Here is a 69749-nt window from a genome sequence, read left to right on the forward strand (position 1 = left end):
TAATGGATGAGAATGTAAAAAGGATGCCTGGCTAGAATAATAACCCATTACTCATGCACGCGGTGCAGGGCTGTCTCTCCTCAATAGCGGGGAGCAGCCCGCTCCTACACCACAGGCCGGCACCGGACCCAGGAGCGGGAGTTTCCGAATCCTGACCTTGTTCCCCAACTTGAAAGAAATGGCCAAAGAGGCTCTTAAAGACTGGGCCTCTGGACTCCAGGGGAGAAACTTGGACTTGGGAGACCTTCCTTTTTCTCGATCTGCATCGAAATCCTTCATTTTCCAGGGACTCGTGGAGATGAAAACATTGGGAAATCTGATGAGCTGGCAGCTATAAATTAGGCCCCTCAAGCTGAGCTGGAGAGGTTCAATTGATTTCTTGTGACAATCAAAAAGTACCAGCTTCGGTCCAGTAATACCAGTGAGAAATTTCTGGGCCCTGGGTTAGGAAGGTAGACAGCCATGAATCTTTCCTAGGGCTGATTTATGTAGCATTCCCGCAGAATTTATTATACAAAGAATTGTATTCAATTAAATTTGAAAAGCCACTGAATTCTTAAAGGTTCAATAGTGATAACTGAGACAAAGCTATCATAAAACGGGATGGGCTGTCGGAGGAAGGTAGTGAGGAACAGCTCGGGGTGACATTGCAGCTGATGGGGAGCCCGCGCTGGAACGTTTGTCATTGGGATGTGTTACAAGCTCAGCCTTCGAAAATTACTCTGTGAAAAATGGACGTTCACCATAGCCATGAAATATCAGTTAAAGAAGTTGAATAATGCGATCGCGGCATGGATTAGTGCCTGGGATGTATATGTGTGTGTGCAAACCTTAAATTTCCATGTGTTTGTGCATATGTGGGTGATTGTGTGTATAATACTATACCAAAAAATACTATGTATTTTTGTATGACTATTTTTGTGACTGTATTTGTGTGTGTGTGACTGTGAGTGTATATGTATGTGACTATTTTGGAGTGGATATGTGTGATACTAACAAAAAAACCATTTTTGTGTGACTTTTTGTGAGTATCTATGTATGTGATAATACTGTACAAAAAAATACACAAATACTATTTTTTTAAACTTTTTTTTTTTTTTTTTTGCTGAGGCAGTTGGGGTTAAGTGACTTGCCCAGGCTCACACAGCCAGGAAGTGTTAAGTGTCTGAGACCAGATTTGAACCAGGTCCTCCTGACTTCCGGGCTGGTACTCTAACCCCTGCTCCACCTAGCTGCCCCGATACTATGTATTTTTGCGAGTGTGTATGTGTGAGACTGTAAGTATATATAGGTGACTTTTTTTGGTGTGTGTATGACTGTGAGTATATATGTATGTGACTATTTTTGTGTGTATGGGCGATACTGTACCATGTATGTGTGACTGTGTATCAACTCGCAAGGCAGCCCAAAGCTCAGTGACAGTTTCCTAGTGGAAGTCCTGTAGCTTTGGGTTCTGGCCCCGGGTCCTCTCCACCCCTGCTGAGCCCAGAGACCCTCCTCTGTCCCTGAGTTCGCCTCCTGGCTGTTCCTCAGTGAGCGGAGCCACAAGGGGACATTTCTGAGCCCGAGTCTTCCTGAAGGCCTGGGGAAATTTCCCAGGGGACCATGGGCTGATGAAAGAACCGGCTCTCAAGTCCCTTCCTGCAGCAGGGCTGGGATCCTTCCTGGAAACTCCCCCAGAAATCTGGATGTTGTCTCCAGTTACAGGGAATGTCACCGAGGGGGCTGGACCCGATACAAGAATCAGAGCTTGGAAAGCCCTTTAAAAGGACACGCTCCTGGCCCATTTAGGAGCAGTGTATACACAGGAACCGCGAGGAAAACCGGGGCCCAAACCTCACCTCAGACACCTGAGGTGGGGAATTGGATAAAGCAGGCAACTGACCCTTGAGCTTCCACTTCGTCGTCTGTAAAATGGGGACACCACCACTTGTGCTACTTAAATTTAATTCATCAAGCTTTTAAGTGTTTAACTCAATGCACAAGACACCTTGCTGGGGATTAGGGATTCCAAGGCAATCATCAAACAATCGCTGCCTGCATGGAGATGGAGACGCCAGGGACATGGATAAAGAAATACCAAGTAACACGGGGTGACTTTACAAGCGAGGGCGGGAGGGGGCACAATGGTACGGACTTTAGGAAGGCTCACACAGGAGCTGGCTACCTGAGCTATGATGGGGAGCAAGCCAGGGGACTCTAAGGGGAGAGCGTGATGAGGGAGGGCAGTGCAGGCAGGAGGCACAGCCTGGGCAAAGGCCCTGAGGGAGGCACTGGAGAGGCTGTACTGGGAACAGCTAATAGGCTGAAGGAGGAGTGGAGGGGATTAATTACCACAAGACTGAAAAGGTGGGCAACGGCTTCAGGCCAGGTCTTATCTATCTATGGACGCCCTTTCCCAAGGTCTGACTCCCCAGAACTGGGGTCTAGCTCTTTGTGGGTCTGCTGCCCAGGCTCAGAGCGGCCGGGCCAGAACCATGAACCGCACCCCCCTCCCCCGACCTGACACGTGGGCCGAGGGGGCCGGTATTTGTTCACAGCCCCGGTCCGTAAATCTGCTCGCCCCATCCTCCCGCTTCGCGGGTGATGGATAGCTTGAAGGCAACCACAATGCGGAGCCCCGCTGGCTTTCCCTTTATGGATGGGACATTTAAGGCCCCTCTGGTGCAAGTAAATCACACGCACGTTGTGGAGGGGCTCAAGTGCTCTGCTGAGTCCTGGAGGGAGGAACTAGCCACACGCGCTCAGCGCCCTTGGGCCCCCTTTGGTGCCAGCTCCAAGCGTCCCCCGCTCTGTCTTCAGAGAGGCTGAACCTGATGGTGGGGGCCGAACCTCCCATGAAGCTGCAAGGGGGCAAGGTGGGCGAGGCAGGCTGGGGTCCAGCAGTAGTCCTGGCTTTGGACGCTCTGCACGTAACTCCTTGTCCCCCCCTGCTAGGGTGGGGGGAGGGCACCGCATCCCCATCTCAGGGTTGGGGGTCTGGTCTTCGGTAGATCTTCTCTTCCTTCCCCTCCTTCATGGCTGTGTATCGGGCCAAAGTGAAGAGATAGTCACTGAGTCTGGAGGGGGAAGAGAGCCGGTCAGAAATCTGAGTCAGAGATGGCAGACACCTCCATGGGACCGCCTCCCCCTGCATCCAGACAAAGGGCTGCCAGCCTCTGTTCCCGCCACTGCCCATGCTGGAGCTGCCCTGGCAACCTGTGCCCATCGTCCCTAACGCACCCCCTCCCCACAGAGATGATCCATGAGCCTCAGTGAGGGGGCAGAGCCCACTGCTGGGTAATGAGCACAGGAAAGGGCCCTGGACTGGGGATCACAAAATGGGGATGCCACCCCCCCCCGGACCAAACGAGGTCAGGAGGGGAAAAACCACCAAAAAATGCCAGCTCCTCCCCTTGTCTTGTTAACAAAACCCGGAGAAAGCCCCTGCCACGGCCCTGGTGCCCTCCCTCCCACAACCACTCTGGGCTAACTTTTCACGTTCTCTGTGACCCTGTTAGAATGTAAGCTTCCTGAAGGCGGAAACTTTCCCCCGGTGATTGCCCTGTAACTGCCCGCTGACTAAGAACCAGCCATTGCCTTCGACGGGCACCAGCAGGCAGAGGCAGCGCGCCCTTGCCCGCGTTTGTGCCTTCTGACTGGCCAACCTGCTTGAGGCCCAAAGCTTGTTGATTCACCCTCAGCAAAGCTGAATGTTGAGGCGAACAGGGCCCCCCTTTCCAAACATGGGGCTAAGGTGTCGTGGGGGGAGGGGACGTTGGGGCTCTTTCCACGGGTTTATTACCTGTTCAAGAACTTGGCCACGTTTGCATCCATCTGCCCGGCCTGGACAAGTGGGACGACACTAGAAGGGGAAGGAAAACAAGCAAGATGACCGAGTTCTGGGGCCTGGAGTGGGGACCTCCTGCCCCCCTTGGGGCTATCTCCGGCACCCCCTGCAGCTCCATGAGAGCCAGGCTGCCTCCTGACGCCAGGACTGAGTGATGTCCACCCGCCCAGGAGGGGAGCGCGCCCAGAGGTGCCCCCCTCCCCTATCCAACCCCCCCTCCCATGGCGCCTTCTCCAGGTTTAGAAACACCCCCTTCCTGGAGCTCCCTGGCACCTCCCTTCAGGCCCCGGTCCCTCAGGCAGACTGCTGCCGGCCGGCTGCGGGCCCCGGCCCCTCCGGCTCCGAGGGAGAGGAAGGGGCCCAAGGACCAGCTGGGCCAGGACAGAAAGCCGAGCGTGGGAGGGCTCAGGGGCTTGCACAGAACCAGGGAAGGGCTGACTCTGGGCCGGCTCCAGACACTGCCCCGTAGGATCCTGGGAAAGTCAGTTTCCCAGCAGGCTAAAAGCAGCGCCCCTAGTGGGGGGGGGGGAGGAATGATCAAGTGAGATGTAGCTCATCCCTTCATCTACTCATTCATTCGTTCCCTCAGTCACTCACTTTCTCCACTCACAAATTTAAAAGTTCATTCATTCATTCATTCATTTACCAGTGACCCACTCACTCACTCTCATTCATGGGGGGGGGGGAAGAGACACAAAGAGCGGGAGGGCAGATCCGTCAGATCCGTCTCCGGGCTGCTCCTCCCGGCCGCCCCCGGGTCTCACCATCTCTCGGCCCGGCGGCACACGGCTCGGCACAAATGCAGGGCCGCGCTGCTCTTGCCTCCGGACTGGAAGAGAAAAACAAGATGTGGGCTCGGAGTGGCCGCAGGGCGGGGGAGGGATCGGCTCCCACCCCGAGGCCTCAGAGGCGGGGTCGGCGTGGGCACGTGCTCCCGCTCCCGCTGCCACGTGCTCCCACTCCCGCGCTCCGAGCTCCCGCTCCGAGCTCCCGCTCCGGCTCCCGAGCTCCCGCTCCCACTCCCGTGCTCCCGCTCCCACGCAGAGTCTGGCCCAGCCCGGGCGGCCCGGCCCCCGCACCCACCGGCAGGATGAAGGCCGTGAGGGCAGGGAGCCGGCTGGTGTAGGCATCGATCCAGCATTCCAGGTCCCTGATGGCGTCTTCGCTGAAGGCTGTGCGCTCTGCGGGGTGGGGGACATGAGCTCAGGGCGGAGCCCCCTCACCCTTCCCAGGCGGGGCCACTGCTCCTCCCTCCCTGGGGGACTTCCCCACCGGGAGACCCGGGACCGGGGAGGGGGCCGGTGGGTGCGCTCTGAGCACCCACGGTGAGCTGCTGCCTAGGTTAGGATCACATAAGGAGGAATTACTCAAGTGCGCCTCCCGGGCCGACGACAGCGGCGTTGCGATGGCCGAGCCCGCGTCCTGCAGCCTGCACTGGACCTGGGGGGAGCAGCAAAGGGTCGGGATGCGGACCCCCGGGGGAGGGGGGAGCGGGGGCACCCTGGAGGCTCTGGCCAGGCAGCGTGGGGGGCCGGGGAGCTTTAAGGGGCAGACGTCCAACTAGTGAGCAAATGCCTCCACACCTGGCTCTGCTGCAACAAGGGGCGCAGCCGGGCGGAGAGCCTGGGGCCGGCCTGGGCCCAGTCTGCGGGAGGAGGCTCGGAGGAAGGAGCGCTGCTGGGTCCCAGCCCCGACCCGGTGTCACAGGCAGGAGTGTGTGAGCGCAGCCCACACATACACATGCAGACACGCTCAGATTCACACTCAGTTACACATTCACATACACACACATGCCGGGCTGTTCTAAAGCCGACACCCCCAATTTCTCCAGCACTGCCCGCCAGAAAACCACCTTTTGCTGGGCTTTCACGGGGGTCAGAGGTCATGCTCTCCCCAGGATGCAGAGATTTAATCCACACTCACTGGCTGTGACCCTCGGCAAGTCATCGCCCCGTCTGCTTCTGCTTCTCTAATGGTAAAATAGGGCTAATAATAAGGCTCTCCCAGAGTTGTTCCTTGGCGCAGGGCCTGGCACACAGGAGGTGCTACTTGTTGTTTCTGACAGGCAGCTTTCAGCTCGGAATGGCCCCATCACTGGGGGGTAGCGCCCTCCCCTGCCCCGCCTGCTTCTGTCTCTAGAACAAGACAGGGCCAGGGCCCCTCCAGCTCCGTGCTCTCGGGGTGCTTAACGTGGCCCTCGTGAGCCTCCCAGTGCAGACAGACGTTCTGTCCTCCCCTGGGCTTGTGTGACTCTGTAGCCTCCCTGGAAGACGGGCCAGGCCCCAACCCCAGAGGTGACAGAAGAAGCCCAGGGGCCGTTCTGTCCTGCCTGTTCCAGACACCTCCACCTGACAGGCCTCTGGCTGAAGGGTTCCCCTGCCAGGGGAGCCCGGCTGTGCTCGGGCAGCTGGAATGTGTCCCTCAGCTGTCCCAGCCTAAGCCAGAGAAGTCTAATCCCTCCTCCATTTGTAAATGGGAGCATTTGCAGGCAGCGAGCCCCTCCCCTCCGCTCAGAGACTGCTGAAGGTCGGCATCGATGGGATCAAGCCAGGGCATCATCAGGGATAAATGTGTGGTGTTAAATGTCCAGATCAATGAGAAAGGGAGGGAGGAATGCAGAGTGGAGTCTTCACTTGTGACCAAGACAACAGTAAGGATTAATGAGTGCAAATAAAAAATAGAAATAATAAAGAAAACTCTAGGGTTGATTTTTAAGAGATCAACAAAACTAATAAACAGAGTGGGGAGAGTGAATTAAGGCCAGATTAGAAATGACACAATAGAGACAAAAAAAAAATTAGATGACTATACATAGATCTACAATGTAAGAATTTAAAAAAAAAGACTCCTTATTTTAAAAAGTACATTATTTCAAAATTAACAAATAGAAAACCTAATCTAAATGGACCAGCCTTAATCAAAAAAGAAACATTTGCAAGAAAGTATGAAATCCACATATTCATAAGCAAATTTGACCAAACTTTTATCTTTTATTTTAATTTTAATTATTTAATTTCCCCCCCCCCCCCCCCCGCAACTGAGGTTAAGTGACTTGCCTAGGGTCACACAGGCAGATAGTGTTAAGTGTCTGAGACCATATTTGAACTCAGGTCCTCCTGACTTCAGGGCTGGTGCTCTACCCACTGCGCCACCTAGCTGCCCCCAAAACTTTTAAAGAAAAGGTAAATTCTATGCTATATAGACTAATTTCACAAAGAGACAAAGATGATATATGGCTTTGATGTCTAAACCAGGCCAAGATAAGGCTGAGAAAGAAAACTGTGGGCCAAGATCATGAAGACGCACACTGACATATTATTTTAAACAGGATAATAAAGATGAAAGGGGTTGTAGAGTCAAACCTCTCATTTTACTGAATCCTGGGCAGAGTAAATGACTTGCCTAGAATTATATAGCTAATAAAATAGAAGAGCAGCACAACAAAATCAATATTGATTATGACCAAGTATGATTTATAATGAGAAGGCAAGGATGGATAAGATCAGGATAACAATCAATATAGTAAATCTTTTCCACACAAAACAAAAAGTAAAGATTATATCATTATACCATTAGAAGAGAAAGCCTTTGATATGATAGAGCATTTAGTGATGTTCAAAACACTAAAACACAGAGGAAAGGAAGGGTTTTTCTCTTCATGTGGTAAAGGGCACATATTAGAAATGAGACAGCAGCAGCCCTCTTTTCTGAAATCAAACGGAGGCCCCTGACACTTATCAAATAGCCACGATCCCTGGTACAAGGGATAGTCCCTGAGCGACCTCAAATCAAGCCCAAAGGGGCATCGGGTGGAACGTTGCAGAATCACCTCCGGCCTCAGCAGCGTGACTACTGAAAATGCCCCTAGTTTCTCCCCCAGGGAGCCCCAGATGGAGCTAGGCGGGGGCACTGCCGACAGAGGCTTCCTCCTCAGCTTGGGCAGCAATGGAGACAGAGAAGTCAGGAAATTCATGGTAAAGGGTGGCCCTGCCTGGTTACCCAAGATTGGGCAGCTCAATGGACCTCAGGGTGACTTTCAGGGGGTGCCCACAGGCTGAGGGAGGGAGGCAGGGCAACCACCCCTGCAGCCCACTGCCAGGGCCTTTCACCGTGGGTAAGGGGCTGGTGTTACTCACTTTCTCAAGTTCGTCAACAAACGTATGGCCTTTTTCCATCATGATTTCTATGGCAAACCTAAAGGGGACCAGGAAAAAAATCACTGTTTGGACAGAACCGCGGGCTCTCTCAGCTCCTGGGGCCCCAGGACCACTGGTTATAGAAGTGCCTGAGGCAAGGAGAGTGTGGATCCCCGCCCCCCACCTCAGTTACCCAATAGCAGAGCTTAATTCATCAGTTGTCCCCAAGGCCTCAAACACTTGGTCATCCTTAAGTCTCCTTTCCCCAGTGAAAGTGCTGGAAAAACCTGTGGGAAAGAGAATCACAGAGATCAGGAGCCCGCTCTGAGCCCTGGGGAGCCGGGACCTGGGGGCTTCTCTTTGGGGCTTCCCCATAACCCTCCTCTGTCTGTTACACTGACTCTGACTCAACACAGCTCCTGCATCAACATTATTTAAGCTTGAGGGTAGATTTAAGGGTGATGAGACAAGGGGGTGTCAGAGGTGGGAGGCCTTAGAACAGGGGGTGTCAGAGGTGGGAGGGGCTTAGAACAGGGGGTGTCAGAGGTGGGAGGGGGCTCAGAACAGGGGGTGTCAGGGCTGGAGGGGCTTAGAGCAGGGGGTGTCAGAGGTGGGAGGGGGTTTAGAACAGGGGAAGTGGAGGCAGGGGGAAAGGAAAAACCAGGAGTGAGGGATGCTGGTGGGCTACCTTGGTCCCCGGTCCTGGTGTAGATCTTGGGCAGCCGTGGGGTCCCTGACGAAGACTGTGGCCTGCAGAGCAGATCTCAGCGTCAGTCATGGGCCCGGCAGCGCCGCGGCCCCGGAGACGTGGCACAGGGTGTGTGCGCCCCCCAGAGGCGTGTGCAGTGAAGCCCTGGGCCAGTGGCCAGGGAGACCTTAACCTGAGCCTCCTCCACAATGGGAGACAATGACAGCGCCCGCCCGACAGGCTCACACTGAGCTCACACCAAAGGTCGCCATCGGAAGCCGTGAAGGGGCGTGAGTGCGAAAAGGCGAGGGGCTGGCGCCGGAAGGCCGGGGCTCCCATCGTCTTCCCCGGGACCCTTGTCAGGCACTGACTTGCTTGTCCCTCCTCAGTAAATGATGGGCTGCAGACCTCAGGGATCCCCCTAGTGTGGGCAGCAGGCAGGGGCCGGGCTGGATGGGGGGAGCTGAGACGCAGGGTAGCTCCCGGGGAGGTGGCCCGCCCTCAGTGATGGTGGTGCCCATGCGAGGTTCTCGCACCAATTCTCATCTTCCGGCCGAGGAAACTGGGGCCGCCTTCTCCTGCTCATGGCCCAGGATGCCCTTTCCCTTCCCCACACTAGCCCCCCGGCCCACCTGTCCAAGGACGAAGTTCAGCCCCCCTGTTCCTTTGCCCACCTGTGCCCCGTGACCCTCCCACTTCCCTTTTCCAGCAAGCCTCCCCTGCTCCCCAGAAGCAGCCTCCCCTGCGGGCTTGTATTCACACACACACACACAGATGCATATTTACGTCTATTTTATTCCCTAGAGAACAACAGCGCGCATTTATGAGGCGCTTCAAGCTGGCGAAGTCTGCGCACAGCCCCCTTCTCCCTGCGCGCCCCCGCGCCTGGGGCTCCCACGGATCTAACGTCCGGCCCTGGGCGATGGTTGGCCAACCTCCTCCCGATCCCCAGGCGCTCCCTCCTCCTCCCCCCATCCCAGACGGCGCCAAGGGCTGTCAATTTCACCCCTTCGCTGGCTCCTCCCCTTCGCTGGCCCCGCCCCTCCTCTCCTCACTGACCCGCCCAGCACCAGCCCCGCCCCTCACCCCTACACTCTTCCGGGGGGTCTCAGATCCCCCTCCCCCCATCTCCCTCAGGTGGAAGTCTGCCACGGCCTCAGGAGAAAACCCAGCACCTGAGGGGCCCCCGAAGCTCCCTCCCTCCTCTCCCACTGCCCGGGGCCAGGCGGACCCCTCCCCACCGGCCCCGCGGGCCGGCTGGCTCTCCTCCCGAAAGACTGAGCTCTGCGCGGGCGGGGCCCGGGGGGATCCAAGCTCTCTGACGCAGGCGCGCCCTCTCGCTGGCAAGGAGCAGGCCGGAAGCGCCGTGTCCCGGGCCGGCTCCGGGGCAGCGGCGGGAGAGGCGCTGCCTGCCCTGGGGAAGGGCCTTTCCTCCTCCGAGAGAGCTCTCGGGAAAGCCCCGGCCCCAGCGCGTGGTGGCGCCTTGCACGCAGCTAAGCGGGGAAGGAGCCGGAGGGAACCCGAGTATCTGGGCCCTTCAGCTCCAGCTCGGTCCGGCTGGGCGCGCAGAGGAAAGAAGTCAATATCGTCACCACAACGACGCCGCCCCGGTTGCCGTGGTGACACCGGGGCGAGGCTACGTCGCCGTCACGCTGACGTCACGGCGAAGGGGCGTTACCCAGGTCGGTCGCCTGCGGGGGTCGCTACCACCCGGGCCTGCGGGCCGAAGAGCCCGGCACTCACCTGTCGGCGCCATCTCCTCCCTGGGATTCGCGGCTTTGCCTGAGGGAACACCGCAACCCCCGCGCGCAAGCGAGACGGGCCACGCTTCCGTCCAGGCCCAGGCCGAGGCCCATTCGGCCAGCCCTACTCCATAGAGCCATGACCCTACGCGGGTCCCGGGGTCACTCCACCAACCTCACCACCGCTAGTCCTCACTGTCCGATTGGCCAGTGCCTCTCGGCCGAGGAACGACCTGACCCTGACACTCATTTCTAATTGGTCCCAGATATCCAGGGGAGGCCGTGGTCGGACCACGTGACACGAGTTCCTCGGTCCTATTGGGTTTATTGATAGCCAATCGGCAAAGGGCCGCTCCGGCTCGACGCTCCGATAGGCCGATCTTGGGGGGCGGAGCCTCCCTGCTCCGAGGCTGTGCCGGATGGAGGTGTGTGGGAGGGCTAGGGATTGGGGGACTGCGGAGCTGCGGGTCCTGACGGCGACGTTGCGGTCTGTGGACGGGGAACGGCCCGGGGCCGACACCATCACCGACCGCAGCCGACGCCCTCTTAGCCCTTTATCGTTTACATGTAGGTATCGGGGCGGTCCCCGGGTGCTAGATGGGGGAAGAGACGGGCGGGGGGGCCCTAATGCCCGGGGCCCGAAGCTGCCCCCCGCTCGCGTGCGGGGTCTCGGAGCGTGTGCGAGCGCCCCTCCCCCGGTAGTGTAAGCCCCTTGTTTCTGACACCCCCCCTCCCCCTCCCCCTCCTTGTGGTCAGCTTTCCTCCCTTCTGCCTGGGGTCACGCTCAGCATCCGGAAATAAGAGGCTGACCGCAGCCGCCCCTTACAGGGTTAGCACGGCCCCCCCCCGAGCCTCGCAGACTGTAGCATCTGGGCTGCCTCAGCGTTCTGTGGGGCCGGCGGAGTCCTTGGGCAGAGAGAGCGCGGGCTTTCAGGGTCCGAAACTCCCGGGTAGAGGGAGCGCTTATTGATTAGAGATTTAAAACATTAAACGGCAAACTTCCATTAAGCATTTGTTTGTTCTTTGCTATAGAATATTGTAATATTTAAAGCATTGACTGTTAAAAACCTGTTGAGCCTTTATTGGATAGTATGTGCCAGCAGTTGCGGGGTACAGAACGCAGGGCAGACAAGAGTCCAAGAATCTCGCCTTCCGGGGTGGAGGGGCAACAGATCAAGGGGCACTAGAAAGGGGCAGCTGGAGAAAGCGGCTGGTGAGAAGCCCAGGGAGCTCTGAAACGCGTAGGGCGCGGGGCCGCTTGTCCCGAGTCCCCACTCGCTGCCTCCCTTCTTGTAATCCGTTCAGGTCTTTTCCCCGTCCTGACACTCTGATGAAACCGGGGAACGTGATTGGTTGCATGTGGTCTCCCATTAGCTAAGAGCTCCTTGACAGCTGGGATCGCTTTTGCCTTTCTTGGTAGGGCCTCCCCCTCTCCCCCATCGCTCAGTGCCCAGCGTGTAACGAATGTATAATGAAAGTTTGTTGATTGAGTGACTGATTGCCTGTTCTCAGGGGTTCAGTCCGTGAACTCCCCAAGGCTTCTTCAACTTTTAACACTTGCAACCCCTTTTCATCCAAGAACCTTTCTGTGCCCCCTGCTCCGGGAATTATAATGTAGGCGTACAGTCAAGCATTTTCCGGTAATTAATCATGCTTTGTGGGGCAGTTAGGTGGTACAGTGGCTAGAGCGTCGATTTTCATAGTCAGAAGGACCCGAGTTCAAATGCCCCCTTAGACACTTAGCACAGCCTAGCTGTGTGACCCTGGGCAAGTCACTTAGGGCCAATTGTCTTGCCTACATATATATGTGTGTGTGTGTGTGTGTGTTTGTATATATATATATATATATATATATATGTATGTATATATGTATATGTATATATATGTGTGTGTGTGTATATATATATATATATATATATATATATATATAGGTGTATATATACTTATATGAAACTATAAATGGGGTGACGGCCCACAGCTTAAGAAGCTTTGACCTAGACTCCCTCCCTTCAGGACCACTTTGTTTTCCTTTTCAGGATTTAAACTCACCATGTTGACTGAGGCTTTGCTAGTCTCAGCGCCTGGGAAGGTCATCCTTCATGGGGAGCATGCCGTGGTCTATGGCAAGGTAAGTGACCCAGCCTCCAGGATGCTTTGCCTCACCTCTCCACTGCATCTTTCTTCCAAAAAGGCTAGAAATTTTAGAAACATACGTTTTCTTTTTTTTAATCTGAACTTTCATTTCATATAATTAAAAAAAAATTAATAGCATTTTTTTTTCAAATACATAAAAAGATTTCAACATCCACCTTTGCAGAACTTTGTGTAACAAATTTTTCTTCCTCTTCTTGCCCCCCTTTTCCCAGAGACAGCAAGCAATCCAATATAGGTTAAATATGTGCCGTTCTTCTAAACATATTTCCATATAATGATGCACCCCCAAAAAATCAAATCAAAAGGGAAAAAACAAGAAAGGAAAGAAATAAGCAAACAAACAACAATAAGGTGAAAAAACTGTGTTTTGATCCCACTCAGTCCCCTAGTCCTCTGTCTGGGTGCAGATGGCTTTCTTCATCACAAGACCATGAAACTGTCCTGAATCACCTCATTGTTGATGAGAGCCATGTCCATCAGTTGATTGTCACATAATCTTGTTGTTGCTGTGTACGATGTTTTTTTGGTTCTACTCACTTCACTTAGCATCAGTTGTAGGTCTTTCTAGGCTTTTCAAAATCATCCTGCTGATTGTTTCTTATAAAACAGTAACATTGTATAACTCATAACTTACTCAGCCATTTCCCAAGGGATGGGCATTCACTCAGTTTCCAGGTCCTTGCCACTCCACAAAGGGCTGCTACAAACACTTCTGCACATGTGGATTTTTTTTTCCCTTTTTAATGATCTTTTTGGGATACAGACCCAGTAGAGACACTAGATGAAAGGGTATGCACAGTTTGATAGCTCTTTGTGCATAGTTCTAAATTGTTCTCCAGGATGGTTGTATCAGTTCACAACTCCACTACCTATGCATTAGTGTCCCAGTTTTCCCACAGTCTCTCCAATATTTATAATTTGCTTTTCCTGTCATCTTAGCCAATCTGAGAGATGTGAAGTGGTACCTCAGAGTAATTTCTATTTTTCTAATCAATTATGATTTAGAGTATTTTTATATGATTAGAAATGGTTTTAATTTTTTTGTCTAAAAATTGTTTCATCTCCTTTGTTATCAGTTGGATAATGGCTTGTATTCTTAATAGATTTCAGTCAATTATATATCTTAGAAATGAGGCCTTTATAATAAATACTGGCTGTAAAATTTTTTCCTCAGCTTTCTGCTTCCCTTCTAATTTTGGCTATATTAGTTTTGTTTGTGCAAACCTTTTTAATTTAATGTAATCAAAATGATCTATTTTGCATTTCATGATATTCTCTAGATTTTCTTTGGTCATACATTTCTCCCTTCTTTGAAGTTTTTGATCTTTTGTTCTTCCAGATGAATTTTATTATTATTTTCTAGTTCTATAAAGTAATTTCTTGGTAGTTTGATTGGTATTGAACTGAATAAGTAGATTAATTTAGGTAGAATTGTCATTATTATCTTGGCCTACCCATGAGCCCTTGATATTCTTTTAGTTGTTTAGATCCAACTTTATTTGCATGAAAAGTTTTATAATTGTCTTCATATAGCTCCTGGCTTTGTCTTGGCAGGTAGACTCTCGAATATTTTATATTGTCTACAGTTATTTTAAATGGGATTTCTATTTCTGTCTCTTAGTTAATTGTTACTAGTAGTTTTTAGTTGATTTTCTAGGATCTCTAAATGTACCATCATATCATCTGTAGAATGATAGTTTTGTTTCCTTTTTACTTACTCCAATTTCTTCAGTTTCTCTTTCTATTCTTTTTGCTAAAGCTAAGATTTCTAGTACAACATTGAGTAATAATAGTGATAATTTGTTTCACCCCTTGTCTTATTGGGAATGCTTCTAGCTTATCCCCATTAAAGTAATGCTTGGTGATAATTTTAGGTCGAAGCTATTTATCATTTTAAGGAAAATTCCATTTAGTCCTATGCTCTGTAGTGAAAGACATTTTCTAAGAGGAGATGGGGAGGTGAGAATTTGAAATCTAGTCCCCCCCAGCCATAAAGTGTGGTTGAGGTAGAAAGAGGGCTGCATTTGGCCCTGGAGGGATCTTGTGGCCGAAGCCCAAGTTTGCCTGTCTCTCTGCTTTGGAGATCCACTTCATCTCTCTCTGTTCCCCAGTTTTCTCACTGATCGGAGAAGGGGATGGGCCCCTTCCAAATCTGAATCTGTGACTGGAATATGGCATTTGGTGATAGCGGGAAGAGATTTTTCCCAAGAATCAAAGAGTGGATGTTCTTCAGCTGGTCAGACAGATGTTAAGTGTTTCTGCTTGACAGAGCCAAGTGAGGCTCTGGGAGGAGGCTACTTTTCTCCTCCTTTCCTGTAGGATCCAAAGAAGGGAAGAGAGTATCCTTGTGGGGAGCTGTCAGCCACACAGAGAGAATCTCTTCCTGGTTCACTGTGAAGGGCCTTTTAGGTGTGGAGGTCAAGGCTGCCCCAAGCCATCTGGCCGGAGCTCATGCTGGAAGCCGTCCGCCTAAGTCCAGGTGGACTTCAGCTCTGCTTGCTCTTGGCTGTTCCAGGTTGCATTGGCTGAAGCCTTGGATCTGAGAACATTCCTGCAGATAAAGCCCCACAAAGATGGGAAGGTCAGCCTCAGGTTGCCGAACTTGGGGACCAAAAGGGACTGGGACGTGTCCAAACTCCAGCTGCTGCACACAGCCTTCCTAGGTACGAGCTGCCCTTCTCTCATCTTCGGGGGGGCCCGTTACTCTCTCGGTGGGGGCAGGGGGTGACTTGTGACCCATCCATCCATCCTTTCTCCGTGTTTGTCCTTCCATAAGTCCTGCAAGGGAGGCCTTTGGGTTTTAATATCATGGATACCAGTGTAACTTTGGCCTGTGCTGTCAGGAAGATGAAAGTGGGTCCAGGCTTGCCAGGAAGGGAATAACCAAAGGAAAGTGGACCCTTGGGATTCCTCAACCTCCTGGCCTGCTCCTTCTGGAAAGCAGGGGAAGAAAAGCTTTCCCGGGGAGTTGGCCGTAGCCTTGGAGGTGGGAGGGTGGCAGCAGAGCCTCCCAGAACAAAGTCCAGTCCTCCACTTCTTGGGGCTGTCAGCCAGTCAGGGGTTGGCTTAGGTCCCTTTGAGGGCTTGGCTGGCCAGGAGTTTGCAAATACAGAAGTATTTTTTGCTTTCTTGGGAGGATGGCCACTAGACCACTGCTAGGGGTGCTAAGTTGGCTCCCACAAGCTTAACGAGCCTGTCAGTGGGCAGTGGTCACTGGGGAGGTGCTCTGTCCCACCTGGCCCTTGTCATGTTGGTCATTAGCACCAAGTACTCTACTTCTCTACTTAATTAGTTCCTTTTGTGCTTTCCCTGTTCACTGGCAGAGAAAGCAAAAAGAATTGGATGGTTCTGAGGTTTTTATCATCCTTTCTCCCTGGTTGCATCTGCTCAGCTCCTTCTTTGATCCTCTGCTTTCTCCCAGCTCAGCTGAAAATACCCCTTTGTCATCTTCAGCATCACAAAAGTCAGCTCCTTCTGAGATTTGACCCATGTGAGGCTCTATGGAACCTTGTCGTACTTGTTAGGTCAGTGACGAAACCAGAAGAAGTTGGGCCTGTTCTGTGGCCTTGGGATGTGGGAGTACCAGGCGTTCTCCTCCTGCCTCTCCGCCTCTCTTCTGTCAGCTCCTCCCTCCCTCCTGGGCTTTCTCTCAAGCTGAATTTCTGATCCTTCCTGTCCTTTCTGTAGATGCTTTGAAATCTGCTCTCCCCAAATTTAGGAGCCTGGGAGACTGCCTGGCTTCTTTGGTATAGCTTTTTGGTAGAGCTGTCACTTCCCCACAGAATTCCACTTCTCTTTTTCTCAGCACCCAATTCCTCTCTATTGAGAATCACAATGCCCGGCACATAGTAGGTGCTTAACAAGTGTTTATTGATTGATTACTGACTGTGAGATTGCCGTTGTCCAGCCTTGACTTCTGGCAAGTCTGTGTGGGTAGTTGGGTAACAGAAGTCGCCCTTCCCCACTGTAGACTTTGGCTCTGGCTCCCAGCTCCTCATCCCTTTCCTTTGGTGGTCCCTGTGGGATGCGGTGACCCCCATTTCTGTTTCGGCTCCGCTTGCATCTCTCCCGCCTTACAGACACCCTCTCCCACCTTTCCCTGGGGGGCTAGGATGTGTCCAGGGGGCCCAGAAGCAGAGCTAGCCAGGGTTGGTCTGTCATCCCCTGGCCAAGCCTTCTGGCATGAATACCAGTCCTCAGCACACACATGCAGATCGTAGTGACTTGTAACCAGGCTTAGCCGTAACATCCAAACTAGACCAGGCTGGACAAAGGGACTGGACACTGGGGGGAGAGGGGGTGGTTTCATTAGCACTTGCAAAGTGAGAGAAGAGTGCAGGTCCTGATCTGGGCCTGCAGTCAGGAAGGTCTGAGGTCGTCCGGCTTCAGAAACTGCCAGTTGTGTGAGCCTGAGCAAGCTCCTCACCTCTGTCTGCCTCAGTTTCCTCATCTGGAAAATGGGGATGACAAGGGCACCTGCCTCACTGGATGAGGCTCAGATGGGATGCTGAGTCCCTCTGCAAGCCCCCAGGTTCTGCGTGGGCTTGGAAGCCCCCCGGCTGATCTTTGCCCTTTTGCTGTGTTGACAGACTCGGGGGAGCCCACAGCTCCAGTGCCAGAGCAAGTGGAAAAGCTGAAGGTGTTTGCGGGCTTCCCGATGGACTCCTCCGACAGCGAGTGCCTGGCAGTGCTGGCCTTCCTGTACCTGTACTTGTTTATTTGCAGGAAGCAGAGGTAGGTTTGCCTCGTGCCGCCCCCTCGCCTCTTTCGGGACTTGGCTCCACCCTCACCTTCCAGGAACTTGTGCTTCTTCTCCCCGGGCCTTCCCTGCCCAGGTGCCCTTCCAGCCAGACCAGCTCCTGGAGGGTGGGGTCTTCCTTGTCTCCCTGGTGCTCAGCGTAGTGTCCGGGTCACAGTAAACACTTAACAAATGCCCGCCACTGATCTGCAGGACCTGCCACCCTCGAGACCTCACCCATCTGCATGCCATGTTGGGGCAATGGAAGGGGAGTTTAACTTCTTCCTTTTTTAAAAAAGTGAGGGTCCCATCTTCCTGAGGTCTCTGCCAGCTCTGAAGTTCTTGGTACTTGTCTGCCAATCGGGATGCCAGGGAAGGGCTCTGATGGTGCCCCGGCCCGCGTCGCTTGTCACCAGGTCTCAGTGAGAGGCTCCTGGTACCCGCCCTGCTATTGGCTGTCCGGTGGGGGGAGGGCATGGGCAGCTCCCCTGAGGGATCATGCTTTTGTGTTTCAGGCACTTGCCTGGCTTGGACATTGTGGTGTGGTCGGAGCTGCCCACGGGGGCGGGCCTCGGCTCCAGCGCTGCCTACTCAGTCTGCCTGGCGGCTGCCCTGCTCACCTTCTGTGAAGAGATCCCGAGTCATCTGAGCGAAGGTGCCGCCAGCGCCCGGTAAATGGGGCGGGGGGGCGGGGGAGGCAGGAGCAGCCCCGGCCCGTTGGGAGTCCGCAGGTCTCTCCGGGTTCACGTTTCTCTCTGAGCGGCGTCTCTGGGCAGGCCTCCCCCTGCAGCTGCTGCAGGTGCTGGCTTCCCATCCCCTCTGGGCTCTAAGACTCCTCTGGGGGCCACGGAAAGCACAGCCCTTTCTGAAATGTCCCTGTTATGGAGCTGCTTGCCCCCGGGGGGTGGAGCTGGAACGGCCTTCTCTCCCCTCATCTTCCGCACCTCGGGGCTGGCGCCGTCAGGGAGTCCGGGGGGCGCTGGATGGTCCTGCACACCTGTTGTCTCCTCACCTGCTCTGGTCTGGGAGGCCCTGCGGACACCCCAGGCCTCAGAGGCCTTTGCAGCGAGTTCCTAGGGTGCTGTGCAATGGCAGCTGTGCTGGAATGGTCATCATTGACCAACTGCAGACCTCCAGTGTGGAGGTGCCCATGGGGAAGGGGAGGGGCTGCTGCCCCCCATTAGTCCTGGGCCCCGACCCCGGGGCTGAGTGCTCAGTATCAGCCGGGCGTCGGGCCCAGGCAGAGCAGAGGGTTCACTCACCAGCCCTTGAGTCCATCTGATGGGACTTAGGTGGGATCATTGGGCGGGTGCCATCCGACGCCCATTTGGGCCTTCCCAGCTCTTGTAACTCTTGTCCAAGGCCTGCTGTGGTCTGCCTTAGGGCTGATGTGTGCCATAGGTGCCACAGAGACCCAGGGGAGCGCATGTGGTGGCCTTTGGGCCTTTGGCCTTTGATCTCTCGCCACTTCTCCCTCAATCAGACAATCTCTTCCCAGCTGTTCTTGTCTTTGTGCGGCTCTTCCTGCCCGCACCTGCTGCCCTTCGTTCTTTGGGGTTCCGTGGCTCACAAACAACAGGTGGGGAGAATTGGAATGCTGAAAATGAAACAGCCGGCCTTTGTTTGAGGGAGAAGTAAAAGCAAGCCGAGCTGCTCTTGTCTCTGGGGCCCTTTCCTCCTCGGCCTGGTCTGGATAAAAGATAGTCTTCGTCCACTTGGTTTATCTTGTGTGAATTGTTGGGTCAAACTTTTGTGTGAATGTGGATCTCCCTGAAAGTTCCCGGACTTGATGCATTTAACGTGATATTTTGTGCAAAGAGGATGATCCAGAGAATGTCGCCATCTGAGGGTTCTGCGGTTTGGCTTTTTTATAGGACAGGAAAAAAATGTTATTTGTTCCACCCCGTGCCAGCAATATTGTGATGTTAATAACACCCTGGAGATCCAGAACACCCCTCTGCCAGGCCCCCAGGATGCTAGTGCTCAGATTCAAAGGGGCTTATTTTCTTTGCTGGTTTTATTTTAAATCTGTTCCTGTTCTTATTTTGGGAATCTTACAGCCTTCTGTTTCCTGGCTTCCTTTTGTGTGTGATGGTGTGACACCTATAAAAATGGGCTGTTTAGTGTTTGTTGTATCCTAGAATTCCTGCTCCGAGATGAAAATGCTGTCAGGCCCCGACTCCTTTTGCCAAAGGGAGCTTTGATCTATGTAGACTGCCGCGGATGCCAAGGCTGCTGATATTAATATTTCTGTCGACGGTCCCCAGAATTGCTTTGAATGGATCTTTTGTGTGAGCTCACGTGCGTAAGAGAGGAACATGGAGGGGGAGATGGCAGATGGCGGAGGGCTGCACCTGTGCCTGAACAGGCCCGTTTTCTAGAACTTTCCCACGATTCTTGGTGGTATTAACCAGCTCTATCAAATCAAATCGGGCTTCTTGACCCCTGGCCCTTAAAATGAAGGTACTGAGATGAGCCCAGAGTCCCCACCCGGCTCTCGCATTCCATAGGCTGCTAATATTCTGGGTTGGGATGCAGCTTCCAGCCCCGCCATTGTGCCCTCAATTATTAAAGACCTGAAGTGGGAAGGGCCCATTGTGAGCATTCTGCTTGTAAATGCTTATTTTTTGCTCCTGAGGCCCTTCCCGTGAGAATAGGGGACGCTCTGTAGATGCTGCTGCTGGGGCTGCCCGTCCATCCCACAGACCCAAGGCCTTGTAGGCCTCTCTCTCCCAAACCAGAACAGAGCCATCTTCTAAGTCACCTCTGTTCGATTGGAGCCAAAACCCATAAGAGAAGTGACATTCCCCGTGGAGCAGAAGGCGGAGGGTCTGCACCCCCCCGGAGGAGGTCTCCAGGAGGCTCCGGCCTTTCTGACTGGGTGCTGCTGCCTGCTGGCGGGGGGACTGGCCAAAAGAGACGAGGTGTATAAAAGGGGGTGTCACGTCTACCAATACCAGGCAGTTATGGGGCCTCGGGAGCAGAGCAAGCCCTAGACTTGGGCGGATTCTGCCTTGGACTCACTGGGGGACGGACTGGTGGGCAAGTCCTTCCCGTTGTCTTCAGGACCCGTGGCGGGGGGGAGGGAAGGGTCAGCAAGTGACCATTATTAGGCTTGAGGCCAGAGGCCCTGGGGCCTGTTATCTGCTGCCCTCTTGTTGCGGGTGCCGCCTAGCCCACAGGGATCCCTTTTCCATCTCAAGCTTTTGGCTTCTGTCCTAAATGAGGGAAATGAACTGATTGTTCTCAAAGATCCTCTCCAGCTTGGAAGCCCGCGAAGCAAGGAGACCCTGCTGAGAGGTGGCCCCCTGGGAACTGTGCCAGGAGCCCCCAGCTCATGAAGGAGGGTCAGGAGAGGGAGGCTCTTCAGAAGCCAAAGAACACAAGTGTCACCCTCAGAGGGGAAATGACTTCCCACCATCCTGCAGTGAATCTGCACCAGATTCAGGGCTGGACCTTGGGTCGTGAGAGTCTGCCTCCTCTCTCCTGCCCTGCACTACCTCCCATTCTCCATTCTCTGGAGACCTGCGGGGGAGGGCCGCCTCGCCCCTCAGTGGGGAATGGGATGGAGAGGATTTGGGGTGCGTGTGGGTAGGACTGCGCGGCCTCCGAGGTCACTGAGTCTTTGGCTCTGCTTTGGGGTTTCCCTGGCTGTGCTTCCGCCATGTTGTCTTTGTGCTGTTTGCACCCTGGTTGCAGGACTCGACGTTTGTCCCCGCTTTGTTTTAGAGGGGGCCCACTGTTCCCAGGCCATTGTCCTTGGCTCCCACCGTCATCCAAGATGTCCCCCACCTCTCCTTGTCTCGTCTTTGACAAGCTTGATTTCAATGTCTCCATCCTTCACTTCTCCAGTCTCATTTGTAAAATGATTATTGATGATCCCTCCCAGACTTTTGTCAGAGTCCCGTCTTTTAGCCAGTTCTAAATCCTCTTCCCTCACTTAGTGCCCCAGCCATCAGGGCCATGAGATACCGTGAGGTTCCCCCCCGATGCCCCATCTCATGATCTTGTCCAATGGACACGAGGAGGGATCATGGTTTGTTTCCTTATTTTGTCAGGTGGACCGAGGAGGAGCTGAGTGTGATTAACAGATGGGCCTTTCTGGGCGAGAAGCTCATTCACGGGAACCCTTCCGGGGTGGACAACTCCATCAGCACTTGGGGTACGGCCTTTTCTTCCTCCTTGCTGTGAAGTTTTGTTCAGAACAAAGTCCAGTGGAACCCCCTGCTCTGGGGGAGCATCTCGTGCACCCCCGATCCCCGGGAAGCACCTCTGGGGTCAGGGCCTGCTAGGGAGGGGGGGAGGGGAGAGCCCTGACCCCAGAAGGGAGAAGGAGCCAAGTTTCCTCAGGCCAAGTCTGTCAAGTCCTCCCAGCCTGGAGGGCCCTGAGCCATGGCTTGTGGTCCAGGGGCCGGCCCAGCCTCACACTGAGGAGATTCCCCACCTTGGGCTGTGGGGCAGTGATGGCCTGTGGGGACAGAGAGGTAATGTGGTCAGGGAAAGAACCAGGCCCAGCCTTGGAGTACGGAGCCTCGTGGGAGAACGGGGACTGAGCCGGGTCCTTTTGTGGCCTGGCCTGGGGCTGTTTGGGAGCCCGGGGGAAAACAAACCCTCTTTCTTTGCCCGGAGCTCTCCTGCCCCACATTCACCTCGTCCCGAGACCCAGACAGGGCCCCGCACTCAGCCTTGGGTCCTTCTTTGTTCCCCTCCCCAGGCAGAGCGCTTCGGTTCCAGGGAGGGAACATTTCACCTTTACAGAGGTAAAGTGACTGATGGAGAGGTGGGGGGTGGGGGGGGCGGGGAGGCCTGGGGGGGCGCCCTGCCCCCGAGAACAGCAGCCAGAGGGCCCCTCAGCCACCGTCCGGTAGGAGTCTCCCTTTGGGCCTTACCAGCATCCTTCCCAGGCCTCATCTGCACTGGGCACTGCCCCGCTGGCCCGGCATTCTCCTGGGCTGGGAGCCCCCCCAGGGGAGCTGGCTGCCGGCCCCATAATAGGGGAATGAGCATTTAGGTAGCACTACTGTGTACCAGTCCAGAGCTGAGCCCTTTTTATAAACGTGGCCTCGTTTGATGGGAGGCAGGAGCTCTTATCTCCATTTTACAGATGAGTAAATTGAGGCAAACAGGCAGCCTCTGCCAAGTGGGATGGCCAGGGAGGTAGAGGGCTGGAGGCTGAGGTCAGGGTCGGGGGATGGACTCGGCGGGAAGGCCCACGGCTCGTCTCCCCCTCCCCAGGATCCCCATCTTGAGGATTCTCCTGACCAACACAAGAGTGCCCCGGAGCACCAAGGCCCTGGTGGCAGGCGTCAAGGACAAGCTGGTGAAGGTGGGCGCTCCTGGCCCCAGCGGGGCGGCCTCCCCACCCCCTTGTGTCATTGCTCAGGGCCCCGCCCACGGCTTCTCAGGGTCTCCCGGGGGCCCGATGTGGCATGGGGAACAGGCCCAAGCGCTCAGTGCCCTCCTGGGGCTTCTATTCTGTTTGGGGGCGCAGTCAGTAACAGGCGAGGAGGTCCAGGGGACCTTGAGAAGGAAGGGGATCGGCCCAAAGAGGAGCCTTGAAGGGAGAGCAAGGAAGGGGTCTGGGCAAAGGCCCGGAGCACTGATTGAGGCCCAGGAGGGTTGCGGGGCTGCGGGGCCTCGGGGTGTCCCCCATCTCCTGACTCCGAGCCTTTGCCCAGGCTGCCCCTCCTCTGGCCTCCCCACCTAGAAAGGAAGCAACTCCTTGGGAGAGGAGGGGTCTCCTCCTTCTGTCCCAGCCCAGGCTGGGGGGCCTAGGGGAAGCCCTGAGGGCAGGGGAGGAGGAGGGGGACAGAAGCGGCTCAGGGGTAATGTCCTCCCCCATCGGGGGGGCCCCGGTGTCTCCTGAGGAGTTGGGGTGGGGGGCAGGCCTAGTCCGTTTTCCCTGGGGGGAGGGGCAGGCCCAGGAGGCACTTGGGCCTCCACCTTCTCCTTGTCTTCCAGTTCCCGGAGATAATGAAGGCGCTGCTGGCGTCCATGGATGCCATTTCCCAGGAGTGTGAGCGTGTGCTGGGCGCGATGGTGGCGGCCCCGGCCCCGGAGCAGTACCTGGTGCTGGAAGTAAGCGCTGGCAGAGGGGGCGGGGCTTCAGAGGGACGGCAGCTGGTACCGTTAGGCAGGAAGTGGGCATGGGGAGGGGAGGCGGGGGGCTCTCGGCTCCCTATTTTTGCTCTAATTTGGCTTCCTGGGAAAGGGAAATGCTTCCTGAATTGAGATGCAGATCCGGGCTTTAAAGCACCATATTAGCTTCCTGAGGGAAGAAGGGGATTCGGGAAGGAGGGTGCTCCGGCCTCCAGAGGGGAGCTTAGTGGGCCCTGTCACTCGGGAGAAAGGACCGGCCGGAGCCGGCTCCTTGGGGCGCAGGCCTGTGTCTGGGCGGGGAAGGAGCACCCGGCTTGTTACTGCCCAGGTCGGGATTGGAGAAAGGTGGAGGGGAGAGGGGCTGAGAACAAGGGGTGTCTGGGCTGGGAGGGGGCTTGGAAATCATCTTTACAGATGGAGAACCGAGGAAAAGAAGTCTAGTGAGCCCCCCCAGGGTTAGCCGAGGGGCGGAGCCAGGCTGGCAGTAACTCAGACCCCCCTCCCTCCCGGGCTAGTCCTCCTCACTCCCATCAGGCTGTTTCATGCTAAGGAGAGAAACCCCCGTGTCACTGGGCCATGGGCAGGTCCCAGCAGCCTTTAAGAGGCCCCGGCCCCGCCTTCAGTCACACGCCGGGTCTGGGCTGGGTTCTCTGCCCACTCTTTCCCCCTTCCCTCAGTGGGCTTTCTTCGAAGTTCTGGGAAGGTAGAGCCGGGCCGGTAGATGGGGAGCCAAGCCCCAGGGAGTGAACAAATGACGTGGATCCGGGCCAGCACTCAGCGGGGCGGCTGCCCACATGAGCCCGTGGGAGGGGCCGATCAAGTGGAATAGCTCAGGCCTGGGGGGAGCTCTGCCCAGCGAGGCCGAGGGGACCTCTCCCAGAGGGAGTTGGGAGGCAGCAGAAGCTTCCCCAGCCTCAGCTGTGGCCGACGCAGCGGGCTTTCAGAGGGAGTCAGTGAGAGGGACAAGGGCTGCATCCCCCCTCTCCCCCCCATTCCTTATCTCTCTCTGTCTCACTCCCTGTGTGTCTCTTCCCTCTCTATTTCCGCTCCCCTTTGTCTTTCCCTCTTGCTATTCCTTCCCTATCTCTCTCTGTCTCTTTTTCTTTGTCTCTCTCTCTCTGTCTCTCTGTCTGTCTCTCCCATCCTCTCTCCCTCCTTCCCTCCCCCCCACGCTGCTGCCTCATGAGGACCCCGATGGAGACCCCCATTGGTCGCCCCCGGGTGTGTCTCTGCCCTCACACCAGCGAGCCGTCCTGTGTCACGAGCTGTTGTCAGACTCCTGATGGACTTGGGGCCGGGCTGTGACAGGTGTCCGGGGTCGGCCGAGACAAGGCTGCGCCATCACTGTGACAGAGCAGCAGTGGGGAGGGTCGGGTCTGAGATGCGCTTGTGGAGTCCCCGGGGCTCGCATCCCTCCCCTCGGACCGCCCTCCCCTGCCCTTGTCTGGTGTGTGCTGGTGAGGCCGTCGGCCGGGGCTGGGGGGCGGCCGTGAGCCTCCGAGCCATTGGCAGGTATTGAGACGAGCAAAGCCGAGATGTCGCGGTGATTGACACCCCTGGCGGTGCAGGGAGCTCCATGGAGCCGAGCGTGTCAGGCCCAGCAACGGGAAACAGCTCGCGCTTGTCAGAACTTGGGGAGAGGCTTCTCATGTTGGCGTTCTCGGAAACGAGCAGCTCAGCATGTTGGGCAAGTGGAGGAGAGCTCCCTGATCGCAGCCCTTCCTGCGGGGGCCTGGTCTCCCCAAGGGCTCGGCAGGAGAGGCAGGAGGGTCCCTGGGCCCGGATGTCCTGGCTGGGGAGGCCCCAGAGACCACTCCACTTTGACAAATAGGGAAACTGAGGCAAGAAGGCTCGGTAACGACAAGATTAGCAAAGGCAAAGCCCCGTCCCTCCCACAGCCCCCTGGGAAGGCGCATCTCCCGTGTCAGTAACTGTTTGGGGTCTGAAGGCCTCGGGCTTGCCCCGGCCCCAGCTTTGATCAGCAGCGGCCTCTGTAGTAAATGGTCTCCCTCAATCCTCGGGGGTGAGCAGTGTTCCTGAAGGCCCCCCATTGGTAGGCAGGAACAAGACCCTCTCCCCCCCTCCCCACCAGAGAAGTCTCAACTCCCTCCCCCCTCACAGGCTCCCCGCCCTCAGCCAGCCTGAGTGAGTTTCCCAGCCCCTCTGGCCCAGCCCCCTCCTTTAAGGCTTTTGTTTCTCAAATCTTTCCCTTCCCCCCTTGTTTTCACACTGATTCCATCCATGTCCTCAGACTTGTGAGGCTTGTCTCCTGTCACTGCCTGATCCACCTGGGGGGGTTTTATGGGGGGGGGGGTGAGATGCAGACCCACGTGTTCCCCTCAATCTGGGACTCATCCGTCCCAAGGCCACACTGCTTTCTAATGAGTCTCCCCCGGCCCCTGGGGAACTTGGGCTTCCCCACCCCACACTGGCGCCATCCACGGCTCTTCCCTGCCCACTCCTTGGCTTTGCCATGGGAGCATCAGGCTGCCCAGCCTGAACCTCTGGTGGTGGGCAAGGCTTGCCAGTGGGCACCCTGCCCCAGGAACTTCCCCCGGGCCTCCCCGAGACCAGACGGTGTCCCAGGTGAGCCCCCCCATCGAGGACCAGGGTCCTCCTCGGATCCTGCTGCCGAGCCCTTGTGTCTGACTCGGGGCTCACCCCCAGACCGGGGCACATTAGCCTGTCCCCGGGCCTCACCTGTCACTTGGTGAGCGTCTGGAAGGGCCCTCTGGGGTGCCCCGAGCAGGCGTGGGGCTGCCTCCGTCTCCTCCCTCTGCCTCTTTTATCCCTGAAACGGGTTTGCCCCGGCCACGAGCGCACGTACGTATACACACACACACACACACACACACAGACACGTGGAGCCCAGCGCCTCTCCCACAACAGCAGGCCCCTTCTGTGGGACGAGGCGGCCAGGGGGGCCCGGCTTGTGAGTCTGGAGCAGGCCTTGTACCAGGGGTCCTCGGGGGCTCGGCCGCAGAGGTGCCGAGGGGAGACCCGGTCCCGGCTGGGCTTCCCTTACTGACCAGTCATGTGGTCATCATAGCCTTGTATCGACAAGACTGGCAGAAGCCGGGCGCTCCCGGGTGTCACACATGGGCCCGGTAACTCGGACACTCATGGGCCCAGTCTCAGTTCTGTTTGCTGTAGAGAGGAGGTCGGACCCCGGTCCCCAAGGCCCCTTTCTGGTCTCAGCCCCTGCCCCCGAGGGGACGCGGGGCCTGCCCGGCAGACACGGGCAGTACCTTGACCTCTGTCTGTCTCCTAGGAGCTCATCGACATGAACCAGCACCACCTCAATGCCATCGGAGTGGGCCACGCCTCCCTGGACCGGCTCTGCCGGGTCACGGCCTCCCATGGGCTGCACAGCAAGCTGACCGGGGCCGGCGGCGGGGGCTGCGGCTTCACTCTGCTCCGGCCAGGTGGGCCAGTGTCGGGGCCTGCGGGGGGCGGGGGAGTCTTGGGGGAGGTGCTAGGGGTGAGGGCTCACACAGAGTCCTGGGCCTCTGACAGCTGCCTTCCCTTTGTATCGCCCCAGGTCTGGAGCAGTCTGTGGTGGAGGCCGCCAAACAGGCCCTCACCGACTGTGGGTTCGAGTGCTGGGAGACCACAGTTGGGGCTCCCGGCGTCTCCCTCCACGCAGCGTCCTCCCTGAAGGCCAACGTGCTGCAGGCTTTGGCCGGTCCCTAGAGGACGCTCTGCAGCCCCGGGTCCGATGGGGGCTTCCTGGGCCCTGGCAGGCGTCCCCGAGCTCCTGCTCCAGCGCCGGTCATGGCAGAATGGCATCGCGCTGCACCAACCAGGCACCGTGACCCCTCTGGCTTCCTCACGCTCCCAGATGTTCCTGAGGCAAAGGCTCTCCTGCCTTCAGACAGCCCTGGTCCCAAGGCCTGCCATAGACCAGCCGGCTCCAGGCCTTCCCTTGTTTCTGAGCCTGGGCTGGAGGAGGCTCCGGAGGAGGCTGGCTGGACTGGGCCAGGCCCTCCTCAAAGAGAGCAGGAGCTTTGTCCACTTGTCCAGATACAGGGGAGCCCGCCTCCGGCATGAACCCTTGCCCCACTCCTGGGGAGCCCGTCCTGAGACCCCCGACTGTGCCCCGGGCCATGCGGACATCTCCTCAGCAGCCGAGCCAGACTGTCCGCGGGTGGCTCTGCCTCCAGCCCAGGCTAGAGTCCATCATAGGCGATGGATAAACCAGGAAGCCTTTGGAGCCTTTGTGGTGGAGCACCTCGCTGGGCCGGAGGGCGGCCATTCTTAGAAACAGTCACTGCCCAGGGCCCCAGTGCGTTATTCAGAATCCGAACCTGGGACCCGGAGCCTCTGAGCTTGCTATGGTGGGAGCTGTTCCTATCCTTAGTTCTTGAAATAAGCTGGGAGGATGGAGGTGGGGGGCAACGGGCACCATAATCTGTAGATAGAATGGATCGGTGGAGGATGGGGGAAGGACTGGGCCTAGTGGTGATATTCCTTAGGAAGAAATGCTAAAGGAGCCAAGACCTCTGGGCAGGGTCTGCTGAGCTCAAGACTGGGGCCTCCCGGGCCTTGGAGGAGCCTGCCCTCGGCTCAGATCAACCACAGAAAAGGCAAAGCCTTATTATTTGAATGGGAAGAAATGGGGAAAAAACTTTCATAGTAAATCTATTTTTAGTATGGTGATTTTGTGTTATTACTCTTTAAGATTTATATGCTTTGGGGGGATCCTCTCCAGAGATCTCGATTTTAGGGCTCTGACTTAATGGGGCTTGTTCGGTTCTCAGCAGCCCCTTGAATGAGTAGAGCGAGGACGGGGCCCGACTCCTTTGTCTGCCTCAGGATGAGCCGGCTTACCATCAAGCATGGGATCTCAGTCTCTTCATTCACTTTATTATTTTTTTATTAAAGCTTTCTATTTTCAAAACAGATGCATGGATAATTTTTCAACCTCTCTCACTTTAGAATTTAAATTTTAGGCTTAAATTTAGACTTGAAATTTAAAAAGAAAGAAAAAGAACTTCGTTTGTCTCCTCTGCTTCCACACTTGCCCACAGCTCCGGGGGCCAGCCTCATTCTGAGGGGAGGTTTGTGACCCCTTCGGAACAGTGTCCCCTCCGCCCCAAGCCGTTTTCTTTGGTCTTTGTCCACACCGCGGGGAGTCCCCTTTCTCCCTGGGCCCTCTGAGTACCCGAAGGGTAAAATGGCTTTCTGTCATGTCCTGGTGGGGCATGGGTTTGGAGGGAGACAATGGGAGCCCCGGCTCTTGGTTCTGAGTGGCTGGGAGTCTCCCCAGTGGGCTTTCTAAAGATGAGGAGCTGCTGTCCTTTGGAGCATTTGTGTGTGTTACCAGATTCCTTCTATCCCCCCACCCCTCATGGCTGCCCTCCCACAAGCAGGGGGATGAGACCCCCTGAAGTCTCCCCCAATTCTAAAAAGGCGCCGCTGCTCGAACCTTGGGCCTTTGGTCCCAAGGAAACCAAAGCAGAGGCCTTCAGACGGGAGTTTTCTCTTTTCCTGAATTGATGGGAGGCTTGGTGGAGGCCCCTCTGAGCACTCGGCCAGTCCGGAGAGGGCAAGGGATGAGTTAATAGAGCGCAGAAGCGGCCATCTCTTTCTGAAGGACCGGGGAAGGCGCGCGGGGGCGGGGGGCTTATTCCTGGGCCACCTCCTGCTCCCTGTGTCCTCAGCAGGCCAGGCTGGGGCCAGGGACCACGGGGCCCCACTCTGGGTTAATCGCAGACACTGTGTGTTTCCGCCCTTGGTCACCAGGGGGCGACTGGCACCTTTTCTAAGAGGGTACCAACATCCCCCTTTGGGGGAGCTTGGGGAGCCACCCTGCAGAGCGGGGGAGCCAAGCTCGGCCTCCTGCCGACCAGTGGGGTGTGTTTGGGCCGGGCCTTCCTGAGCCCCACTTCAATCAAAAAGTTCTCTTGTTTCCCATGAGCAGGACCAGGCTGTCCCGAGCTTTCCCTGGATCTGTTAGGATTTATTTTGGGTTCGGGACTTGTAATACCAAGGTGATAAATACAAATTTCACTGGCTTTAAGCTCCATGACGCTCAAGCCCTATTATTTCCCATGTGATGCTGGGCCAGATACTCAGTCTCTCTGAACCTCAGATTCACTAGTGGACGTGGGAAGGGATGAAACCAGGTCTCATTCAGTTCTAGGTCTGTAATCCTAGGCCTGGATCCTGTTGCTTTTCTCCATGGGCCTTTCTGGTGGATGAAGGAAATAGCTTCATGCGTTATTGGGGGCAGGAGAAAGGAGAGGTTATGGAACCCCCATTTTATTGGTCCCGAATGGAAGGGAATCTGATCTCCATTGCGACCTTCAGGGGTTCAGGAGATTGGGGGTGTCCCAGCTGGGACCCTAAGTTGCTGGTGGCTTCATTCCAGTCGATTCTTGCCCCCATTTCCCTTCCTGCAAAATGGAAGTTGGCCTAAATCAAAGGTTGTTACCCTGGGACTTAGTGAACTTGATTTTTTAAAAAATTTGATAACTGTATTTCAATATAACTGGTTTCCTTTGTGTGTTTGAAAGCATTCTTTGAGAAAGGGGCCCATGGACTTTACCAAGGGGACTGCCCGGGGAGACCTTGACACAGGAAAGGTTGAGGATCCGACTTCCCACTGCAACATTCAGGCCTTCTCTGTTCTGGGCTCCCTTCCATCCACCGGACTGCGAGTATGGAGCCCCTTTTGTCACCAGCTGGACAAACCCCCATCAACCTATGTCCAAAGTATATACTGCAGTGGAGTCGTCGATCATCCAGAACCCCGTGATCAGAACAGGGAAGTGGGACCCGTCCCAGAGGCCCCTCGTGGCAGAGAGCCCGGCCCGGAGTCTCCGGCAGCCCTTGAGTTTAGGACCCCCTAGTGGCTGTTGAGGAACCAATCGGGTTTGGGTGGGCATTTTCCTCCCCGTCCCACCTCTCTGATGAGCCAGTCAGACGTCACTGGAGCTTGGCGGGAGTGCCAACAGTCAGACAGTAGCTGCTCGGCTCCGCACTGGGCCCTGGGAGCTGCTGGGATTTAACTGCTACCTTCACAATACAAAGTGCCCCCATGTTTTTTTTCCCCAGTTCTGTCAGCGATCTCTCCAGGACAGGGATGGCAAATGGCGCAAGGGATACTGGGAACTTTTACAGCTTCCTCTCCGCTGACTTCATGTGATAGAATTGTCACCCTCCTGTGCTACTTTCCCATGTCTATCTGCAGATATTTCAAATAGTGGGGATTTTAGAGGCTGCCAAAAAGATTTTGTTTTTACAGTGGCCTCAAGGGAGAGAGAAAGAGAAGAGCAGAGTCTCAGAGCGCTGAAGTGATCACAGGAGATGGAGTGGGAGAGAACGTGGGTTCGAATCGCACCTTTGCCTCTTCCTACCAATGTCTCTTGTGTAAGCTCTAGTTTCCTCTTCTATAAAATGAGCAAGTTGGACTAGATCCCAACTGCTTCAACTATGGTTTGGGATCCCATTTGAGATCTTGTAACCAAAAGGGGGAGGGTCATGAAATTATGATTTGTTATTGGTCAATGTTTGATTTTCTTCTCAAGAATATTTTATTTTTCCAATCATGTGTAAAGATAGTTTTCAGATTCATTTTTGTAAGATTTTGAGTTCCAAAGTTTTCCTCCATTACTGACCCCCTTCCCAAGACAATAAGCAATCTGATATGGTTTACACTTGTACAATCATTTTAAATTAAATGTTTGATTTGTAAACCTATTTTATATACCTATATTCCTGGGGTCATGTAAAAATTTCTTGGATAAAAAGGGGCTGCAAGTGGAAAGAATTTAAGAAGCCCTAGACTAGATGACTTGAAAATCTCCTAAAGCTCAGTGTCCTCATCTGTAAAATGGGATTCTTTTTTTCTTTTTTCTTTCTTTTTTGGCTGAGGCAATTGGGATTAAGTGACTTGCCCAGGATCACACAGCCAAGAAGGTCAGATTTGAACTCAGGTCTTCCTGACTTCAGGGCTGGTGCTCTATCCACTACACCACCTACCTAGCTGCCTCGGATTCATATTTTCTGTGGCACGGTGGAAAAGGTGCTGGGTTAAGAGGCAGAGGAGCTAGGTTTAAATCCTGACAGTGACTTACCATCCATATGGAGTTGGGCATGTCTTTTCTTTGCCTCAGTTTCCTCATCTGCAAGATGAGGAATAGAGATGGCCTTCAGTGAGTCTCCTAGTTCTAAATCTACAGTTCTGTGATTTTCCAAAGACTCTCACCCTCTGCAGACTCTCGCTCTCCTGAATCATTTTGATCTTGGAGTCAGTGAACCCTTCTTCTTTCCCCGGCCCTTTTTCTCTGTCTGTCCAACTCCAACCCCTGTGAACTCCAAGTTAGACATCAGTGGCTTGAGGCAAAGCTGACCATGAGCCACAAAACAAAAAGCCTGCATGAATTCGCTGAATTGACAAACTGACCCAAGCATCCAATTATTTACTGAACTGTGAAATAACCCCATGCTCCTCCCCCTGCAAAAAAAACCCCCAAACACCAGTGCGATGGCTTCAGTCAGAGCCAAAGTAATAAGATGTTTCTAAAATGACTTAACTGGGATATCAGAATGGTCTCTAATCTGAAGCAAAATGTAATTTCATTTGGTTCAAGCACTAATCAGAGAAGCTTTCTCCTCTCCTTAAAACCATCTGTCTCCTCCCTTTTTTAAAACCCGCAACCGATGCTCCACTTTTTGTTGTTGTTTATTGGCTGTTTTTTTTTCTAGTTACATATTCCCCCTTTTTATATTAAAGCCTTTTTAAATTCCCCTTTCTTTCCATTCCAAATTCTCTCTCTTCCCTTTCCTACCCTTCCCTATTGAGAGGGCAAGAAATTAAAAAAAAAAAAAAACCTCATCATGAACATATATATTCATTCAAAACTAATTTCCAAATTAGGCATATTCCTCACTCCTCCCACCACTCAACTCCCCCATCAAAAAAAACAAAACAAAACAACAAGAAGAAAAAGAAAAACAGAAAAAAAAATATGCTTTTACTTTAAGTCTATTAGTTCTCCTTTTGGAAGTGGACACTATATTTCATCACAAAACATCATGTGGTTGGTTTATGTTAGGGTTCCCAAGTTTTTCAGAGCCGATCATTATTACAAAATTGAGTAAATTATTCTCCTGGTTCTGCTCTTCGGTTGCATCAGTTCATATAAGTCTCCCTGTGTGTTTCTAAAACCATTCCCATCATTCTTTCTTTTTTTTAAAAAAATAACTTTTTATTGACAGAACCATCATTATTTCTTACAGTACAATAGCTTTGATGGGATAGAGCATTGAATCTCGAGTCGGGAGACCTGAATTCAAATCAGACACTCCCTTAAATTTGGTCTCAATTTCCTTATCTTTAAAAAGGGGAATAATAACAGCATCTACTTCCAGAGCTGTTGTGAGGATCAAATAAGATATTAATTCTAAAGCACTTAGCACATAGTAAGCTCTCTATATAGTAAGCTATCATCATCATCATCATTATCACTATCATTATTAACCATAACTTGTTCATAACATTCCCCAACTGATAGACATATCCTCAGCTTTCAATTCTTCTAATAACTTTTTAGTAGAATCTCTGGGGTTCTCTAAGTATACCATCATCTCATCAGAAAAGAGTGATAATTTGGTTTCCTCATTACCTATTCTTATTCCTTTAATCTCTTTCTCAACTCTTTTTGCCAAAGCTAGCATATCTAATACAATATTAAATAGTAACGGTGATAGTGGGCAACCTTGTTTCACTCCTGATCTTATTGGGAATGGTTACAGTTTGTCCCCATTACATATGATGCTTACTGCTGGGGCTTTCAATTCTTTAAATATTTTTGTACATATGAGTCCTATTCTTTCTTTGATCTCTTTGAGGCAATGCTATTGCTGGTTTTATAGCCCTTTGGGCATAGTTATTAATTCTTCAGGATAGTTAGAATAATTCACAATTCTACCAACAATGCATTAGTGTCCCTGTTTTTCCACATCGTCTCCATTTTTCTTCTCTGTCATATTGGCCAATCTGATGGTTTTGAAGTGCTACCTCAGAGTTGTTTTAATTTGCATTTCTCTAATTATAAGTGATTTAGAGCAATTTTTATATGGCTATTGATAGCTTTGATTTCTTCTTCTGAAAACAATCTGCTCATATGTTTTAATCTTTTATCAACTGGGAAATGACTCTTATTCTTGTAAATTTGACCCAATTAACTATTTTATAAATGAAACCCATATCAAAGGCCCCCCCCCCCAGTTTTCTGCTTTTATTTTTAATTTTAACTGAATTAGTTTTGTTTGTATATAAACACTTTAATTTCACATAAACAAAATTATCCATTTTACCTCCTGTGAATCTGTCTTTTATTTGATCATGAACTCTTCCCCATCCATAGAATTGACAGGTACTTTCTTTCTTAATTTATTAATTTTCTTATATGTTTTATGTCTAAATCATGCACACCCTTTGAGTTTTTTCATTTATTACCTTCATGTTCTTGATCTTGCATTATCCTACAAATGAATTTGTTTTTTCTAACTCTATATAGTAATATTTTGGTAATTTGATTGGTATGGTACTGAATAAGTTAATTAAGTTACTTAGTATTTTCATTGTATTATATTGGCTCCATGTAGCTATGAGCAATTAATATTTCCAAATTATGTAGATATGTATTTGTATGAAAAGCATTTTTTAATTGTGTTCGTATAGTTCCTTTGTGTGACTTGGCAGATAGACTTCTAAGTATTTTATACTTTCTGGAGTTGTAAATGGAATTTCTCTTTCTATCTTTTCTTGCTTGATTTTGTTGGTAAGATACAGAAATGCTGATGATTTGTGTTTATTTTATATCATCTTGCAACTTTGCTGAAGTTGTTAATTATTTTTTATTTAAATTATTTTAAATTTTAAAATATTTAAAATATTAAATTATTTTTAAAATTAACTCTTTAGTAGCATTCTCTCTAAACTAAAGTTTTCAACAGTCACCCTCACAAAAAAAAATTGGAACATGAGATTTTGCGAGGGTGACTGTTGAAAAATTTAGTAGCGTTCTCTAGATAAACTATCATATGATCCACAAAAAGTAATAGTTTATTTCCTCATTGTTTTTTTATCACTTCTCTGTTTTGTCTTATTGTTATAGTAAATATTACTAGCACCCTATTGAATAGTAATGGTGATAATGGGGATTCTTGTTTATTTCTGATCATATTGGAAAGACTTCTAGCTCATCCTTATTACAAGTAATGCTTGCTCTTTGCTTTATAGAGATACTATGTATTTTAAGGAGAACTCCATTTATTCCTTGCTTTCCAGTGTTTTTAATAGGAATAGGTCTTATTGTTAAAGTTTTTTTTCCTACATGTATGGAAAAATCATATAATTTTGTTGGTTTTTTTAATATGATCAGTTATGCTTATAATTTTCCTAATTTTGAATCAACCCTGCGTTCCTAATATAATCCAACCTGGTCATAGTATGTATGATCTTTGTGATATATTACTGTAGTCTCTTTGCTAAGATTTTATTTGAAAATTTTGCATCAATATTCATTAGGGAAATTGGTCTATAGTTTTCTTTTTTTCTGTTTTGCTTCTCCCTGATTTAATTATCAAGAGAGTTTCATATAAGAAATTGGGTAGGACTTCTTTAGCTATTTTTTTTCTCCAGTTTATGTAATATCGGAATTCATTGTTCTTTAAGTGTTTAGTAGAATTCACTTGTAAATAATCTAGTCAAAAGCCAAAGCAGTACTTAGGGAAAAATTATTTCTCTAAATGTTTACATCAATAAAAGTTATTTTCTATTCTATTTCCTATTCTGTTAATCTGGGCAGTTTATATGCTTGTCATTTAGATGATTAGTTTTATTGACACATATTTGATCAAAATACCTTTTAATAATTGGTTTAATTTTATATTTATTGCCTGTGTATTTACCCTTTTAATTTTTTATACTAGTAATTTGATTTCTTTCTCTTAAAAAATCAAATTAGCAAATGGTTTATCTAATTTAATGGATTTTTAAAAAATAAAAATAGCTCCTAATTGTACTTGTTAATTCAATTTTTAAAACCTTAATTTTGTTAACTCTCCTTTGTTTTTCAGGATTTTTATTTTGGTGTCTAATTGGTAGCTTTTAATCTGTTGTTATTGCTGTTTTAGTTGTGTACTCAATTCATTGGTCTGTTCTTTCTCTCTTTTATTGATGTAAGCATTTAGAGATATCAATTTTCTTCTAAGTACTGCTTTGTTTCCATACCCAAAGTTTGGTATGTTGTCTTATTGTTGTCATCATCTTTAATAAATTATCAATCATTTCTGTGGTTTGTTCTTTGGCCCATTTGACCTTTAGGATTAGGCTACTAATAATTAGTCTATTGTTTGAAGAATCTTTGTTGAATGTAATTTTTATTCCATTATGGTCAGAAAAGTGTGCATTTACTGTTTTTATTTATCTGCATTTGCTTGGGAGGTTTATATGTCTTATTGCACGGTCAAGAAATAGGTATACTCTTTTCTATTCCCACTTAATTCATGTCTATAGTACCTTTTAGCAAAATATGGTTTCCCAGATTCTCTCTTTTAATTAGATCTATTTTTGCTCTTGCCTTATCTGAAATCATGATTGTTACCCCTACTTTTTTTTTTTTTTTAAACTTCAGCTGAAGTATAATAGATTGGTCTAGGTTACTTCCCCCCCCCCTTTTTTTTTAAACTGTATATTTCTCTGTTTCAAGTGTGTTTCTTATAAATAATATACTACTGGATTCTGAGTTCTAATCCATTTTGTTATCCTCTTCCATTTTATAGGTGAGTTCATCCCATTCCCATCCATAGTTTTAATTGCTAACAGTCTAGGTCTGTTGGGTTGTATGTAGCTGACTTTCCACAGACTGCTGCCAGGTTCTGTCACCATTAGCCCATTGGGAAATTCTGCTAGTTCAGAGTAATGAAACTTTGGTCTTGGTCACTTGCCCTGGTTATTCTGTGGCAGGTTTATGTATGGAGCTAAAGGTTGGAACCAAATTTCCTCTTTGCTCTTGGGCTCAGAACCACATGGCCATGGTTGTGGATCATGAATTTTGCTCTGCATACAGCTAGGACCTCTCTCAGTCACGGCCCCTCCTCTCATCCCTGGAAATGTGACCTGGACCTGAATAATGGGCAACAGAGCTGGCAGTTGGCACCAGGACCTGTTCCCAGCACTGGTTCAGGGGCCCCTGAGAACTCTTTGTGACCTGGTGCTCAATCTCAGCCCCCTCACTGTCTCCGGGAGCAGGAATTTCTCACCTTATTGCTGCTGTGCTGCATTCCTGCCTCCACCTCCTTCCAGTGTCCACAGATATCTCTGGTCTATTTTCCTAAGATGCTGGGGCTGGAAAAATGACTCACTGCAACTTTTTGGCTTTCCTGATCTGAATTGCATTGGCAAATTTTCTAAGTCATCATCAAGGTGTGCTGGGCAAAGATGCTATTACTCTGTCATTTTGATATCAGCTCCCCCCTTTCCTACTCATGTTCCCTTGCCACAACATCCTTTTGGGTAAGATGGGACCTTAATTCTAACATACTTGGGATAGAAAATGCCATCCATGTCCAAGAAAACAGCTATGAAGACTGGATCTGGATCTAAGCATATAGTATTTGTTTGGTTTTTTCTTTCTCGTGTTTTTCCACTTTGGGTCATATTTTTCTTGTACAACATGACAAATGTGGAAATATGTTTAAAAAGATTATACATGTTTAACCTATATCGGGTTCCCCGCTGTCTTGGGGAGGGGAGAGGTAAGGGAAGGAGGGAGAAAAAATTTGGAACACAAAGTCTTACAAAAATGAATGTTGAAAACAATCTTTACATGTATCTGGAAAAATAAAATACTATTGATGTGTGAAAAAAATTTTTAAAAAAGAAAATTCTGGAAAGGACCTTAGAAGTCATCTCTTTCCCTCTATCTTATAGAAAAGGAAACTGAGGTCCAGAGAGATTAATCAAATTAGAAAAAAAAAGTATATAAAGCCCTTCAATGAATGAGAGCTACTTGAGGTAATGGAGTGTGTTGGATTTGGAACCCAGAACATGTGAGTTTAATATTTCACTCTGCCATTTATTATTTGACCTGAGGTGAATCGCTCAGCCAATTGGCACCTCTTTACTCATCTATAAAATGGGAGAATTGAACTCGATACCTGTAACATTCCTTCTAGTTCTTTGTCTGTGATCCTATGATCCTCCTGCCAAGAGCATGCAGGTAGTCAGTGACAGAGCTAGGATTTCTGCCTTGATGTCTTTACTGGCAATATTTCAGAGGCAGGCTTTGGCCTGGCACAGACAGGACTCGACTTCTGCAAGGAGACGTTACCTCTGTCATCTGGAGACCGGGTAGGGGTGGGGAGGAAGGAAGATGGGACAATAATTCAAGCAGACCCGAGTCCCCTTGCTCCCCCAAGGTGGAGAGGCGGTCCTCCATTCCTTGAGTGGGGATAGAGGGATCAGGAAAGAAGTGGGTATCGGGTGCCAGGTCTGAGCTGGGCAGCAGCCCAGAGAAGCCAGCAGAAGCCAGGCAGGGACCAGGGAAGACCTCAGTCCTACCTCCCTCCACCAGCATTCAGGTAGGAGCCCCGCTTAGAGCCAAGATGGTTCGTGTCCAAAGGGATGGTTTCCTGAGTAGGTGTAAAATCTGTTACCTGAGATCAGACCTGATTAATTTCCTGAGTTGGGGCCTGCTGTGAAGTCAATCTAAATAGACTTCCATTCCTAGAGAAGATCTTATTTTTCAGTTGCATCTGAGTCTTTGTGGCCCTATTTGGGGTTTTCTTGGCAAAGATACTAGAGTGGTTTGCCACTGCCTTGTCTGGTTTATTTTACAGACGAGGAAACTGAGGCAGAAATCTTGGCTAGGATTGTACAGCTGGGAACACAGGAAGCTGAGCCTTCCTGACTCTAAGTCTGGTGCTCCGTGCACTGCACTTGTGTATAAATGGGCACTTCTCCCTTTGGCTAAGACTCAGTTACCGGGAAAGACCCCATCTCTCCACAGCTTTGCAAGCAGGTCAGAGGGCATCGTGGGATGCTTGGAGAACATGTTCCCTTTTCCATTCTTCCCCATCGTCGGTTTTCTCCTTCCCATACCTTGTTTTACAGATGTGACTTCAGCTGAAGGATTATGCCCGTAATTTGGCTAATTTTTCTCCTGCCTCATTTTTCACAAAACAGGAGTTTTGCCAAAAAAAAAAAAAAGGAAAAAAAGAATGACAGTTCTAGCTTGCCTTGTCCCAGTCCTGATCCCGGGAGCCCCCTTTTCCCAGTCACCTGCTGGGTGTGAAAAGTCAAACAGGGTCTGAGGTGGTGGGCCTCCTCTCCCATCTAGGCTCCTTCCAAGCACTTGAGAGGGCAGGAGTGAGGGAAGCAGCCCGTGGGGTACAACACCTGGCAGATGGGAGAGAAGCTTGGGATTTGGGGTCAAAGGCTTGAGCACTAATCCCTACTTTGTTGATCTGACACAAGTCACTTCCTCTTTCCAGACCTCAGTTTCCATCTCTGGAAAGTGAGTACATTGTCCATGTTCTAGATCTAGAGCTGGAAGGAGCCTTGGTTGTTAGCATCCAACCTCATCATTCAGAGGACTTGCCCGGGGTCACAGAGCTAGTGAGCATCGGAGGCAGAACTTGGAGGTCTTCCAAGCTCCAAATCGGTGCTCTGTCTACCTCACTATGCACTGGCCAGCTTGTTTTTATAGAGGAGGAAACTGAGACCCAGGGAATAAAGCCACTGAAACTTTGTAAGCATTTGTTGGATTGAGGGGAAGCAATCTTCCACCTCTGAATCATGGGAAGTGAAGACCCTCTCCAGGGCAGGGGGGAAGAATTGGATTCTAGCCATTTCTGAGTTAGAGCCGGCCTGAGGGACACAGGTGGGCGAGCCTCTGCTGGTCTGGGCCCACGAGGGCCGGTGATTGACATGAAAGGGCAAGAGGCCCTTATGGGCCCAGGCTCCCCGGGCCTCATTTCTCAGTCTCCTGGGGCCCTTTCTCTCCCTTTCCCTTTTTCCCTCTCTGCCTCTTGGTTTGGTCCCATTGCCACACGGAACCCTCCTCTCTCTCACCTACATACAATACACACACACACACACACACACACACACTCACTAGCCATGTGATTCTGGCCAAGTCATATCACTGTGCTTACCTCAGTTTCCTCATCTGTAAAATGAGCCGGAGAAGGAAATGATAAATAAGTCCAGTATCTTCACCAGAAAACCCCAAATGGGGTAAATGAAATTGAACAACAAGGTCCTTCTAATTCTGAAGCTCTGTGCTAACCTGTCCTAACCTTTGGGATTCTGTATTTCATCTTCCTCCACATTTGACAGGCCCTGTCACAGCGATCCCCCCAGTCTGAGCTGACAGGTACCAGCCCAAGATTCTTCCTTCTGCTAACAGCTCCAGAGTGGGGGGAACAGACCTGAGCTTTCAGAGCATCTTAGAAGCAGCAAATGTTAGAGATGGAAGAGTCTGAAGAGAGTCTATTATCTTGTCATTAGAATTGGAAAGGAGCCTGGAGACCCAGTAACCTCTTTGCCAACCTTACAAATAAGGAAAGTGAGGCTGGAGAGAGAAAGTCCTTTGCTGAAAGCTCTGAAGATAAAAAAGTAGCCGAGATGTTATTCAAAACACAAGGCTTTGAATCCTATCTGCAGAATTTGAAGGAACCTCAACAGCATCTCAACCACACTCTTTTGCAGATGAGGAAACTGAGGCACAGTGGAACAAAGCTCAGAAGTACGCCAATGGGAAGTTTCAGAAGGGGGATTTGAACTTATGCCTAATGTTCAGGGTATACTTAGTTATCCTGCCAATGTCCCAAACAAGGCTATACATACATACATACATATATATATATACATATATAAAAATATATGTATATACACACACATATAATACATACATATAAACATATATGTATGTTTATATATGTCTATATATGTACACATATACATATATATATGTATGTATATATATACACATATATATATATCAGACAGTAATAGTGAGTGGATTGAATTAAATTAGGGATTTATTCTTTTTTTTTATTCCTGTTTTGTCTTGATCAGTAAGATTTTTAATTAATTTTTCAGGTGAAGGTTAAGTTCATCATACAGAATCCCCACAGGACATTCAAAGATTTTGAAAATGGAAGCAAAATTGCTCTTGGGAAAAAACCCACAAGATCTTCTTTTCTTTAAAAGAAAATATGCCTTCTTTTGTTGTCACAGAACATCCTCCCCTTGCACATATATTTACAGCTTGGGTTCCCAGAGAGATGACCGCTACGTTGATTCTGAAGGTCAATTAGTAGGCAACCACTAGCACTATAATTCAGGAGACCCCACTGGAAGCACAGTGTGCTTCCATTCTAACAACAAGTTGACGAGTGCTTTATTAAGCACTTAGCATGTGTCGTGCACAACGCTAGGTGCTAGAAATACAAAGAACCTCAAAGACCTCGTGTTCTAATGGTGAAAACAACATGAGAATAAGTTGGTGTATGTATGTGTGTATATATATATATATATATATATATATATATATATATATATAATATCTTGGTATCTGAGGGAGCTGGGAAAGGTGGGAAGGAAGTCAAGGAAGCTGAGAGGTTGAGATGAGGAGGGAGTGTGAGCCAGTGCAGAGGTATGGAGATGGGAGATGGAATATGTGCAAAGAGCAGCTAGTAGGCCAGGATAGCTATATTATAGCGTGCAAGAAGTGGGCAGGTGTCAAATATTAAAAGGTAGGAATGGAGAGTTATGAAGAGCTTTAAAGATAAAACAGAGGATCTTATATTTGATCTTAGAGGTAATAGGAAATGAATTGAGCTCACTAAGAAAGAGTAGGGAGGCAGACAGAGGATGATGTGCTCAGACTTATGGGTTAGAGAAATAACCTTAGTGGCCGAATGGAGGATGAATTGGAGTGAAGAGAGATGGGGCAGGGAAACCAACAAGAAGACGAGGCGAGAGGTGATGAGGTCCTAAACTAGCACCGTGGCCACATAAAAAGAGAGAAGCAAACCTATAAAGGCTTGACAATAGATTGTATAGGGGCTGAATGAGTGTAAAGAGTCAATGATGAGCCTTGGATACTGGGAAGATAGTCATGACAATAATAGGGAAGTTAAAAAGGATCCCTCCCCCCCCCCAAAAAAAATCTGTCCTACAAATACATATAGAACGGTAGTGAGAAAATGGGTATAAACTTGGGTAGACATGTGTAGGGAACACATCATAGACACAGCAAGTCACAATTCTGCAACTGTAGGCTCTCTTTTCCCAGAGTCCTCACACAGTTCACTATGGATAGGGTGTTGGTGATGAACGGGGTCTAGTAGAGTGCTGATAAATATTTAAAAACTGGCTCTCCAGAAAAAAAAATGTATCCACCATGAAGTTTAATCTTCCCTCTTAGCATTTCCCCCATCACTTCCTTAAATCTATTCAATCAACAAAACAATAAATCAACCCTGGTGTGTAGTATTTGCCCATTTCCTGGGAATAAATATTGACATTGAAAATTTAATAATTGGCTGATGAGGTCAAAATTTGAGCACACCCCTACATAGGTCATTCCATTGCTGCACTGAACCAGATTCCTCAGAGAGGATGATTTCTACCCAAGATAAAGTGATCCACTGGATTTATCTAGAAGTTTCCTGTCTCCTCTAGGTGTCAGAAGCAAGAGTTGGGTATCCCTTCTGGGGGTCTGGCTCAGTTTATGAGCAGGACAAGGTGGAAAGAACATGGAAGTTAACTATTTGCAATTAACAAAATCTGCTCCACCTACAAACAGATGACAGAGGCAGGCTACTTTGGCGTCAAGAGCATTGGACTTGGGAATCATAAGACATGACTTAGAAAGAGGCTACCTTGATGTCGAGAGCATTGGAATTGGGAGGGAGTCATAAGACATGACTTAGAACAGGCTACCCTGGTATCAAGAGCATTGGAATTGGAGTCAGAAAATATGACTTAGAAAGAGGCTACCTTGGTGTCAAGAGCATTGGACTTGTGAGTCATAAGACATGACTTAGAACAGGCTATCTTGGTATCAAGAGCATTGGAATTGGAGTCAGAAAACATGACTTCAAAAACTCCCTGTGAAACTTATTAGGGTCCTGGAGAGGAATTGGAAAAGTGTGGTTTCCCCTGTTTCCATAGCAGAGATGAAGGACTATAGGTGTGGAGAATTGCATATATTGTCAGATGCTATTTATGTGCTAGTCGATTCTGATGATCTGCATTTCCACCCTCTGTTACAAGGGAAAGTTTATTGGATAAGTGAGAGGGAAAAGATATATTTGGAAATGGATAGAGACTTGATCTGTGATTTCACTGATTTTGGGAACTCCCGGGTAGGGAAACTCCCTTTCCCAATACAGGTTATCACCTTCTCAGAATCTTCTAGAGAAAAACACAATAGCTCTTTTATGTAACTTTCTCAGGGTCATACAATCAGCACAGGTCAGAGGCAGGACTTGAACCCAGGTCTTCCTGGCTCAGAGATCAGCACTCTATTCACTGCTTTACTCTTCCTCTTTGAAAATGAATGTGATATGTATACTTATTTTGTATTTAACTTATACTTTAATATATTTAACATCTATTGGTCATCCTGCCATCTAGGGGAGGGGGTGGAGAGAAGGAGGGGAAAAATTGGAACAAAAGGTTGGCAATTGTCAATGCTGTAAAATTACCCATGCATATAATGTGTAAATAAAAAGCTATTAAAATTTTTTAAAAAAGAAAATCAATGTGATATAAAACAAAAAGGATTAATAAAAATAAAATATATTTTTAAAGGAATATTAATCTTTATATTCCTGTTGTACCTCCGGCCGTACATGGGGTTAATGTGAGGAGAACACTTCATAAACTTTGAGGCCTCTTAAAAGTGGAAGCTATTATTTTTTGGGGGGAAATGAAAATTAATTCAAATGAACTTAATTTGGGAAATGTATAGAGAATTTCTCTTGAGAACATGAAGACACTGGAGCTATCTTCCTTGGGGCTTGAGGGGAAGCTCAACCTTATCTTCTTTTCTTCCCATGTACTATTTCAGTTGGAGATCTCATCAGTTCCCATAAATTCAGTTACCAAATTTATGAAGATGATCCTTAAATCAGTTTATGTAACCCTAAAAACCTCTTTTCTTAGCTCTGGTTTTTCACTTCCAGTTCCCTGTTGAACCTCTCCATTTTAAATTGAACATATCACAAACTGTAACATTATCCTTTCTCCCAAACTCTCCCCTATTCCCAAGTTTTTTCTTGAAAGTCTTGCCATTCTCCCAGACTCCTCAATTACTTACTCTCATTCTCCATATCTAATCTGTGGCCAATGCCTATCAATTCTGTTGTTGTTAAGTCATTTTTCAATCATGTTGGACTTCCCATGATCCTATTTGGGGTTTTCTCAAAAAGATACTGAAGTGGTATGTCTTTTACTTTTTCAACTCATTTTACAGATGAAGAAACTGAGACCAGCAGAGTGAAATGACTTACCTATGGTGGCCCAGCTAGTATATTTCTGAAGCCAGATTTGAACCCATGAAAATGAGTCTTTCTGAAGCTAGACCCAGCACTCTAGCCACTGCATGAGCTAGTTATTAATCCTGTCACCATTCTGGCCCAAGTCCCCATTTCCTCAAGCGTGGACTTTTATAGTCTGTTGATTAGTCTCACCATCCTACACCATGCTTCATTCATTTATTCAGTTGCCTAATGGATCTGCCTGGTCAGTTCTTGTCAGTCCCTTATTCAATAAACTTCAGTGGCTCCCTATTACCTCTAGGTTTACATTCTTTTTGACAAATATCCTTCATAATCTGTCCCCTTCCTTCATTTCCAGTCTTGTAACTTACTTTCCCTCACTACTCTATCATCCAGGGACATTAGTCTCTTGGATGTTACTCCATGTCTGAACTCCAGGCTTTGCCCTGACTGTTCCCTATGCCTAGAATGCCTTTTCTCCTCATCTCTCCTTCCTGGGTTTCTGGGCCTTCTTTCCAATCTAAAGTCTTTCCCAATCTTCCTCTGAGAATCTCCAATTGATCCAGTCTTTATCTTGTCTGTATATAATTATAACAGGTTGTCCCTTGTAATATCCAGGCTAACTTTCTCAAGGATCTCTCTGGAGTCTGGAGTCTGACATGGAGCTCTAGCACACTCCCACTCACATCTCTCTTGAGTCTGCTCTTCCTCAAGTCCTCTCAGCCCATAAATACTTTAGTACAATTACATCACTTCAGCACACTGAGCATGTGCCAATTGTAGAACCATTACTTCACCATACTAAGTATATGTGAACTAGAGAAACATTGTCTCATCATTCATACTGAGTAAAGACCTTGTTATCAGTATCCTTGCTTCAAGTATACTTTTCTCAGAGTTCCCCAATATCTGCAGTCCTCTACAGTCCCCCATTAAATGATGATTTTCTTGAGATCAGAGACCCCTCTTCTGTCTTTATTTGCATCCCAGCATTTTGGTCAGGCCCTAGTACATAATAAGAATTTAATAAATGCTTGTTAAATTGACTTGAGTGGGTGGAGGCCCATTTGGTCTGGGCATAGAGGTAGAGCTGAGCAGGGGAAGCTGGGATAAATCAAGCCTCAGAGGTGTTCCAAGTAGGCTTCGGGTGTAGCTGAGTGGGGTGTGTCCTTCTCTGGCTGGGCGTGTATGTATGTGTGTGTGTGTGTGTATGTGTGTGTGTGTGTGTGTGTGTGTGTGTGTGTGTGTGTTAATTATTATGAATCCCTTCTAGGCCTATGGAGTCAGGAGCCGTTAGATGTGACCTTGCATCCAAAGGCACACCAAGAACAAGGCACCTGCCTTCTGTTGCAGAGCCTCCACATCTGCTCAGGATGCTGTTTGACTTTCATGGGCTTCGGAGAAGGTCTCAGGCTTGGAGAGCGAAGGGGGAGAAGGGGAGAGTGAGGAGATTTCCCACTCCGAGTCCTTCGAGCTCCTTTTCTGAGTCAGGTTTCATTTCATTTCATATTAACTCAACCATTACTACTAATAACTAATGTTTAGAGGAGCATTAAGGTCTACAGGGCATCTCACTTCTATGATCTCATTTAAAGGAAATAGAATTAAGCTCTGCTAATGAAGAATCCTGCAGAAAGAGTGGAGGAAAGGAGGGTGTGAAAGAAATGTTTGTCTGGGGGAGAAAACGGTCTGATCACATGCTGAGAGGGTGGGATTTGATTCTCAGTCTCCTCATCTGTAAATGAGAGCTTTGGGCTCAATGGGGTCTCTCTCTACCCTCTTTCTAAGATCATTTCTCTGCTTATCACCAGCTGTGTGACTTTCTGCAAGTCACTTAACCTCAGTATGCCTCAGTTTCCTTATCTGTCAAAATGAAAGAGTTGGATCAGATGGCCTCCACGTGTCTTGCATCTGTTGATCATGAATTAATAATTTAATCCTTTTGAGTCTGATTTCCTTTTCTGTAAATTGAGGAAATTGGAGAACCTCCCATCGGTTGATCCATTATGTTCTGTAACTCTACAACCCAGTTAGCATTAGCAAGGATTCTTGTTTGGAGGTGGGCCTCCCAGCCGGGAGAGCTGACATCTGGGGATTCTGGGATTTCAGTTACAAAATCCAGCAAGGCTCTGTCTGGCAGGGCTGCTGAAGATAACCAATTTAGATAATTCTCTGTTCCTGCCTTCGTGGAGAGAACGGAGGGAGGGAGCTCTCAGTTTTGTCCTGGCCCGACCCTGCCCAGACAGCAGTTGAAGGCTTTGGAACGGCCCAGAAGCCTTAGGTCTCTGGGGTCACATTGGCCAGGGAGAGGGAGGGTATGAAGGGAAGGGTATGGAGTGTTCAGGTTCCAAAGAAGATTTCCTTGGCTTCTCCGGGGCTGACTCTGGGAACTGGGATTATTCTCGTGTCTCCCCCCACATCTCCTCCCTGACCACTTCGAAGATCAGGGATTCAGCATCATCGCACCCAATCTCTGTTCCTCAACTCCCCTGAAAGAGTACTAAGCTACAAGTGTGAAAAGTAGGAGAGGCAGCATGTTATTCTTGGTCCAAGAATTTATTAAGTATCTATTATGGGCTAGACAGTATGTTAATACTTTACAATAAGTTACAGAATACTTTACAATACTTTACAAATATTATCTCATTTGATCTTCACAACATCCTGGGAATTAGGTGCTCCTATTTTATAGATATGGAAACTGAGACAAATTTAGAGTAGTCTTGGCCGGGAATCAAATATCAGAGGTCACATTTGAATTCAGATCTTCTGAGTCCAGACCCCCTCCTCCCAGCTCTGTCCGCCGAGCCACCCAGCTGCCTAGTAGGGGCTGGATTTACAAAATTAAAAATGGAACCATCCCTACCCCTGAGCAGCTTACTTTTTTTTTTCCCTTTTGGTTAGGCAACTAGGATTAAGTGACTTGCCCAGGGTCACACAACTAGGAAATAGCAAATGTCTGAGGTCGGATTTGAACTCAGGTCCGGTACTCGTCCATCAACTGGGAAGACAATAAAACATTCACCACTAACACACAGCTAGTTTGTGTCTGAGGTGGGGGGCCGATCCTTTTTTTCTGTGTCCGACTTGGTAACCCCAACAGCGCTCCGATTCTCCACGGCAGACGGCCCGGCACTCGAAACATTTCAGCTGCCATGATGATTTAGCAGAAGAGCCATTATTGTTGTTATTATCTGCCTGGCACCGAAGGCCCTGCTAGCTATCAGAACACTCCCAGGAGAGGTTTTGCCAGGTCTGGCGGACTCCCCCGTGGAAGGGCTGCGGGGGCCGGAGGGGACAGAGTCCTTCCTCTCTGGGAACCTCCCACCTGGTGGAAAGTCCTTTCTCGGATTCTGTTCTCCCCCAGCCCCCACCGGGATTTAATCACCCCTGAATTTCCCTATTGAAATGGCAAAGGGCCTGGGGGGGGCTGTTGTGGGGGAGGGAGAGGGGGCGGGAGCCGTGTGAAGTTCATTTGTGAGCTCTTTCCCCTGTGCGGCCCAGATGGGATATATATATATATTTTATCAGTGTCAGCAGCGGCTTCTTTCTGCTCTGATGAATAGATTCTAAAGAGGCAGTGACATTATTTGAGATAACAGAGAGAACAGAAAAATGGTCAGTGAGAGAAAATGTCAGAGCTTCTGGAGAAAAAGCAGCGGGGGCGGGGGGAGGCAGCCCGGGGGGGGGGGGGGAGCTGGTTGGGGTGCGGGGCCTGAATCCCGGAGCAGACACTCTCCCCAAAGCCAAGCTGGAACCCGCTGGGAGCGGGGAAAACACCCCCGGATTACTGCCAGGTGAGCGGCCTCTAAGCTCCCCCAGCAGCCCCCGGGCTCGGCTCTAGGAGCCAATTCCTACTTTCCAATTCTATTCAATTAGGCCCCCTGCTCGGGAACTTGTCTCCTCTGATAGCCGGCTTAACTGACAGGGGATTAGGGCTGTTTGTGTTACTCCGGCTCTCTCCGGCGGGGGAGAGGCCGGCCAGGCTTTCAGGGAAATGCCTGGAGCTCCCCGGGCCCCAGCCCCCAGCCCGTGCCTTCCTTCCCCCTCCCTTCATAGGGCGGGGCCCAGATTGGCCCAAGAGGCTCTGGATCTCCCGTGGCACCATTGCTGGAGCTGGATGGGACCCTGCAGATCCTCGAGGCCTTCCTTTCAAGGAGGGAAACTGAGGCAGGGAGAAATGACCTGCCCAGCAGGTAGTGGAAACGGAAAGTGGGACCTGTGCCTCTCCTGCTCATCATTTATTCATTCAACAAGCGCTTAAATGATTACTCTGGGCCAGGCGGGTCACTCAAGGAGGAAATAGAATTTATATTTTATGGGGAGAGACATAAGGATCAATCAATACAAAATGGGTGCAAAGGTCATTCCTGATCTCTTTGGCTTCTGGTGACTCCCCGTCCCTCACTCCCCCCCCCCCCCCCCGTGTCTATATTCTGAAAGGGCCTGAACTCCTCCTGAAGCGGGACAGTTTCCCTTGTGTCGCATCCAAGCTCTTTGCTTAATAAATGATTGTTAATTGATCAACTGCCTGATTCAGTCGGGCATTGACAGCTGAGGGATCAGGATAGACTTCCTGGAGGAAGCAGCACTTGGTAACTTTTGAAGGGAGCCATATATTGCTAGGGGTGAGGAGGGAGTGAATTCCAGACAGGGCAGGAATAAGAGAAGTCATTGCTTCTCATCTGTCAGACTCGAGGACCGGGATGCTGCAATGGCTGCCGTGCCAGAGGGACCAGGACTTCAATCCCATCTCTGATGCTTGTAGCTCTATGATCCTGGGCAGGTCACTGGGACTCGGTCTCCTCATAGCGCATGTTCCCTGATCTCTTCATGAAGTGTTAACACAGCTTTAACTGAGTCAAGATGAGATCAATTTAGTTGAACAGAAAAATTAGGAATAATTCTGGGCATTGTTGGGGGAGGGGATAGACAGGTGTATAATAGATACAATGCTGGATCTGGAATCAGGAGGATCTGAGTTCAAATCCAGATTCAGACTTTTACTAACTGCATGAGCCTGTACAAGTCACTTTACTCTCTTTGCCTCCGTTTCCTCATCTGTAAAATAAACTAGAGAATGAAATGACCAACCAATCTAGGGTCTTTGCCAAGAAAACCCCAGATGGGGCCATGAAGAGCTGGACACAACTAAACACAACAACTGGACCCCTTAAATAGCTATGTCTGAGAATAATTACTTCAGATCTAATTTAAGAGGGAGATGTTACAAGGCAGGAGTATTTATGGAGGAAAAAGCTGCAGGAATAGAGGAAGGAATTTTTCTTTTCTTTTCCCTTTTATATAACTTTGAAAAGTTAGATATAACTCATATATAATATTATTATGTAATTATAATATACTATATAAGAAATAATAATAAAATAATATAATAAAGACAAGAATAATATAATTAATTAATTATTATATTATATATATAACAGCCATATAACTTTGAAAAGATGCTATTCAACCAATAAGAACAACCATATCTGCTGGGGAGCAAAGGCATACACTGCAGTCAGAGACAGACTGAGAAAGTGACCTCAGGGATGAAGCAATTTGGAGGAGCAAGATTTCTGGCAGCAGAGAATCCGATTATGAAGAAGAGTAGCCCTGGGTCACTCAAATGAGCAATCTGCTCAGCAAAGATGCTGCATGAGGATTCTGTAGAGATAAACCTCTTCTAGGCCTGAAGTACTAACGGTGAGTGGCCAATGCCATGCAGGCAGCCTTCATAAGTCTCTCATTACCACTGGGTGCCAAGTTTAAGCCCCCTCTTTCCAATGTGTCTATTTGTGAGATGCCTCAGGTTTATGGGAAAATAATTTTATCATTCCCATTCTCACTATGGCCATTGAGTAAATGCCTTTGCTAAAAACTAATTGAAGCTACTGTCTGATTGTTCATGAGAAATACGCTGGTGGGGGCTTATCGATTATAGAATCAATTATCGATTATAGAATCAATTATCAATCATAGAATCACTCTTAGAATACAAGAATGGGAACAGATAATTCGGGGAGTTATCTATATGTAAAGAACTATATAAAAGTAACTGTGAGGTGCTAAAAAAAAATCGATCTAAATGATTTTCAGGCAATCCAGCTATAAAACAGGTACGGGGATGGGACAGAAATTCATACTAGAGAGTCTCAGAAGTCTCTCCCAGTGCTGGTCTGTGGAGCTTGTAATCCCACGAATGCTCCCCAGCAGAGTGATTAGCACGCTGGCCCACAATAAATGCTTGTTAACTGATGACTTTGGGGGTTGGGTCTTATTATAAAGCATCATAATCCGCTGTGACCTATTTTGCATCAGCCCATAGAGAGGGGATGGGCAGGTCTGAGGATGTGACTTGGTGAGAAGCAGCCTAGAACTTCCAGCTCTCCCCATCAGGCCGCCACTCCGGACCCTTCCTCCGAGAAGAGTCAGAGCCTGAGCCTCTGTGCTGGGAGGGACCTCTGGCTTTGGAATTCCCGACACCCTCTCCCCTTGGGGATGGGGAGCTCTCAGCGGGTGGGGTGAGAGCCAGCCTGAAAGGTGGGAGGCAGCGGGCTGGGGCGTTCATCCCCTATCCATCAAACTTGGGGAGGCCCTTTGCTAATCCTCCCCACCTGGTCTCCCCAGAGTCAGGCTCAGGGCGGGGAAACTAATTGGATTTATAGTCTTTCAAAGAGCTGGGGATGTCAAAAATGGTCTTTATTGTTAGTGAGAGGGGAGTCTCCCTGCTCATCTCCCATCTCCCCTTCGTTCTTTGTGGCAGATGGTGCCAGCGGGCCCTCGGTGGCTCTGGTGGCCAGAGCTGTGTCCTAGCTGTGGGCCTGCCCCTCTGCTGTGCTCTGTGCCCACCCCCACTGCACCCAGTGAGATGGCCCAGCCCTACCTGGCTCGGGAGGCTCCCCTGGGAATTGTGTGAAGTTCAGCTCAAGGCATCTAGAGCCTGGAGTCAAGTCCTGCTTCTTCCTCTTCTGGCCTGTGACTATTTTGTGGAAGGGCCCAGGCTGCCTTTATTCCCCTCCTGGCTTGTCCCTGGCTTCTGCACTGCAAAACTGAGTCCAGATTTTCAGTTTCTCTTTGGGCGTTGTCTTTCCTTATTAGAATGTGATTTCCTTAGGGGAGGTAGAGTCTTTTTGCCCCCTTGTATTTGTAGGTTCAGTGCCTGGTACACTGTTAAGTACTTATTAAATGCTGGTTTCCTTCCTTCCTCTCTCCCTCCCTCTTCTCTCCCTCCTTCTTCCCTTCCTTCCTTTCCTCATCCCTTCTTTCCTTTCCTCCTCCCTCCCCCTTCCCTCCCTCCCTCTTCTTTCCCTCCCTCCATCTTCTTTCCCTTCCTCTCTCCCTTCCCCTCCCTCCCTCTCTCCCTTCTTCCTTCCTCCCTTCCTCCTTCCTTTCTTCCTTCCTCGGGGTGCTTGTGGAGAGCTTTAATACCAAAAAAAGACTTGATGATTGACCTCACAGGTTATAACTGGAGATTACAGAGTGGGGAGGTTTCCATTTAGGGAAATCCCTTTGGCAGGTGTGTGGAGAATGGATCTCTGTAGGGAGAGATGGAGTCAGATGACCAATTAGGAAGCTATGGCAGTAGTCCAGGAGAGAGAGAGAGGGAGAAGGAGAGGGAGAGGGAGAGGGAGAGAAGGAGAACCTGGGCAATGGCCGTAGGAATAAAGAAAAGGAAGCACGTGAGACATATGTTGTGGAGGCAGACAGTCTGCAACTTATTGGGGATAGCAAATCAACACGCATTTATTAAGTGCCTACTGTATGTCAATGTGCCTTAGCACATTGTAACTCTGTAACTCTGTAACTCTGTAACATTGTAACTTTGTAACTCTGGAGTTACAAAGAAAGGCAAAACTCAGGCCCTGCCCTGGAGAAGCTCAAGTCTCATGGGAGAGAAAATCTACAAACAACTATGGACACACAAGTTTTAGACATAAATATAAATTGGAGCTGGTCAACACAGGGAAGGCAAAGAGCTAATATCTATTGAGTGTTTGAGCTGATCTAACAGATAGATGAAGGGAGATAAAGAAAGACTTCTTGCAGAAGAGAGACTTTTGTTGGAACTTGAAGGGAACCAAGAAGACCAGGGAGGGGGAGATAAAGAAGGATGGGAGGGAGGGAGATACCAAGATGCCATCAATAAGGGAAAGTGGGTGACTGGCTGGACTGCGCGGCCCTATGTAGGAGGTGTTGTTTGCCCTTTGTTCCTGAAGAGGACCAATGGCATCAGGAAAGTGCTGTCTTGACGTGCAAGTGAGTTGAGTTTAAGTGAGGGAGGACTGGGCAAGGTCACCTGCCTCAGTTTCTCCTCCAGAGCCATCTGGCAAGATATAAACCAAGATGACTGGAGATGGCCCTGGATAAACAGCAATATGAGTTTGGAAGAAGAGTGGCTTTCAGAGGGAACAAATAAGATGTGTTTTAGATATACGCTTACAAGACAGCTCATCTAAGATGTCCATTAGACAGTTGATGATGTGGACTTGGATAGGGCACAGGAGCCCTGAATTCGAGTCTTGTCTTTGTCGATAAGTACTACTGTGTGACTTCATGCAAGTCACTTAGCTTCTGAGTCCCTATTTTGTTGCCTTCCAGGAATGAGGACCCAGGTGAAATCAGAAAACATTATTTTCAGAGACTTGAAACATTTATTGAGGGCCTAGCACGAGCAAAGCTTTGCAGGGGATACAGGGAAATATAAGGCTTGTCTTCCATGATCCTTGACCTCAAGCAGCTTACAGTCTAGTTTGTGAAATAGGACATATATTAAATACACATAGAGTTAAATAAGAAGCACTGGCCCTGGAGTCAGGAGAATCTGAATTCAAATCCGGCCTCAGCACTTAATACTCACTAGTTGTGTGACCCTGGACAAGTCACTTAATAGCAACTGCCTAAATAACAACAACAAAAAAACCTCACAAAAACCAAAGAATTAAATAATCCAAGAAATTGTCATAAAACTATAGAATACTAGAGTTGTAAAAAACCATAAAATGTCCCACTAGAGAACATCGAATGCCGGAGATAAGAGATCCCTTAGAACAGAGAATGTTAGGGGATGAAGGAACCTGGAAGTCTAAATTCTCAAAGCTGGTCAGGATCTGAGGTCTCCTCTTCCTTCATTGTATGGATAAGGAAACTAAGGTGGTTAAAAAGCTTGACATAAACTATATACCTAATAGGTAGTGAACACAGCTGAGGCAGGATTTGGACTTAGGCCATCAAAATATAAAGCCAGTGCTTCCCCCACACACACACCCTGTATCACCTTGACTCCAGTCAAGGGAGAGGGATGAAAAAGGAGGACCTGACTAAAGGTACTAATCTGGTTAAGGATCCTCTTTTAGGGAGAAGGTACACACCTCCCTGTACCCATTTTATAGATGTGGATGAGAAGATGGACCAGTAGGGAAAGAATTGTAGACTGAGGTTCAGAAAGACCCGGCTTCCCTGTCTCAGAGGCAACATTAATTCTTCTCATGAGTTGAAACAAATCTCCCCCCTCTCCCGTCTCAGTTTCCTTCTCTGCTAAAAAGCAGGATTAGCCAAGAACAGTCAATCAACAAACAATTTTTAGATGACCCTGAGGTAGCTTCCAACCTCCAAATCCTTTGACCCAATGACGGCTGAAATACTCCGGGGGTTCTGTGGTCACATTGACCTAAGGGCTCACACCAGCGATGCAACCATAATCCTCGTAGGCTAGCAGCTGCCGGACTGCTCTTGTCTGTGTCCAATCAGAGCTTTGTCCATCTTCGGGGCCGGGCCTTTTCTCCGGTCCCCTGGCCATTGTAATAATATCAACGAAACACATGGCATTTAGTCCTCAACTCTTATTCTGGTACCAGTCCATGTTCTTTTTAATAACAATAACCAGAGTTTGTCTGGTGTTTTAAGGTTTGCAAAGTTCTTTACTTATATTATCTCCTCTCATCTTTATCTGGGAGAAGTAGCTGTATTATCTCCATTTTATGGATGAGCAAAATAAGGAAGACATAGGCAAAGTGACTTGGCCAGGGTCATATAACTAGGAAGTGTCTGAGGCCCAATTTGAACTCAGGTTTTCCCAATTTTAAGTCCAGAGTCCAAGTATTCATCTATCCATCAATTCATCCATTTATTCATTCTTCATTTGTTCATCCATCTATCATTTATCCATTTATTAATTCCTTCATTTGTCCATCCATCCATTCATTTATTCCTTCCTTTATTTGTTCCCTCATTCTTTTATCCATTTATTCATTTCCTCATCTGTTCATCAATTCATTCATTTATTAATTCCTTCATTCCTTCATCCATTCATCAATTCATTCATTTATTCAGTTTCTCAGTCATTCATTCATACTATATTATAATAAATATTTATGATTTATATGATCTGTGGTAGGTACTAGGCTAGACCCCAGAGATATAACAACAAAAAAAGAAACAATCCATTTCTTCAAAGACCTTTTGTTCTAGCGTACCTGGAAAATGGAACATGGAATATAAACAGTCATTTCCAGATAAAAGTTTCTAGAAGTTGAAGGAGGGGCTATCATTCCTCTAGGACAGGTAAATATTTAGCAAATACACAACAATTTTAAAGGGAAGGGAGAGAGCATAAAAAAACTGGTTTTCAAGGAGTGGTCTAACCTTATCTCTCCCTCCAACCATGTATGAGAATGGTTTACCCCCAGTAAACACAGTATCCCAATAGAAAGTATCATACCTCAGACCAGGTTTTTTTTAATCTTTCTTGTGTCATGAACCCCTTCCGCAGTCTGGTGAAATCTTATAGACCTTTTCTCAGAATAATGTATTTAAAGGCACAAAATGTATAGACTTATAAAGGAAACCAAATGTTATTGAAAATGAAGATAATTTCCCCCCTCCCCCATCCAAATTCATAGATCTAGCTTAAGAACTCCTGCCTTAGACACACTTTTCTCCCAACTATTCAAGGAGTGGTCTAACCTTATATTTTTCCTACTACACATGAATAGAAATGGTCTAACCTTGGACTCATACCCCAGCCACATACACATCTTAGATACACACTCCTAGCTGACTGATCTTTTCGGATCTCTCCATGTTCACTGCCTGTTCTCTAAAGGTTCTGCTGGTAGTGACCCGAGCGGGTGGCCTGTGACGGACAGACCCTCCTCTCCAACATCCTGCTCCCCAGCCAGCCCCTGAGATGCAGGAGAAGGCCCCGCTCCACCCTGCCATCAATGGCCTTGTCTCCAGAGGGAGCAGGCCTCGGGGTTGAGGCCCACCGTCGGGTTCCTCCCCAGTGCACTGAAGGTTTTGAAAGTTAAAATATTACCGTCGGCTTTGTTGTTGCCTAACCGCGACAGACAAATTGAGAACTAGTTGTCAAAATGTCACCGTACAACAAATCAACATTCGGAGCGAGTTGCCTCGCGAGGTGGTATGTAATTAAAGAAAAAATCCCTTTTAGAAATTTCAGCGAGCGTTGGCTCCACTTTCTATTTGTCTGTGTGATTAATAAAGGCAGCTAATTTTCAGACTTTAAAAACAGCTAGAAAATAGCTCCTAATTACATATTAGGCTCCTAACGGCCCCCGCTGAGCTCGGCTGGTATTGGTGGGCCGGAGAATTTGGCAAAGCCTTAATTGCATTCTGAGCTTCATCTAATTTTAGTTAAATGTAATGTAATCAGCAGCAGATGTCTGAAATAAAATATGAATTATGAATATGATGAAATTTCATTCTTGAATAAAAAAGTAATTTGCTATTTAGTTCATTAGAGTCTTGGAGGTTTATTAGGAGCAGGTATACAGCCCAGTGAGGTTATATATTAAGATGATATTTCGGAGAAGAAGAGAAATCCCATTGGGGGGCTGCAGAGTAGGGGATGGGGGGGAGACGAAAGGTGGGTATTTTCCCAGCAAGTCATCCAAGGAGCATTCATTAGCTAGGTAGAGGAGAAAGAGCCTGCTGGAGGTGAGGAGAGGGTCACCTGACCCCCAATGGGGCCTAAGTTGAGATCTCACCTGGGCGGGCATCCCTCCTGGTGGTGGAAGGGCACGTGGCTTTTGCCTTCGTGGCTTCCCAAATGCACTGGGAAGCCATCAGCCAGTTCCGACTCAAGTAATTTTCTTTGTAGGTCCCTGAAACAGTCTATCTGATATACCCTTAGCTACACATGTGTCTTGTCTTCCTTCCAAGATGTTTAAATCGTGGAAGCCTCGGATCATGCCTTATTTATCGTGGTGTTTCTCCCAGCATATCACCCAACGTCCAGCATGTACAATAATCCAGGGGTTCCAGAATGGCACCCCCTCCCCCTGCCCATCCTGGGGAACTCTTATTTTTTGTTTATTTATTTATTTTTCTGAGGCAAATGGGGTTAAGTGACTTGCTTAAGGGTCACACAGTTAGGACGTATTAAGTGTCTGAGACCAGATTTGAACTCAGGTCCTCCTGATTTCAGGACTGGTGCTCTATCCACTGTGCCTCCTAGCTGCCCCGAACTCTTATCTTTGTGGCAGTGGCCAGAAATTTGGAGTCAGTTGGAATCCAGTCTCAGACACTAGCTGCATCAATTAGCTTCTCTTGGCCTCAGTTTCCCCAACTGTAAAACAGAAATAATAGGGTTATTGTGAGGATTAAATGAAAAAATATTTGTAAAAAGCTTTGCAAGTTTTAAAGGGTTTAGCAATGCTTGCTGTTATGGTTATTATTATTATTGTCTTTGCTAAAATTCGCCAAGGGAGGCCCCCACCCCATGTACTTCCTTGGCTTCTCTCAGCATTGCAAGGACACCAGGGAAGCCTGGGAGGTATCGCTCCACCCCTTGGAGAGTGGCTCCTTCCAGACACTCGTCTCTCCGGATCTACGATCCCAGTGATCGGATGGTGCTCTGTGTTCCTTGGAATGGAACCTGCGTTCCCAGTGCTGCGCGGCTCTCAGATGAGGAAGCTCCCTCCGCCATGAGGGTTGACACCTCTGCTGGGCCACTAGCTCAGAATAGTCGCCTAGAGTATTGAGCTTAGGGGACTAAGGGAGCCAGCTATGGCAGAGTGGGCCGGAATCCTGATTTTTGGGGCTATTAGATCAGCTCTCTAGCCACTACATGGTGCAAGTGCAAATGCTGCATACGGATTTATTGAATGAATGAGGGAAAAAAAATACTGGGCAGTGTGGGGTTGTGTGTGTGTATTTGAAAGAGAGACAGAGACAGACAGAGACAGAGAGAGACACGGGAAGAGACAGAGACAGCAAAAGAGAGATAGACAAAGAGAAAAATAAAGTAAGGGAGAAAGAAAGAGAAAGGAAGGGAGAAATGGAGAGAGAAAGAAAGAAAAGGAGAAAGAGAACAGAGGGAAGGAGAGACAGACAGAAAGATGGAGGAGAGGGATAGAGAGGGAGTGAGGGAGAAAAAACAAAGAAAAAGAGGGGAGAGAGAGGGAGAGAGAAAGAGAGAGAAACAGACAGAGAGAGAGAGACAGACAGACAGACAGACAGACACAGAGAGACAGACAGAGAGAGAAGAGATACAAAGATAGGACGGTTGGGAGAGCCAGAGAGATTGATGGATGGACAGAGACAGGCTTGTTTCAGGAGACGGCTTTTCAGCCCCCATTCAGGGATATGGCTCCTCACCTGCAAGCTCCAGGATCTGTGCATCTACTTATAATCCCACCCATAAGCCATCAGCCTCTCTGTAGACCGGGTAAACAACAACTGACATCTTGTACACGTTCCGATTTTTCAGACTGTGTCAATGCTGCTCCCATCGGTCTAGTTGAAAGCTGGCAGCTCAAGAGTCAGAACCTGAATTCAAATCTTGCCTTCGATACTTAAAACTTGCTTAGTTAAGAGCAAGTGGCTTGGCCCCACTAGGCCTTTGTGTTCACCTGGGGCCAGTTCAGCCCGTCCGAGGCTGCTGAGGGCCACTGCCCACCGCCCTTCCCGCTTGCCCTTGTTCCCCTCCAGGCCTTACGGCCGGACAGACTTCCCCGTGGCGGTGGTTGGCTCATCCCCTTCCTAACCCTGTGTGCCCCCGGAGCCCTCATCCTCCCAGGGCCTTCCTCATGACCCAGACAAGGGCACTCCGAGCCTTCTCGGAGGCAGGCTCCATTAGCGCCGGCCTAAAGGGCCCATCACGTGATCAAATAATTGCCCTGGAGCCGGCCAGGCCCCCACTTTTACAGATGAGGAAACTGAGCTTCTGGGAGAAGGGCCAGCCTTAGGGAGGCTCAGCCAAGTCACACTAGCAGAGGGTCCCCTCCCAGTGGGAAGCTTCCATTCAGGGGGCTGTGCAATATGTAATGGGGGGAGCCCCAGGGAGCGGTGCTCTCTCCCACTGCATGTGTGCCTGGCTCCCGGGGAGGCCGCTCCCAGCCAGGGGTGCAGCCCGGCCCCCTCCCGGAGCCACCAGGCCTGAGCAGGCTCCCAGCTGGCCCTCCCCAGAGTCTGCGTCGTCTTCCTCCATTTGTGCTGAATTTTTTTTTTTTGGTGGGGAGGGGGGAGTGGGATGGGAAGGAGAAGCCCAAGCCAGGCTGGGGGAAGGGAGAGAAGGATGCGGGAGGGGGAGGGGGTCACAGCCGGGACCAGACAGTCATTTTCTGCAATTATCTGCAAAAGATTAATTAGCAGAGAACATTTTATTGATGCCCTGGCAGTGGGGAAGAGTCGATAAATTAGGGCCGGGTTGGACCTGCCGCAAATAAAAGCAGAATCCCTGTTTCTTTAGCGGGAGAAGGTTTACAAAGCACTTCCCCCCGGGGCACTCTGGGAGGTGAGTGATGAAGGTGGCCATGCCTTTTTCAAAGAAGGAGCCAGGGCCCAGAGAAGAGGAGCCATCGGTCCTGAGCCTGCCAGAGAGGAGATGCAAGCCGAGGGAGTCTGACGCCGGGTTTCTGCTCCCCCTTCATGTCTGCACCCCGAATCCCAACCAGAGTCCCCAGCTGTGTGAGGGGAGGGCGAGTTCTGGTTTCCTTGACCATTGGCCCTTTGAGATCTTTTCTTTTCCTCCAGCTTTGGCCCAAGGCTGTATCTGTGGGTGACTACCCTGCTCAAGAGGCTTTGGTGGCTCCCATTGTCTCCAGGACAAAATGCATTCTTTTCTGGCTTCAGCTGATGTTCCAGGCTTTATATTCTCACTGTTTTAGCTAAACAGGCCTTCGTGGGGTCCCTTATATATGAAACTCCATCCTCCCCCATGATACCCTCTCAGGTACTCAGACTTGGAATGGGCCTTCCTCATCTTTCTCTGTGAATCCTGCCTTTCTTTAAACTCAATTACCACCTCCTCCAGGAAGCTTGCCTGGATCTCCCCTGTTTCAGGTCTTTCCCCTTCCCATATTACTTTTTTGTGTTATTGCTGAGGCAATTGGGGTTAAGTGATTTGCCCAGAGTCACCCAGCTAAGAAGTATTAAGTGTCTGAGGTCAGATTTGAACTCAGGTCCTGTGCTTTATCCACGGTGCCATCTAGTTGCCTTCCCCTATTATTTTTTAAGTAATTTTACTTATTACTTACCTATTACTTCCAGTCCTAATATCCCCTGTTCTAAGCCTCCTCCCAGCTCTGACATTCCCTGTTCTAAGCCCCCTCCCAGCCCTGACATCCCCTGTTTTCAGGCCCCTCCCAGCCCTGGCACCCCCTGTTCTAAGCCCCCTCCCAGCCCCGACATACCCTGTTCTAAGGCCCCTCTGGTTCTAACATCCCAAACAAAATCCAGTATTACTGTTATCTTGAAAAGGCTTTGATTTTGTGCATCATTCCCCTCATCTCCTTGCATTTCACCACCCCAGGATAACATGAACCTTTGAGTCTTGGGAGTTCGTCCCCAGCATGGAGTAAGGACTGGAGTAAGAATCAGTAAGACTTGGATTCAGATCCTGTTCAGGAACTTCTCTATGATGGTAAGGTGAAAAAAAGCTGCTGATCTGCTATAGTAGAGAGAGCTCCTTAAGCTTTCCAGATTTTACAAAGTACTTTCTAAATATGATCTCCTTTTGTGCGCACCGTAGCTCTGAAAGGTGGATGCTGTTAATTTACGAAAGAGGAAACTGAGACTGAAAATGGTCAAGTGTTGTGTCCAGAGTCACACAAATAGTGAATATCTGAGGCTGGATTTGAACTCAAGACTTTCTGGCTCCAGACCTAGTGCTCTACCCATAGCACCTGCCAGCTTCCTCCATAAAACAATGAAATTGTATATTTTGATTTTAAAAAAAGGTCCACAGTGACTGGCAGATGCTATAAGTGCTTATTAAATGTTATGATCTAGAATAGTATTGCTGTCAAATCTTGGGGAACATTCCCTATTCTAAGGCCCCTCCCAACCCTGACATCTCCAAACAAAATCAAGTCATTTCCCCTCCAGGTGACAGCCCTGCATATCCTTGAGCTTAGTCATCTCTCCCCCTCCCCAGTCTTCTCATCTCCAATTCATCCAATTCATCCTCCCATGGCCATGAACTCATGGCCTGTCACTGTCCTGGTTATCCTTCAGCTCATCCTTCTGACACTGGCTCCCAGAACTAAACCCAGTACCCCAGAGGAGGTCAGACCAGAGCAGGATTCTTGCTTCCTTCTTTTTGGAAGTGATACTTTTTCTAATGCAGTTCAAGAACATTTTAAATGACCATGTCACATTATTGATAGGGATAGTTCCTATTTAAGGCAAGTAGTCAAGAAACATTTATCAAGCAAATTAAAACAGTCCCAAAGTATCACCTCACGCCTATCGGATTGTCTAATATTACAGAAAAGGAAAATGACAAATGTTGGAGGGGATATGAGAAAACTGGAACACTAATGCATTGTCGGTGGCATTGCGAACTGATCCAACTATTCTGGAGAGCAGTTTGGAACTATATTCAAAAGATTATAAAATTGTGTAAACCTTTTGATCCAGCAATACTGCTTCTAGGTCTGAATCCCAAAGATAATTTTTTTTTAAAAGGGAACAAAATACAAAAAATATCCATAGCAGCTCTTTTTATGGTGGAATTGGAAATTAAGGGAATATCCATCGATTGGGGAGCGACTGAACAAGCTGTGGTGTGTGATTGTGATGGAATATTCTTGTGTTGTAAGAAATGACAAGCAGGATCATTTCAGAAAGACCTGGAAAGACTCATATGAATTGATGTGAAGTGAACAGAACCAAGAGAACTTGTACACAGTAACAGCAACATTGTACAATGAACTGTGAATGACTTAGCTATTCTCAGCAATACACTAATCCAAGACAATCCCGAAGGACTCATGATGAAGTGCACTATTTGCCGCCAGAGAAAGAACTGATGTTGCCTAAATACATACTGAAGCAGGCTAGTTTTTCTTTTCTTTCTTCCTTCTGTTCCTCCTTCCTCTCTCCTTCTCTCCTCTTTCTTTCTCTCTCTCTCTCTTTCTTTTTCTTCCTCTTTTTCTTCTTTCTTTTTCTCTTGCTTTCTCTTTCTTCCTCTTTTATTCTTTCTTTTTCTCTTCCTTCCTTTCTTTTTCTTTCTTTCTCTCTTTTATTCTTTCTTTTTCTCTTTCTTTTCAAGTTTTCTTGCACAAAATGACTAATATGGAAATGTTTTATGTAATTACACTTTATAACCTCTAAAATCTATTGCTTACAGTCTCAGGGAGGAGAGAAAGGAGGAAGGGAGGGATATAATTTGGAATTATAAAAATGAAATTGTTTTTACAGGTAATTGATGGAAAATAAATATTGTTTTAAAAAAGAAATATTTATTAAGTGCCTATTGCAAGCCAGACATTGTGCTAAATACTGGGATCACACACTCTGCTCAGGAGGAACTTACAGTCTAGTGGAGGACAAAATATGCAATTAAGTTATGTAAGAAATAAATCAAACATAAACAATAGAGGGTAGGGAAGAGCATCAAGTGGAAGGGGGGAAAAGTTACTTAAGAAGGTGGGATTTTCGCTGAGATTTGGAGGCTAGGAGGCTGAGATAAGGAACGAAACTGTGCAAGACATGAGAACAGTCAGTGAAAAGTCACAGAATGAGGACCAGGAGTGTCTTGTTTGAGGAATATTAGGGGGGAACTAGTGTTGTTGGAAAACAGATCATGTGAGGTCGAATAAGGTATAAGAAAAGTAGACAAGTAGACAGAGGGCAGGTTGTGAAGGGCTTTGAAAGCCAAACAGAATTTTAGATTTGATTTGATTTGCTTAAGTAATAGGGAGCCATTGAAATTTCTTGAGGGGGAGGGTATGTGACACATTCAGACTTCGGTTTTAGGAATCAGGGATGGGCTAGTGTGGGGCACTTGGGACTTAAAACAGGGAGTCCAGGCAGGAGATAATAAGGATCTATAAAAAGGGGTGACAGTGTCAGATCAGAGAAGAGATTGTATTTAAGAGATTCTGGGGGTGACACTAGGTGGCACAGTGGATAGAGCACCAGCCCTGAAGTCAGCAGGAGCTGAGTTCAAATTTGACCCCAGACATTTAACATTTCCTGGCTGTGTAACCTTGGGCAAGTCACTTAACCCAATTGCCTCAGCAAAAGAGAGAGAGAGAGAGAGAGAGAGAGAGAGAGAGAGATATGTTGGGAAGGTGGCATTGAAAAGGCTTGACAACAGTTAGCTTTGAAGGTAAAAGAGAGAGTGAGGAAGCTAGGAATGACCCTTAGGCTGGAAACTTGAGACCCTGGGAGGATAGTGGCACTATCCACAGAAATGAGGAAATTCGGAAGAGAGAAGAGTTTGGGGAAAAGATAATGAGTTTAGTTTGGGACATGATGAGTGAAAGATGTCCACCAGTTCCAGATATTTAAAAGGCATAAAGATATAAGGCTGGGGCTAGCATAGAATAGGGCTGGATAAAGAGATTTGAGAATCATTTGAGCATAGAGATATTGCCCGAATTCATGGGAGCTGATGGGCTCAACAAGTGAAATCATATGAGAGGAAAAGAGAAGAGAACCTCACCATAGAATCCTGTGGGACACCCATGGGTAGTGAGTATGATCTGGATTAGAATCCAAACAAGAAGACTAAGAAGAAGTATGCAAATCACTAGGAGGAGAGCCAGGAGAGAGTGATGTACTGGAAAGGTAGAGAAAAGAGAGCGATTGAAAGGGTCAAAGATTGTAGAGAGGTGAAGAAGGATAAGAATGGAAATAAAAAACATTGTTTTTGACATTTGGAGATCATTGGTGACTTTGGCGACAGCAATTTGGGGGGAATAATGAATTTGGAAGTCAGATTGAAGGGAGTTAAGAGAGACCATGAAAGGACTTATTTTAAGATTGGCCTTTTAAAAAACATTAGCATAAAAAGAAAGAAGAATTATGGGAAAATAGTTATCAGTCATGAATGGTTCAAAAAAGATGTCTTTCTGGGGAAGAGGGAGACTCGGTCATATTTACAGCACTAGGAAGAAGACGAAGAAAAATTAAAGATAAGTGAGAAAATGGGGGTGAGACAGAAGGGGAAATTGGTGTGGTACATAGAGAGATTTGCAGTTCTTATGGATATAGAGGGGTTTGCTTTGGTGAGGGGACAGACCATCTCTTCATGTGAAACAGAGACCAAGGCAGAGATAATTGCAGAAGACATCTGGAAAATGTGAGTTAAAGAGGTGAGAAGAGGGAGCTTGGACCAGTGTCCTCGATTTTTTTCAGTAAAATAGGAATCGGGGTTCTCAGGGTGTGGCCAAGGGAGCCATGAGAGATTTGAGAAGGAATGAAGAGATTTGGAAGAGAGCTGTGGAAAATGGGACAGTGAGTTCATAAGGGAGTTATGAAAGGATTGCCTGGCAGTGGCGAGGGCCCAATTGAGATGACAAAATATAAATTTTTATTAAAAATTTATTGGATTTATTAAAATTTAAAATGATTAGATTAAATCAGAGCAAAGAGTGACTTATGCTTTCCTTTATTTTTAATCATCCAAGAAGAATGGAAGAATTTTCTTTTATTCATTCATCCATTCGTTCAACAAAGGTTTTTTGAGTAGCTTTTCTCTGAAAAATGGCACCATAGAAAGAAAATAGAAAACTACTCCAGGTCAAGAACATCAAGTAATGATGATGATACACTTAGAGGCTGGACTTAATTCATTCTCCTGAAACCTTGATTATTATAAAGGTGGCCCAGCTTCTCAGGGTCCTGGGGCCTTTCTTCACCCTATTACCACAAGGCAAGGGATAATTGTCTTGTCCCTCGGTCTGAGTTTGGTCACATTTGGAAAGTAGGGTCTGGTTAGAGGACTTTAGGTCAGGGTCAGAGGTTTTCCTCAGGCTTGATGCATGTGTGGTCTTAGTAGAGTCCTATTATCTCATTTTAAGGAGACAGGACAAATGGGAATAAGATGTAATAAGATAAATGAAGAATTGTACAAGGGAAGCGATCGAGAAACGTCATCAGAGAAATGTGTAATCAGAAAAGACAATCTCATGGGGAGAGCTGAAGTTCAGGTTTCTTGGAGATCTATTTATCTGGAAAAGGAGGCAGGGGTAGGGATTTAGCGGTGTCTTCCTCTGAGTTCTCTGCTGATTCTCAATCTGTGATCTAGATATCTACAAACCATTCTATTCGAATGATTTTTCCCATGTCATATCATGAATTTGGAGATCCAAAGCCTTAAACCTGTGCAGTAGCCACATCCAGCTGGGTCTGGCTCTCAGATCAGAGCTGGAGGCTCAGTTGGGATGCTTGGTCTTCCAAGAATTGACTCCTGGGACCTGCTGACCTTTTATGGCTTAGTGACTTTCCAGTCTGAGGGAGAAGCCAATATTCCATCCAGAAAAACCCTCTTTCTGCCTAGAGTCTCTTCCTCTGTGTGCTATCTCATGATTCCTTGAGAAATCTGCCTGCCTTCTGAGATCATCCATGGGACTCCAGGCAGCTCAGAGGTCTGGAGCATGAGTATGATGATTCTTGAATCAGAAATCTGGATTCCCAAACAAACACTCCTTTCCTTTGTGACTGTCAATAACTCCCATTTCTGCAGCCTTTAAGGGTCACAAGTGTTTCCCTTCTGATGTGGGTGAACTTGACTGAGTCTCCTCGTTTCAATGGATCCAAAGGGTTGGAGGAGTGGTTCTTTCCGCTCTAAGTCACTGATCCTTTGACTATGGTAATTTTGAGTGAAAAGAGCCCTCCCTTTTCTCAGCAGATCAGCTCTGTCTGAGCAGAGAAATTAGTTCAGTACTTTTTTCCCCTGAGGCAATTGGGGTTAAGTGACTTGCCCAGGGTCACACAGCCAGGAAGTGTTACGTGTCTGAGATCGGATTTGAACTCAGGTCCCCCTGACTTCAGGGCTGATGCTCTGTCCACTGCCCTTTCCTCCCTACCCCTGTTTTAAGAAACAGTATAGAAAATAGCTTTTTGGATTTGGAAGAACAAAGATTTGAGTCTGAATCCTTCTTCAGATACTTCTTAGTTGTATGTCTCAAGATACGTCAGTCACTCAGTCCCTGTGAGTCTCAGCTTCCATCTATCACATGGAAGGATGGGCTAGAGCACCCCCTTCTTGCTCTAAATGTAGGATCCCATGAATCTCTTCCAGCTGTCTTCCTCATCTTTAAGTTGGAACTGATAGCAGACTTGGGATAAGAATTCAAATCTTGGCTCATTCGTTTGCCACCGTGGACCGCCACGTCCACATCAGAAAAGGCATTTGGACCAGACGGCTTCTCTGATCTCTTTGGGGTCTAAGTTCTCTCGCTTGTTTTCCTAATGGGGATGATAAAATCCTCCTGCATCAAGGGCTGTTGGGATCAGATGTGATCATTAGTGCCTGGGAAGTGCTTTGCAAACCATAAAGCTCAAGATAAATGGGAGCCTTTTTGGCCAGGCCCAGCTAGCTCTTCCTCCTTCTCTGAATATCAATCACTCATTTCTCTTGGCCTGAAAGGTTTATACAGCACTTCTCTAAGAACCATACAGGGAGTGATACAAGTTAATTGTCACTGTCTCCATTTTATAGATGAGTAAGCTGAGCTTCAAAGGGGCAAAGTGATTTTCCAGGCTTACGGAGGTGGAAGTAATGGAACTGGCGTGATGACCCAACTCCAAACCCAACACTCTTTTCACCTTACTGCCCTGCCTTTAAGGGCTGACCAGTGAGGGACTCCAGGAAGCCTTCCCCTTGTTGGGCCTTCCACCAGAGTTGTTCCCTAGGAGAAGCAGGAGGAAGGGCAGCTCGGTGGGGACTGAGGAAGATGGGCCTAGAGCTGGAAATTCATTTTTCAAAGATCATTCCAGCAGGAAACGAAGCAGTTTGGGATAAAAGAAAGGCAGCTGATCTGAGCATCAAAGGAGTGGGCCAGAGGAAGGGACCTAGTCATTGGGAGCTTAGAAAAATCATTGACTTTTTCTGGGTCTCTTTCTTCATAGGTAAAATGAATGAGTTGGAATAGATGCTTTCTACGCTCCCTCTCAGCTCTGACATTCCCTATTCTAAGACTCCTCCCACCTCCAACATCCCCTGTTCTAAGACCCCTCACAGCCCTGACATCCCCTGTTCTAAGGCCTCTCCCACCTCTGACATCCCCTGTTCTAAGGCCCCTCCCAGCTCTGACATCCTCTGTTCTAAGGCCCTTCCCAGCTCTGACATCCCCTGTTCTAAGACCCCAGCTCTTACATCTTCTGTTCTAATCTCCCTCCCAGCTCTGACATTCTCTGTTCTCTGACTTCTAATTCCAAGCTCTCGTCTCTTTACAGTTTCCTAAGCTGATGACTGTGCAGAAGGAGAGGGAGATGTGACTATTTAGGGAATACTCTGACATGTGCCCAGGTGAGCCAATAACAGTAATAATGATAAAAGTCATAATAATAGTGATGAAGAAGACGCTAATGATGATGATGGGCCTGCTGACACGGCCGTATTTACACAGTTGTCACAGGTTGGCGATGCCGGGGAGCGCCCCCTCCTCGCCCAGGCCGGAGGCTGCCGCCCGCTGCCCGGCTCTCCCTCTCTGGCCCTGCCCGTCACCCCCGAGGTCCGGAGCAGGTGCCCCTCCCGGCCAGGCGCCGTCCCTGCCGTCTCTGGGCAGCCGGGCAGGCTCCTTCCCCTAGGTTAGCCGTCTGTCCCTGTTCTATTCATCAAGGGCATGACAGCTAAAATTCATTTGAAGAAGAAGAAAGTGCCGGTTAATCCGTTCTGCAAGACATTGACAGACTTGCGGCTCCGGGAGAATCGCACAGCGGTAATGAAATTAGGCTAAAACTGCTGGAGGATTGCACATAATTGCCCTTGTCTGTCACTAGGAATAACATCTCCCAAATCCAACAGAATGATTGTTCAAGTTGCAGGAATTTCTTCTCTTCCCTTTTCTTTTTTCGAGAGAGGCAGGAGGGCTGAGCTCAGCCTGCGAAGCCCCCCTTGGGCGGCCGGGGCCTCTCATAGATCCTTCCCTAGTCTCCCCCTCACTTCTGTCAGGCAGGAAAATAATAAAAAGGAGGACTGCCATTTCCGGAGCCCTCTAAGGTAGACAGAGGGAAGCGTTGCCCTGCCCCCACTCCTGGGAGTTAGGCCGGGCGAGGATGCTCAGCTTTAGGTGACCAGGATGAGGATGCCACATTTACAGCGAGCTTTGGGATTTAAAAGGGCGGACGCAGAAACTCCAGCAGGCTGAGGGTGCTACCTGGCAGACTTTGGGGCATATATATTATTTATGTACTGATAATGCGTCCATTTATTATACACATGTGTGCAGAGAGGTCTGGGAGAAATGGAAGGAGAGATGGGGAAAGGAGTTAGAGAAGGGAAGGAGAGAGAAAGGGTGAGAGGAAGAAAGAGAGAAAAGAGAGGAGAGAGACAGTGAGAAAGAAGAGAGAAAGAAGGAGAGAGTGTGTACAGGAGAGAAACTGACATAGGAGAGAAAGAGAGAGGAGAAAGAGAATGAGAGAAACAGAGAGAAAGGGGAAAGAAAGAGGGAAAGAGAAAGGATGGGAAAGAGGGAGAAAGGATGAGAAGGAAGAAAGAGAGAGAGAGGAGGAAAGAGACAATGAAAAAGGAGAGAGAAAAAAGAAAGAGAAGAGAGAGTAAAAGAGAGAAAGTGACAGAGAGGAGAGAAGGAGAGGAAAGAGAGAATGAGAGAAACAGGAAAGGGTAAGGAAGGAGGGAGAGAGAGAGAGGAGAGTAAAGAGATAATGAGAAAGGAGAGAGAAGGAAAGACAAGAGGGAGTATAAGAAAGAGAAACTGACAGAGAGATAGGAGAAGAGAGGAGAGAGAGAAGGAGAGAAACGGAAAGGTGAAGGAAGGAGGAAAAAAAGAGAGAAGAGAGGAAAGAAATAATGAGAAAGGAGAGAGAAAGAAGGAAAGAATAAGACAGAAGATACAGAGAGAAAGAAAAGGAGAGAAGAGAAAGGGAAAAGGAGAGGGGAGAGATTGTATGAGAGAAACAAAAACAGAAAGAAAAGGAAAGGAGGGAGAGAGAGAGAAAGCATGAGAGAGAGCAAAGACAATGAGAAAGGAGAGAAAGAAGGAAAGAGAAGAGAGTGTGAGAGAAATAGAGGGAAAAAAGAAAGAGGGGGAAAGAGTTCAAAAGAGACGAAGAGAGAGGAAAGGGAAAAGAATGAGTTATATATGTATACATTGTTATATATTTATTTATATAGTATCTTCTATATAGTTACTTTTTAATCATATATGTACAACTTGTTTCCCTTGTAGATTAAATAAAACTCCTTTGAGGGCAGGATCTGCTCCATTTTTGTTTTTGTATTACTCCCTCTATCTGTTGCTCCATTTCCCTCTTGTACCTCTAACTATTTTCTAGGTCTGCTCTCCCTCCCTCAGCATGGCCCTTAGAATCCTCAAGTTTCCTTCAAAGTTTATCTCAAATGCTGCTTTCTACAGATAGACCAATAGTTGGGGCCTTCCTCTTCTCATGTTCATCATTCTGTGGTTTTCTTAGCTAAATTATTGTACTTTCTTATCTGCGTGTGCATAATCTTCTTCCCATCCTAGTGAAAAAGTAAACTCCTTGAGTTCTTGTGTTGTCTTGGGATCCCGTGCCTAAGACAGTACCCAGGACATGGCTGAATACCTTCTGACTGATGGACACAGTCAGCTGGGTGAATAGAGCACTACGCCTATGTCAGGAAGATTTGAGTTAAAATCCAGTCTTCAGGGAATAGACTGGAACCTTTTCCAATAAATACAGGAGTAAAGCAAGAATGCCCATTATCCCCACTATTATTTGGTATATTTTAGAAATGCTAACAATAGCAACAAGATAAAAGAAAATGGAACAAACAAGAATAAAGAAGAAATGGAACTATCCTTAATTTGCTAATCCCTAAAATGCTGGTGATTTACTTGGGAAAACCCAAGGAATTACCAGATATACTAATTATAACAATACAAAGCTCCAGCAAAACTGAAGACTACAAAATAAATCTTCAAAAATCCACAACACTTCTATTCAATAATAACAAAATACAAGAAATAAAAGTAGAAAAAGAAACCCCATTTCACAAATGCGTGAAATACCTGCCGATCGACTTCCCAATTTCAGTAACAAAACACTCCTTAAAGAAATAAAGAACGACCTAAATAGCTGGGGAAGTATTCAGTGCTCATGGGTAAGTCATATCAATATAAGAAAAATGGCCATACTACCAAAAGTAATTTATTCTTTTCATGCTACACCAATCAAATTACCAGAGAGATAGAACTTGACAAAAATCGTTAAAAAAAATCAATTGGAAAACAAAAGATTTAGGATATCAAGGAGAATGATGAAAAGAGAAAGGAAGGAAGAGGAAATAGCACTTTCACATCTCAGATTATATTATAAAGTATTAGTCATCAAAACCATTTGGTATTTTTAAACTAATAATAGACCAGTGGAACAGACTAGACAAGGGAGATTCAGAAACAATAGAACT

The 69749-nt window shown here is 48.4% G+C and overlaps 2 protein-coding genes across 4 annotated transcripts; one reads left to right on the forward strand and one right to left on the reverse strand.

The window, feature by feature from the left end:
- Positions 1-1315: 1315 nt before the first annotated feature.
- MMAB (metabolism of cobalamin associated B) lies at positions 1316-10635 on the reverse strand. 2 transcript variants are annotated; one of them, XM_031948784.1, is made up of 9 exons: positions 10397-10629; positions 8654-8715; positions 8159-8252; positions 7966-8023; positions 5197-5269; positions 4913-5010; positions 4594-4658; positions 3785-3844; positions 1912-3059 (listed from the first exon to the last, which is right to left on the reverse strand). In XM_031948784.1, exons 1-9 carry the CDS (start codon positions 10534-10536, stop codon positions 2966-2968), a joined length of 744 nt encoding a protein of 247 aa, XP_031804644.1. In that variant the 5' UTR covers positions 10537-10629; the 3' UTR covers positions 1912-2965. The 2 variants fall into 2 exon arrangements, with proteins under 2 accessions (XP_031804645.1, XP_031804644.1); XM_031948785.1 differs by lacking the exons at positions 4594-4658; positions 5197-5269 and having other exon boundaries at positions 1316-3059; positions 10397-10635.
- Positions 10636-10701: 66 nt separating this feature from the next.
- Positions 10702-28288, forward strand: MVK (mevalonate kinase). Of its 2 annotated transcripts, XM_031948782.1 has the most exons (11): positions 10702-10962; positions 12432-12523; positions 15065-15212; positions 17139-17283; positions 17803-17958; positions 21346-21449; positions 22002-22047; positions 22523-22613; positions 23249-23365; positions 26658-26811; positions 26928-28288. In XM_031948782.1, exons 2-11 carry the CDS (start codon positions 12446-12448, stop codon positions 27077-27079), a joined length of 1191 nt encoding a protein of 396 aa, XP_031804642.1. In that variant the 5' UTR covers positions 10702-10962; positions 12432-12445; the 3' UTR covers positions 27080-28288. The 2 variants fall into 2 exon arrangements, with proteins under 2 accessions (XP_031804642.1, XP_031804643.1); XM_031948783.1 differs by lacking the exons at positions 26658-26811; positions 26928-28288 and adding an exon at positions 24574-25477.
- The last annotated feature ends 41461 nt before the right edge of the window (positions 28289-69749 follow it).

Source organism: Sarcophilus harrisii, chromosome 1 (assembly GCF_902635505.1).
Source record: "Sarcophilus harrisii chromosome 1, mSarHar1.11, whole genome shotgun sequence".
Lineage (NCBI taxonomy): Eukaryota > Metazoa > Chordata > Mammalia > Dasyuromorphia > Dasyuridae > Sarcophilus > Sarcophilus harrisii.

What these genes read in the sequence shown, in the direction of transcription:
- MVK (XM_031948782.1), top strand. Translation starts at nt 12,446, where the DNA reads ATGTTGACTGAGGCTTTGCTAGTCTCAGCGCCTGGGAAGGTCATCCTT. An exon ending in TTTATTTGCAGGAAGCAGAG is followed by an intron (nt 17,284 to 17,802) that starts GTAGGTTTGCCT and finishes TTTGTGTTTCAG; the next exon opens with GCACTTGCCTGGCTTGGACA. An exon ending in AGCAGTACCTGGTGCTGGAA is followed by an intron (nt 23,366 to 26,657) that starts GTAAGCGCTGGC and finishes TCTGTCTCCTAG; the next exon opens with GAGCTCATCGACATGAACCA.
- MMAB (XM_031948784.1), bottom strand. Translation starts at nt 10,536, where the DNA reads ATGGCTCTATGGAGTAGGGCTGGCCGAATGGGCCTCGGCCTGGGCCTG. An exon ending in GGAGGAGATGGCGCCGACAG is followed by an intron (nt 8,716 to 10,396) that starts GTGAGTGCCGGG and finishes TCTGCTCTGCAG; the next exon opens with GCCACAGTCTTCGTCAGGGA. An exon ending in TCACGGCCTTCATCCTGCCG is followed by an intron (nt 4,659 to 4,912) that starts GTGGGTGCGGGG and finishes TTTCTCTTCCAG; the next exon opens with TCCGGAGGCAAGAGCAGCGC.